Source organism: Triticum urartu, chromosome 1A, assembly GCF_056163025.1.
Source record: "Triticum urartu cultivar PI428250 chromosome 1A, HENAU_Tu73, whole genome shotgun sequence".
NCBI lineage: Eukaryota > Viridiplantae > Streptophyta > Magnoliopsida > Poales > Poaceae > Triticum > Triticum urartu.
In genome coordinates this window covers 541989993-542060878 of record NC_141873.1, presented here as the reverse complement: position 1 = coordinate 542060878, position 70886 = coordinate 541989993, and the positions used below count along the sequence as shown (strand labels likewise).

The 70886-nt window shown below is 47.5% G+C and overlaps 5 protein-coding genes across 6 annotated transcripts; 3 read left to right on the top strand and 2 right to left on the bottom strand.

Annotated features, from left to right (window-relative positions):
* Positions 1-18703: 18703 nt before the first annotated feature.
* On the top strand, positions 18704-27747 carry STN7 (Serine/Threonine kinase domain protein). The gene is made up of 10 exons (XM_087530003.1): positions 18704-19121; positions 19231-19320; positions 19678-19797; positions 19889-19990; positions 20556-20724; positions 20803-20896; positions 21000-21093; positions 21201-21257; positions 26784-27197; positions 27420-27747. Exons 1-10 carry the CDS (start codon positions 18741-18743, stop codon positions 27576-27578), a joined length of 1680 nt encoding a protein of 559 aa, XP_087386129.1. The 5' UTR covers positions 18704-18740; the 3' UTR covers positions 27579-27747.
* LOC147992404 (uncharacterized) lies at positions 21266-26774 on the bottom strand. The gene has a single exon (XM_087529999.1). It carries the CDS (start codon positions 26240-26242, stop codon positions 24113-24115), a length of 2130 nt encoding a protein of 709 aa, XP_087386125.1. The 5' UTR covers positions 26243-26774; the 3' UTR covers positions 21266-24112.
* A 4726-nt stretch (positions 27748-32473) lies between the features above and the next one.
* Positions 32474-39522, top strand: LOC147992402 (putative clathrin assembly protein At2g01600). Its single transcript, XM_087529993.1, has 15 exons — positions 32474-32678; positions 32857-32926; positions 33115-33212; positions 33788-33926; positions 34015-34142; positions 34267-34359; positions 34470-34520; positions 35205-35270; positions 35360-35425; positions 35531-35611; positions 35697-35774; positions 36605-36781; positions 36852-36927; positions 37016-37140; positions 38886-39522. Exons 1-15 carry the CDS (start codon positions 32589-32591, stop codon positions 39243-39245), a joined length of 1698 nt encoding a protein of 565 aa, XP_087386119.1. The 5' UTR covers positions 32474-32588; the 3' UTR covers positions 39246-39522.
* Positions 39523-43524: 4002 nt separating this feature from the next.
* Positions 43525-45355, bottom strand: LOC147992401 (uncharacterized). The gene has a single exon (XM_087529989.1). It carries the CDS (start codon positions 44455-44457, stop codon positions 43945-43947), a length of 513 nt encoding a protein of 170 aa, XP_087386115.1. The 5' UTR covers positions 44458-45355; the 3' UTR covers positions 43525-43944.
* A 191-nt stretch (positions 45356-45546) lies between these two features.
* LOC147992400 (phosphoethanolamine N-methyltransferase 1) lies at positions 45547-50919 on the top strand. 2 transcript variants are annotated; one of them, XM_087529982.1, is made up of 11 exons: positions 45547-45967; positions 46080-46204; positions 48186-48323; positions 48422-48562; positions 48711-48854; positions 49131-49241; positions 49331-49472; positions 49601-49881; positions 50001-50162; positions 50286-50339; positions 50487-50919. In XM_087529982.1, exons 1-11 carry the CDS (start codon positions 45940-45942, stop codon positions 50655-50657), a joined length of 1497 nt encoding a protein of 498 aa, XP_087386108.1. In that variant the 5' UTR covers positions 45547-45939; the 3' UTR covers positions 50658-50919. The 2 variants fall into 2 exon arrangements, with proteins under 2 accessions (XP_087386108.1, XP_087386105.1); XM_087529979.1 differs by lacking the exons at positions 45547-45967; positions 46080-46204 and adding an exon at positions 47569-48064.
* Positions 50920-70886: the final 19967 nt, after the last annotated feature.

Below are 70886 nucleotides of genomic sequence, written 5' to 3'. Positions count from 1 at the left end.
AACAGCAGTGCCACAAATAGGTTGCACTATCATTATTAACTTTGCATCTTTTGGTTTCAATATTATGATTATGTGTATTACTACGATCGAGGTCCAACGAACTATTTTCATTGGGTGTGTAACCATATAAGGTTTTATTCATGTAAACAGAACAACAATTTATTCTCTTACTTAAATGAATAACCGTATTACAATAAATATGATCAAATCATATTCATGCTCAACGCAAACACCAAATAACACTTATTCAGGTTCAACACTAATCCCGAAAGTATAGGGAGTGTGCGATGATGATCATATCAATCTTGGAACCACTTCCAACACACATCGTCACTTCACCCTTAACTAGTCTCTATTCATTCTGCAACTCCCGTTTCGAGTTACTAATCTTAGCAACTGAACTAGTATCAAATACTGAGGGGTTGCTATAAACACTAGTAAAGTACACATCAATAACATGTATATCAAATATACTTATGTTCACTTTGCCATCCTTCTTATCCGCCAATCACTTGGGGTAATTCCGCTTCCAGTGACCAGTCCCTTTGCAGTAGAAGCACTTAGTCTCAGGCTTAGGATCAGACTTGGGCTTCTTCACTTGAGCAGCAACTTGCTTGCAGTTCTTCTTGAAGTTCCCCTTCTTCCCTCTGCCCTTTTCTTGAAACTAGTGGTCTTGTCTACCATCAACACTTGATGTTTTCCTTGATTTCTACCTTCGTCAATTTCCGCATTACGAAGAGCTTGGGAATCGTTTCCGTTATCCCTTGCATATCATAGTTCATCACGAAGTTCTACTAACTTGGTGATGGTGACTAGAGAATTCTGTCAATCACTATGTTATCTGGAAGATTAACTCCCACTTGATTCAAGCGATTGTAGTACCCAGACAATCTGAGCTCATGCTCACTAGTTGAGCGATTCTCCTCCATCTTTTAGCTATAGAACTTGTTGGAGACTTCATATCTCTCAATTCGGGTATTTGCTTGAAATATTAACTTCAACTCCTGGAACATCTCATATGGTCCATGACGTTCAAAACGTCTTTGAAGTCCCGATTCTAAGCCATTAAGCATGGTGCACTAAACTATCAAGTGGTCATCATATTGAGCTAGCCAAACGTTCATAACGTCTGCATCTGCTCCTGCAATAGGTCTGTCACCTAGCGGTGCATCAAGGACATAATTTTTCTGTGCAGCAATGAGGATAAACCTCAGATCACGGATCCAATCCGCATCATTGCTACTAACATCTTTCAACACAATTTTCTCTAGGAACATATCAAAATAAACACAGGGAAGCAACAACGCGAGCTATTGATCTACAACATAATTTGCAAAATACTACCAGGACTAAGTTCATGATAAATTTAAGTTCAATTTAATCATATTACTTAAGAACTCCCACTTAGATAGACATCCCTCTAATCCTCTAAGTGATCACGTGATCCAAATCAACTAAACCATGTCCGATCATCACGTGAGATGGAGTAGTTTCATTGGTGAACATCACTATGTTGATCATATCTACTATATGATTCACGCTCGACCTTTCGGTCTCCGTGTTCCGAGGCCATATCTGTATATGCTTGGCTCGTCAAGTATAACCTGAGTATTCCGCGTGTGCAACTGTTTTGCACCCGTTGTATTTGAACGTAGAGCCTATCACACCCGATCATCACGTGGTGTCTCAGCACGAAGAACTTTCGCAACGGTGCATACTCAGGGAGAGCACTTCTTGATAATTTAGTGAGAGATCATCTTATAATGCTACCGTCAATCAAAGCAAGATAAGATGCATAAAAAGATAAACATCACATGCAATCAATATAAGTGATATGATATGGCCATCATCATCTTGTGCTTGTGATCTCCATCTCCGAAGCACCGTCATGATCACCATCGTCACCGGCGCGACACCTTGATCTCCATCGTAGCATCGTTGTCGTCTCGCCAATCTTATGCTTCCACGACTATCGCTACCGCTTAGTGATAAAGTAAAGCATTACATCGCGATTGCATTGCATACAATAAAGCGACAACCATATGGCTCCTGCTAGTCGCCGATAACTCGGTTACAAAACATGATCATCTCATACAATAAAATTCAGCATCATGCCTTGACCATATCACATCACAACATGCCCTGCAAAAACAAGTTAGACGTCCTCTACTTTGTTGTTGCAAGTTTTACGTGGCTGCTACGGGCTTAAGCAAGAACTAATCTCACCTACGCATCAAAACCACAAAGATAGTTTGTCAAATAGACTCCGTTTTAACCTTCGCAAGGACCGGGCGTAGCCACACTTGGTTCAACTAAAGTTGGAGAGACAGTCGCCCGCAAGCCACCTATGTGCAAAGCACGTCGGGGAAACCGGTATCGCGTAAGCGTACGCGTAATGTTGGTCCGGGTCGTCTCGTCCAACAATACCGCCGAACCAAAGTATGACATGCTGGTAGGCAGTATGACTTATATCGCCCACAACTCACTTGTGTTCTACTCGTGCATATAACATCAAACCATAAAACCTAGGCTCTGATACCACTGTTGGGGAACGTAGTAATTTCAAAAAATTTCCTACGCACACGCAAGATCATGGTGATGCACAGCAACGAGAGGGGAGAGTGTTGTCTACGTACCAACGCAGACCGACTGCGGAAGCGATCACACAACGTAGAGGAAGTAATCGTACGTTTTCCCGATCCGACCGATCCAAGCACCGTTACTCCGGCACCTCCGAGTTCTTAGCACACGTACAGCTCGATGACGATCCCCGGGCTCCGATCCAGCAAAGCGTCGGGGAAGAGTTCCGTCAGCACGACGCCGTGGTGACGATCTTGATGTTCTACCGATGCAGGGCTTCGCCTAAGCACTACAACGATATGATCGAGGTGGAATATGGTGGCAGGGGGCACCGCACACGGCTAAGGAACGATCTCAATGACCAACTTGTGTGTCTAGAGGTGCCCCCTACCTCCGTATATAAAGGAGCCAAGGGGGAGGGGTGCGGCCAGCCTATGGAGGCGCAGGAGGAGTCCTACTCCTACCGGGAGTAGGACTCCCCCCCCCCAATCCTACTCCAAATAGGACTCCCAAGGGGGAAAGAGAGAGAGAGGTGGCCGGCCACCTCTCCTAGTCCTAATAGGACTAGAGGAGGGGGGAGGCGTGCAGCCCACCATGGCAGCCCCTTTCACCTTTCCACTAAAGCCCAATAAGGCCCATATGGCTCCCGGGGGGTTCCGGTAACCTCCCGGTAATCCGATAAAATCCCGATTTCACCCGGAACACTTTCGATATCCAAACATAGGCTTCCAATATATCAATCTTTATGTCTCGACCATTCCGAGACTCCTCGTCATGTCCGTGATCACATCCGGGACTCCGAACTAACTTCGGTACATCAAGAAAGCATAAACTCATAATAACTGTCATCGTAACATTAAGCGTGCGGACCCTACGGTTCGAGAACAATGTAGACATGACCGAGACACGTCTCCGGTTAATAACCAATAGCGGGACCTGGATGCCCATATTGGCTCCTACATATTCTACGAAGATCTTTATCGGTCAGACCGCATAACAACATACGTTGTTCCCTTTGTCATCGGTATGTTACTTGCCCGAGATTCGATGTCGGTATCCAATACCTAGTTCAATCTCGTTACCGGCAAGTCTCTTTACTCGTTCTGTAATACATCATCCCGCAACTAACTCATTAGTTGCAATGCTTGCAAGGCTTATGTGATGTGCATTACCGAGAGGGCCCAGAGATACCTCTCCGACAATCGGAGTGACAAAACCTAATCTCAAAATACGCCAACCCAACATCTACCATTGGAGACACCTGTAGTACTCCTTTATAATCACCCAGTTACGTTGTGACGTTTGGTAGCACCCAAAGTGTTACTCCGGCAAACGGGAGTTGCATAATCTCATAGTCATAGGAACATGTATAAGTCATGAAGAAAGCAATAGCAACATACTAAACGATCGGGTGCTAAGCTAATGGAATGGGTCATGTCAATCAGATCATTCACCTAATGATGTGATCCCGTTAATCAAATAACAACTCTTTGTCCATGGTTAGGAAACATAACCATCTTTGATTAACGAGCTAGTCAAGTAGAGGCATACTAGTGACACTCTGTTTGTCTATGTATTCACACATGTATTATGTTTCCGGTTAATACAATTCTAGCATGAATAATAAACATTTATCATGATATAAGGAAATAAATAATAACTTTATTATTGCCTCTAGGGCATATTTCCTTCAGGATGAACTCCTAGCACCAGCTCGCATGCGAGCAATTCAAGAGGAATTGGCGGCATTCTTTCTTGACCACGTGATCGCTGAAGACGGAGAATACTATGTGGACCATGAGTCCGTATAATTATATTTGTAAGAGATAATTATTGTATATATGTAGCCGGTAGTGTCGGATAGATATACGAGAACTTGTTGTTCGACCAATCTCTCGGAGAAGGAGAGGTGGTCGATATCACTTCTCTCTGTATGCATATATGTTCATGACGATCTTCTGTTTCCTTCGTTTGCTTACTAGCTAGTTAGCGTGTCTAGTCCTCTCTATACGTATGTATAATACGTAGCGTCGACCAAGCACGGACATAAGAGAGGACACTTCTTTCTATTAATTATAGCTAGCTAACACAATATATAAAACACCTAAATTACCCCTCCAAAACCCCCAAACCCCCCCCCCATCCTTTCAAAAAAAAAACAAAAACCCCAGCCACAGAAATGCTGACGCGTGGATGCCTATTGGTCCCGGTTGGTGCCACCAACCGGGACCAAAGGGTCTCCTGCCTGGGCTCCGCACACAGGCCACGTGGAGGCCCATCAGTCCCGGTTCTGGATTGAACCGGGACTAAAGAGGGAAGGCATTAGTACCGACCCTTTAGTACCGGTTCAGGAACCGGGACAAAAGGCCCTTACGAACCGGGACAACAGGCCCTTTTTCTACCAGTGGTGGTTCGTAAATTAAATTGAGGGCTAGAAATTTTAAAACTATCCTGATTTCAATTCCTTATGATTCAAGAGTATGTACTATATATGTGATAAGGGCCTCCAACGACGTACCTTAAACCGGACACACTACGTCCATGTATGGGTCCGTATATGGCAGCCGGACATCCAACCCAGTACATCAAACAAAAGCGGACATGTAATCTTCATTATTGTAGGCAATTTTGTTTACCTACCAAAAGATACCCTATTTTGTTTACCTACCAAAAGATACCCTAGTCTAAATCTGCGTTGGTCATGGGCACGTATGGGTCGGATGGTTTTGTGTCCCACATCCTACCCTTCGACGGAGTTCGTGTCTGGTTGTGGACATTGTTGGTCGAGGTGCGGTCGCCGATTGACATGGATGGTTCGGCCTCGTGGTCGTTGCGACCTAGTGTGAACGACGAAGGGCTTCCGACGTTGGCAGTGTTTCGTTCGGCGATCGCTTGCGCCGCCTCCACATCCGCCTTCATCATGATCTTCTCGGACAGGCGGACATGCGCCTCCATGTGGACACTAAGCCATCGCACTAGCGGCCGCCACCAAGAGAGTTTCTCCGTTGTCGTCCTCCGGCTCCCTTCCGCTGACGACCTCGGTCGTCAGTGGTGAGGGGGTCGCCAGATTCACGTGTATGAATCGTTTTTCGGCCCTCATCTAGGTTTTTTAGGTTCTTCATCATCTTGGCTTCGGCGGCGGCGATGACGTCACTGAATAAAGATTCTTCGGATCCTTTCCCGATGAGGCGATCAGTCCTATGGTTGAGGATGGATTTGGAAATCAGTCTGTTCAAGGAAGGATGGTGTGGTGGTAGCGAAATCCCCATGGTGGACTTGTGTTCTTGGGCTCTGTCGTTGCAACGATGTTTGCTCCAGCGCCTCACGGAGATTGGGATGTAGTCCAGAGCGGATGCAGATTGTGGTCTGCAATGGTGGCGTTTGGAAGATGGTGGACCGCGTGCTGGGTTCGTGGTTCATGGATGACAGGCATGGTTTTCTCCTTGGACGTCTTAGTCATGCAGGGTGTCAGATCTGGAGTTCAATGGCGTATCTGGGGTATTGTCTCGGTTTGATTCGTTCAACGGTAATGGTTTCGCCTTTGGTAAGCCACTTTGGAGGTACTCAAACCTGCATATCAGCGATGGAGACATGTGGAACTCGGGCGAGGAGGTGATCCATTATTTTTGCTTTTAGTGGTTGTTGTGGTGGTGCCAAAGGTAGGTGGCCACCGTTGGTGAAGCTGAGAGGTCTTTTCTGTCTTGATTGTATTTTCCTTGCTGGCTGGTGTTTCTTTGTGCAAAGGCTAGAGTTCTGCTATCTTTTCAATTTTGTCATATTGTTGTGTACGTGATTTCGACTATGATCCTTATGATAAAAATGAAACAGGTATTACCATGAAAAAAAAGGATTCCTCTTAATAAAGCCAACATACATTCATGTTATTTCTGATATTTCAAAAACATCTTGAGAAACTTACATTGAAGTTGATGTATGTTCGAGTATTCTATTTCAGAACAGTTAGGTCTAATCACAAGAGCGTGCCAATAGAATATGTCTAACGGTGTAGACATGGGTCGTACCGGAACATTTGTGCTCCCGATTCTCCATAATTTTAGTGAAATACAAAATCAAATGTATTGAGTATTCAAAAAAGAAAAAGTTAAATGCATGAATTAAAGAAAAATCTATGTCTAACAGTGTAGACATGGTTTGCACCCGAACATTAGCGCTCCCCGTTTCTCCATAATTTTAGTGAAATGCAAAGTCAAATGTTCAAGTATTCCAAAAATTAAAAGTTAAATGCATGGAGTATAAAAAAAAGCTATGCACCCTCGAAAGAACAATGACATGGTGAAATCTCAATTACTGATGATTGTTCAATGTTTTTGATATAGCTTACCACTCTTATCAAGTGGTGAAGACCTTGTCCCGGAACCAGATTATAAATCGGTTTGGATCCCCTTCCGTAAGCGGTGTGGTACAATTCAAAATTTCAAATACGATATAACCGGCTCCTTACCTTGACATGGGCCAAACTGAAGGCCCGGTACAAGGAAAAGAACGGACGCACCAAACCGTCAACCTGGGCCCGCACTAGATTTCTTGAGTACATCGGCGGTCGGAGGAGTGGCCGGGAGCACGGGAGGAGGGAGGACGACGGGGCGCCGCTGTAGCCGTGGACACTGGACACCATGGTCGCAAGGTGTTCGCCATAATGCTTCCGACTTCCGATGATCAGGAAAACTGGACGAGATGGTGGCTTCTGATGGCCATGTAAATTGCTCTCATGACTGTATGTTAGCAGAGAAAATTGGTCAAGGCAACTTTGTTTTCAAACACAAGAACTTTGGTCAAGCTGCATTCCTCTGCATCGAACTGCTAGCCATGCTATTCTCCTATCTGTATCAGTTGAGGACATCTTGAAACCAAACTTACTCTACTCCATTGACGATCTTCGTTCTTGGACCGCAGATAGTTCAAAAAGCCCGGTAGGGTGGTCCGCGACCCTCCTGGCCCCCGCGCCGCTCTCTCCCTGGGGCGGCACGGGCGGCGACCACCGCCCCTCCCGCGGCCTCTCCAACGCCAGCCTCCTCTCCCCCTCGCCGTCGCCGGTGGCCTCCGGCAGGCAAAGCCTGCGCGGAGCCGGCGGCGGCGGGGCGCTCTCTAGCTGCTGCTCGCTCGGGAGGAGGGGCGCTCGCGTGCGGGTCGCGGCTGTCCGGCGCTTGGCCTCGTGGCGGCGTCGCTGCTCGCGGCGGAGGCGGTCTCCGGCGTGTGGCGCGGCGTCTGGTCGCGGCGGTGGGCGCGCCGTCGCGGTGCGCGCGGTCACGGTCGTCGGTCTTGTGCGGTCCCGATCCGATCTGGGATCCTGCGGGCGGCGGTTGGTGCGGACGGTGTGGGGCGCCGGGGCGGCGGCCTCGGTCCGAGCTCCTGATGTGGCCAGGGCGTGGACGGCGCGCGCTCGCGCGGCGGCGGCTCGGATCCGGCTGTGCGCGTGGGGCGCGGAGACCAGCGGGGCGCGGTGGTTTGCAGGTGTGCGTCGGGCGCGGTGACCGGTTGTGCGTGGCGGGTGTGCTTCTCTGGAGTGCGAGGTGTGTTGCGGAGGGGGATCCTGCTCGTCTGCTCTGCTGCTTCGCCTGTGCAGCTCCGATTGGATCTGGTGCGTGGTGCATCGATCTGGGTGCTGCGCTTCGCGATGCGGCGTGGGTTGCTGCGGTGGTGGTGGCCACGGTGGTGCTGCGGTGGTGGATGGCGGCTTCAGCCAGGGGGTGGTGCGTGTCATGTTGCGGTGGATCGTGGGATCCCGTGGCCTGAATGAGGTCGGCCTCAGCAGGTGGTGGCTGGTGGGCGGTGGTCGATGGTGGTAGGTGGTCGGCGCATCTTCAGGAGAAATCTTTGCTCCAGTCTTCTTCGGAGCCGGCGACGGCGGCGCCCGCGGGTGCCGTGATATTTCTTGGAAGCGTCGTCGTGGAGGTGTGCTCCTCCTCCCCACGGCTTTGACTCCGGAGGGAAACCTCAGATCCGCTGGGTCGGACGATGAAGGCGTCTTCGTGTCTTTCTCCTCCTTGGGGGCATCGTCTCGGAGCCGGCTACGACTGGGAGACTGGTGGTTTGCGGCATCTTCGCCGCGTGGTTTGCTGAGGCGGGGCGTTGGTTTCTGTTTGGCAACGATGATGTCGTTGAGAGGAGCTCGGGTCGCGGCGTGGACTTCGGTAGTCGGTTCTTCCCGGCGTGTCCGAGGTGCTCTTCTGTGGGCACGGTCGGCGCAAGTCTTGCATATTTCCCTGGTGAGGCTCGTCGTCAAAATCGGAGCTGTCAGTTGCTTGCGCGTGTGGCCATCCGGTGGCATGTGCCGTCGTGGCTTCTATACAGTTGTTTGCAGGTTGGCTTCGAGGTTGAAGCTCTATGGTGAAGTCGGAGTCGCTCGTTCGAGGCAACCGGTGATGACGATGACGCTTGTGACTCCTCGGCGAATGCTTTTCTTCTTTGCAGCTTTGTGTCTCATGTCGGTGGCCAGGTTGGCGGGTGGTGCCCATGTCATGTGGGTTGAGTTGTATCGGTTTTAACCCGGTTTTCCATCAATTAACCTGGCAATTCTCTTCTTCTTAATCAATGAAAATGGCAAATCTTTTGTCTCGTTTAAAAAAAAAACTTACTCTTTACTGTCACCTTTTCCCATTTGCAGTTTTCAGTTCCCAGAAGCATGGGAGGCTTCCAGTACTGGTGGCACCTGAGATGTGTGCTCGGCAATGATGCTGGTCTAAACTCTGTTATGTTTCCCTAAATAAATAAGCATTGGTGTCCGTTATCGCTACTTTCTTAGGTTTTTTGGTGTGACTCGTCTGTACCTGCTATGTTTTCAGCTTGTTGAACTCGTAATATCATGGGTGGTCAGAACTCAGGACATTGCTATGTTTCAGTTATCGGTAATGAAAATCGGGTTGGTATGCCGTTGTACTTCTACGACTTTGGGGTGATGATAAGGTTCTAGAAAAATGTTTTGTTTCCTGTGAAGTCATCATGTACTCCCTCCGTAAATTAATATAAGAACGTTTAAATCACTACTTTAGTGATCTAAACGCTTTTATATTAGTTTACAGAGAAAGTACTAGTTAATCTAATCTTCTTCCTTCTTATCTGCATTAGTAAGTCCAAGTATCTTTGAAGGGCCGCAGCAGCTTCAAGTATTCATGGAGTTTATGAAAGAGACTAAGCAAGTTCTTCGTGATGCTTCAACTGTATAGATACAAAATGTTTGTAGACCCTCTGAAATTTCACAGAACATCTAAGTAGCTAACTTTGTATTCATATAGGTGCTTCAAGCAATGGTTCAAACGGGCGTCCTTATTCCTACTGGATGTATCACAGGCTCACAGCCTGTCATATCTCCAGCCCAACTTTTTATTCCTTTATACATCCAGTAGGCTCACAGCCGTCATATCTACTTTGTACTTAGTTACATGTAATGTTTGCTAAATTTTTTTCAAAAAGACATGTAATGTTTGCTAAATGAGATCAACTACGCAAAAGCCTCTCAAATCACAATGTTCTGGTTATCTATTTTATATCTTTGAAGAGTGTCTAGCTGCACAATTGAAAGATCATTAGATGGTAACCATGGAACATGGATTTAAACAACGATTATCTAAGGAGGAAAAGTTTGAAATAAGAAGCATAGAAGATCTGCAATCTATCAGGGAACATGATCGAATGAAACATATCCGGAATTCAATTTGGCTCCCAGGAGCACATGCTCCCGGGCCCAAAAGTAATTTTTCAAATGTCAAAAAAATCAAGACAAAAATTCTACGTAGTCACATCCAAATGCTACCTGCAAATTTTGAGGCAAAAAGGTTAAGCATTTTAGCCTGTGCAAAAAAAAACAAATTGAAGACCAAATGTCATCCCAATTTTGTTTCTTCACTGACGAAACACTGCTGCTCCGTTTCGCATGAACTTTTTCAAGCATGCTTGCGACACTAACACGAACATCTATAGAAAAATCAGTTTTTTTGTTTCTTTTTAAATTTACTGTTAATCCGGGAGCATATGCTCCCAGGAGCCAAAACACCCCTCCAGAAACATGTCATTCTATTGTGCACCTAAACTCCCCAGTCAGATGGAATTATCCGCACCCATATTATGATCTCTTATTTTCAGAGGCTGTGTTTGGTCAATGCTATATAACCTTGCAAACTTAAGGGTATACTAACTTTCCATGTTTTGTCTATAAATCTTGTGTGCATCCAGGTTGTGAAGACCTTTCAGCATTGCCCTTAGCCCCTTAGAACATTTTATGCCTTCATTGCAACTCACGGGCAATTAACTAGTTAGAAAAAAAGTGATAAGATAGTACGTACATCACACAAGCGAGTTTAAAGGGTGCTTGGGAGCACTTGTTTTGTTTTCGGATGCAAAAACATTCTTTTTTTAGTATATTCAGTAATTTAATATTCATGTATAAAGGTTGTGTCAAAACATCCTCATGTATACAAATTCATTAGTACACACACTTTATTTTTTATGAGTATTAATTAAAAAAACACGACAAAGGTTATTCCAAGGCATACTCATCAATCATCATAAAAGTCATCCAGAATTATTACTTTTAGTATTTGCACAAAATATATAAGAGATGTGTGAATTCAACATTTTCGTGTGTAAATGTCGATGATAAAATGCATGGGGGCAAAACGTCAAGCATGCGTGATCAAATCAAAGTTTTTCCATCCAACTATTTGCCCTCATCGCACGAGCATGAACGTACATATTAGATCCGGCGGTGTAGAATGGACGGTGCCCCAAAGCACGAACATCAGCGCTCTAGATTTCTTGTAATTTTTTAAGATCCCATATACAACCCACATTATATTCATGTTCTTTCTGACATTTCAAAAACATATCCAGAAACTGGCATTGAAGTTGATTTATCTATCGAATATTCTATTCCTAAACAATTTGTTCTTGTCACAGGAGCGTGCATACAATAGATCTGACATTGCAAACATGGTTCACGCCCCAAAGCACAAACGTTGGCGCTCTAGATTCCCCATAATTTGTAAGATCCCTATAATAACCTAATATATATATCCGTATCCTTTCTGATATCTCAAAAACATCTCCAAAAACCTACATTGAAGTTGATGTATCTTCAAGTATTCTATTGCAGAACAGCTCGGTCTCATCACATGAGCATGCACATACAATAGGTCTACAGGTGTAGACAGGGGTCGCACCCCAAAGCATGAACATTATTGCTCTTGATTTTCCGTGATTTTATTGAAATAAGAAGTCAAATGTATCAAGTATGGTAAAATGAAAAGTCACATTGATCTCTAACGGAATAAAAGGTCAAATAAATAGAATAAAAAACTATGCACCCAAAGCATGTAAAATATCGCTCTTGATTCTCCTTAATTTTATTGAAACAAGAAGTCAAATGTATTGAGTATTGTAAAATGAAAAGTCAATTTGGTTTTATAACTAAATAAAAGGTCAAGTGTATTAAGTATTCTAAAAATAAAAGTTCAAATAAATGGAATAAAGAAAAGCTATACGCCCCAAAGCATGAACATTATCACTCTTGATCGTCCATAATTTTATTGAAATAAGAAGTCAAATGTGTTGATGTTGGGGAACGTTGCAGAAAACAAAAAATTTCCTACGATTTCACCAAGATCCATCTAAGAGTTCATCTAGCAACGAGTGATCGGATTGCATCTACATACCTTTGTAGATCACGCGCGGAAGCGTTCAAAGAACGGGGATGAGGAAGTCGTACTCGACGTGATCCAAATCACCGGAGATCCTAGCGCCGAACGGACGGCACCTCCGCGTTCAACACACGTACGGTCAGTGTGACGTCTCCTACTTCTTGATCCAGCAAGGGGGAATGAGAGGTTGATGAAGATCCAGCAGCACGACGGCGTGGTGGTGGATGCAGGGGTCACCGCAGTAGGGCTTCACCGTTCTACTACGAGAGGGAGAGGTGTTGCAGGGGAGAGGGAGGCGCCAAGACCCAAGGGTGCGGCTGCCCCCTCCCTCCCCCCTTTATATAGGCCCCCTAGGGGGTGCGCCGGCCCTAGGAGATGGGATCTCCTAGGGGGGGCGGCGGCCAAGGGGTGGAGTGCCCCCCAAGCCAGGTGGGGCGCCCCCCACCCTAGGGTTCCCAACCCTAGGCGCATGGGGTGGGCCAAGGGGGGCGCACCAGCCCACTATGGGCTGGTTCCCCTCCCCACTTTGTCCCATGGGGCCCTCCGGGATGGGTGGCCCCACCCGGTGGACCCCCGGGACCCTTCCGGTGGTCCCGGTACAATACCGGTGACCCCCGAAACTCTTCCGATGGTCGAAACTGCACACCCTATATATAATTCTTCACCTCCGGACCATTCCGGAACTCCTCGTGACGTCCGGGATCTCATCCGGAACTCCGAACAACTTTTGGGTTACTGCATATTCATATCTCTACAACCCTAGCGTCACCGAACCTTAAGTGTGTAGACCCTATGGGTTCGGGAGACATGTAGACATGACCGAGACAGCTCTCCGGTCAATAACCAACAGCGGGATCTGGATACCCATGTTGGCTCCCACATGCTCCTCGATGATCTCATCGGATGAACCACGATGTCGAGGATTCAAGCAACCCCGTATACAATTCCCTTTGTCAATCGGTACGTTACTTGCCTGAGATTCGATCGTCGGTATCCCAATACCTCGTTCAATCTCGTTACCGGCAAGTCACTTTACTCGTACCGTAATGCATGATCCCGTGACCAGACACTTGGTCACTTTGAGCTCATTATGATGATGCATTACCGAGTGGGCCCAGAGATACCTCTCCGTCATACGGAGTGACAAATCCCAGTCTTGATCCGTGTCAACCCAACAGACACTTTCGAAGATACCCGTAGTATACCTTTATAGTCACCCAGTTACGTTGTGACGTTTGGTACATCCAGAGCACTCCTACGGTATCCGGGAGTTACACGATCTCATGGTCTAAGGAAAAGATACTTGACATTGGAAAAACTCTAGCAAACGAACTATACGATCTTGTGCTATGTTTAGGATTGGGTCTTGTCCATCCCGTTATCAATGACATCCCCATGTCCATAGCCAGGAAACCATGACTATATGTTGATCAACGAGCTAGTCAACTAGAGGCTCACTAGGGACACGTTGTGGTCTATGTATTCACACATGTATTACGATTTCCGGATAACACAATTATAGCATGAATAATAGACAATTATCATGAACAAGGAAATACAATAATTATTTTATTATTGCCTCTAGGGCATATTTCCAACAGTTGAGTATTGTGAAAATGAAAAGTCAAATAGGTTTATAACAAAACAATAGGTCAATGTATTGAGTAATTCTAAACATAAAAGGCCAAATAAGTGGAATAGAAAAAGTTGTGCACATCATGTCGATGTGTTGGTAAACATGACATATGCTCGTGCTCAAGGAAATCACCCTTGAAAGAATCATGCCATGGTGAAATCATAATTATTGATTGTTCATTGTTTTTTATATAACTTACCATTCACGCCAAATGGTGATTACCTCGTCCTGAAACCACCTTATAAATCGGTCTAGGCCCGTTTTGTAAGTGGTGTGGTAATATACTATTACTTTTCTTTTGAAAATTATCCAAGCTTTATTCATCAAAGACCATAGGTTGTGGGGTACATGTCGGGTTGTGAGGATGGCCAAACCAACCATGGAGCCCCAGCCCTAACGAAAGAGATTGCTTGGCTAGCTTATGAGCTTCTAAGTTCACTTTGCGACTTTCAAAAGTAAAGCTACACTGGAGTAAACTAGAACGAGCTATGATTTCACTAATGATTGCTCCATTGCCTCCTCTAAAAAACTTATTTATATCTGCAACAACCTGCTTAGCGTCAGAGGCGATGATTACTGTATTGCTGACTTTGGTTCCTTCTTGTGTTACCTCGGTATGGGCCGTCGAACCAAAGGCCGGATACAGAGAAAAGAACGGACGCGCCAGACCGTCAGCCCCGGTCCGCACTAGATTTCTGGAGTAATCCAAAAAAAAATAGATTTCTTGAGTGGCTGGGAGAACCGGAGGCAGGAGGGTGGTGGGGCGGCGCTGTAGTAGGCAGGGTGCATCTAACGCCTCGCCGTTTATGCTAGTCGGCATGTGTACAACCCTTTTTTAGATATATTGATGAATGAAAAATAAAAAGTCAAGTGCATCGAGTATTGTAAAAATAAAAAGTCAATTTGTCAAATTGATATTCAATGAAATAAAAGGTCAAATGTATTTTCATTTTTAATAAAATTATTAAATAAAAGGTTAAATGGATATTTAATGAAATAGAAAAAAGTTATGCACACCATGTCAGGAGGGCGATGATTACTGTATTGCTGACTTTGGTTCCTTCTTGTGTTACCTCGGTATGGGCCGTCGAACCAAAGGCCAGATACAGAGAAAAGAACGGACGCGCCAGACCGTCAGCCCCGGTCCGCACTAGATTTCTGGAGTAATCCAAAAAAAATAGATTTCTTGAGTGGCTGGGAGAACCGGAGGCAGGAGGGTGGTGGGGCGGCGCTGTAGTAGGCAGGGTGCATCTAATGCCTCGCCGTTTACGCTAGTCGGCATGTGTACAACCCTTTTTTAGATATATTGATGAATGAAAAATAAAAAGTCAAGTGCATCGAGTATTGTAAAAATAAAAAGTCAATTTGTCAAATTGATATTCAATGAAATAAAAGGTCAAATGTATTTTCATTTTTAATAAAATTATTAAATAAAAGGTTAAATGGATATTTAATGAAATAGAAAAAAGTTATGCACACCATGTCAGGAGGGCGATGATTACTGTATTGCTGACTTTGGTTCCTTCTTGTGTTACCTCGGTATGGGCCGTCGAACCAAAGGCCGGATACAGAGAAAAGAACGGACGCGCCAGACCGTCAGCCCCGGTCCGCACTAGATTTCTGGAGTAATCAAAAAAAATAGATTTCTTGAGTGGCTGGGAGAACCGGAGGCAGGAGGGTGGTGGGGCGGCGCTGTAGTAGGCAGGGTGCATCTAACGCCTCGCCGTTTACGCTAGTCGGCATGTGTACAACCCTTTTTTAGATATATTGATGAATGAAAAATAAAAAGTCAAGTGCATCGAGTATTGTAAAAATAAAAAGTCAATTTGTCAAATTGATATTCAATGAAATAAAAGGTCAAATGTATTTTCATTTTTAATAAAATTATTAAATAAAAGGTTAAATGGATATTTAATGAAATAGAAAAAAGTTATGCACACCATGTCAGTGTGCGTGCACGCATGCTCAGCTCGAGGAAATCACCCTTGAGAGAGTCATGCATGTGACATTCACAATTATCTATTGTTCATTGTTTTGGAGATAGCTCACCACTCATGTCAAGTGGTGAACACATCGTCCTGAAACCAGCTTATAAATCAGTGTGGATCCCCTTCCGTAAGCAGTATGGTACTAATACTGTATAGCCAACATACAGTCCCTTCTCCAGTTACGTCGAAACGGGCCAAACTGAAGGCCCGGTACAGAAAAGAACGGACGCGTCAGCCCGGGCCCGTTCCAGATTTCTGGAGTGTACATCGGCGCGGCCGGAGGAGACGCCGGGAGCACCGGAGGAGGGAGGACGACGGGGCGCCGCTGTAGTAAGCGGAGAGCGTCTGCCGCCTCACCCTTCCCGCTCGTCGGCAGTCAGCGTGTGTGCGGGTCGGGGCATCTGCGGGCTCTCGTGTGGACGCCATGGCCGCAAGGTGTTCGACGTAATGCTCCCGGCTTCCGATGGTGGCTCACTGGACACGAGCGAGAGAATTTTCTTTTCGACGAGATGATCCAGGAAACTGGACGCCCAAACGTCGTGTAACCTGAGCGGCCTCTTCACTGTCCTTGTAGACTTGGTGAGACCTATGAGGCCATGACACACCTGTTTGTTTATCTGCCAGAGTGCATCAAGAACTTTACTCTTGACAATACAGTGTGTTGTGCCGCTGATCTGCAGGAATTACAGAGGTACACAGTGATACACGGTGTAGCCTTCTCTCCTCATCCAACAAGGAATCACTGTGAGTGGTGGGCGATGAAGGGATGTTTTCTTTGCCAGGATGCTTTCCAATCTTCTGTCCACTTGTTTCTGGAATCAGGTGAGACCGTGAGAGCACTATGTCCCCTGTTGTCAATTTATCATTGTTGTCGCAATTATATGGCGCTTTTAATTGTGTAGGTGATCATATCTGTTGGATTAAATTTGAGCCAGTAATGGCTAATGTTGTGCTATCCGTTTGATTCATGCTAAAAGCTTTATGCATTTGGTAAATATGCATTTACCAAGTTTTATAAATTACAAGAAATAGATTAGACCTGTTTATCTCAGTCATCCCACGAGCAGTGCTTCTCTTTCAAGCCATAGCACTTTTAATCTTCATTTGCAGTCTGCAATCTTTTCCGTCAGACATCTTTGTAACAAGAAGATTGCCATCGGGTTAACAAAGGGATCAATCTAATAATGAAAAAAGAATTACAAGATGTTAAGAAAATGCACAACAATCTGTTGTGTTACTCACTATGTCAGTAACACATTTGTTAAGTTATCTAAATCCTCAGCATTCACAATAATGTACAGCGACTCAAAACTTAGACGCAACCATCGCTCTATGATTGCTACAACTCTGCTCAAGAGACAAGAGGTATGCCCTAAACGTGAGCTTAGACCAAACACAGTATCATCATAATTCACCTAGACGGTGAGATCCCGTTGTCCTGAGGTATGCCCTTCTGCCACGATGGTAACTAGGCAGGGGGTTTAAAGTGCTCATGATCTCTCTGATATAAAGTTTAATTTCATGGTAAGAAAATGGTCAGGCTACTAACTCGGTTAGCAAGGAACGAGAGAAAAAGAATCAAATACATGTATGGCTTTCTCATGTTATGAGCAGAGTTATATGAGTTTCTGATGTTGTGGGTGCAGACTACGCAATTAATTCATAATGAGGATGGACCTCCTGTGGGAGCAGACCCGTGCCGCTCTGAAGGTCCGGGCCTGTGTGGATCTAATTCTGCAGTATTTCTTCAAGCCTGTTAGGCTGTTACCCGGCACAGTCGTGAGACGACATCTTCCTCTGATCGATGGTCAATGTTGATGCTGCAGTCTTTTCTAATTCACACAAGGGGGGCACTGGCGTTGGTGTTGTAATTCGAGACCACAATGGCACTTGTCTGCAGGTGGCATGCAGCCAGCTCATCATACATGGGACTGCAATGCCTGAACTTAGACGTGCTGTTTCCCTTGCCCGTGATGAAGGCTTTGCCTCTGTGATTTTCGTTTCTGACTGCCTCTCTCTGGTGCAACGGGTCAACTCGCGGAAATTCGACAGATCGGCTGTGTGCGCGGTGGTGGCACTGTGGCAGACGTAAGTACCTGCTGGAGCCTTTCTCTTCAGTGTCTGTTTGCCATGTTAAACGGTTTGGCGCACATACTAGCTAGGTTCTGTGAACAAGCTGCAAACTGTGGTGTTTTCTATTCTGCCCCGGACCTGATGAGAGAATCTTTGTATACTGATGCTTTTTACCGTAAATAAAGTGCCGAAGTTTCAAAAAAAAAAGTAGCAAGCAGCAGTGGCGTGTAAAATTTACATCCCAGATATTTTTGTCACGGCTCGAACTCGACCAGCAGTAGTCCGCCGTACCAAGTTTATCAACACCCGACGGCTAATCCTAGCCACTAGCTAAGCTGATGCTTCTCCCCTTCTCCGTCTCTCCACAGCCACAATTATATCACCTCCATTTCTCTCTGCATTTCACCGTATAATGAAATCTCAGCCTCAGTTAACCCCAGATTTCTGGACAGAGCAATTGCTCATTGTACTTATGATTATAATTTATAATTTACGTGTAATATAAACACAAAAGTGCATGATGAAGTCAGTCGCAGACATGTGGGCACAATGGCATGTGCCGAGAAATTTAGCTCATATTTTCTGAAGAAACGAATTCGCGCGCGGTGGGAGCCCGCCATCCAGGCACTGGGATGAGCTGCATCGTCGGCATTGACAGGTGGGCCCTGAGCCACGTGGCCCACACATCCGCTCCCACACGTTCGAATTTCTATCGCGACGATAATTCGAAAAACAAAACGGCGCACGAATAAGTAGCGTGACCGCATTTTCGAACCACGGAAAAAGAAAAATACAAGGAAAAAAACAGCAATGGCCAGCACCAGCCTCGGCCTCTCGACCTCCTTCCTCCCCGGCCACGACACCCGCCTCCGCCGGCGCCGCCGGGCGGCCCCCGCCGCGGCGGCGTCGTTCCGGCCGGTGGTGGCGTCGGCGGAGCTCGGGGCCGAGGTGGGGCGGCAGCTGGTGGAGGCGGTGGGGGTGGGCCTGCCCTGCACCGTGATGGCCTGCGGCGACGTCATCTACCGCAGCACGCTGCCCCACAACGACGGCCTCACCATCACGGCCCCCGGGGTCGCGCTCGCGCTCGCCGCCGCCTCCTACCTCTGGGCCACCCCCGGCGTCGCCCCGGGCTTCTTCGACATGTTCGTCCTCGCCTTCGCCGAGCGCCTCTTCCGCCCCACCTTCCGCAAGGTGCTGCCCGCCTGAGCTGAATACATACAGAATCCCCACGAGATTCGGTCGACCCCTGTGCTTCTTCGGGCTCTTGCTGATGGTGTTGGTCGTGTGGTTGGTTGGGCAGGACGACTTCGTGCCGGGGAAGAAGCTTGGGGAGGGCGCATTCGGGGTCGTGTACAAGGCGTCGCTGGCCGACCCCAAAGCCGCGGAGAAGGTGAACACCACTGTTTTGGATAACTGCATGTGCATCATGTTTCGCTTCAATTTTGGTAGAATTTGGGCCAAATGAAGCTGCTCATGAATGAAGTGGAAATGTGTCTGTGTGCACATGTCGACAAGCTCATTCAGTATTAATCTGCTGATTTGGTAATCCGTTGCGTAGTTGTCATGAATGAGGGTTTTGGTTGGATGGCTAAAATGTCTAGAACTCTGTCAAAATTTTGAAATCAAGCTTCGATAGAGCAGTGAAGGGTAGTACAACTTATTCAGGTCATGTGTCAGTTAAGTGGACTCCAAACCAACCAGGCATACTAATAACTAATGCACACCACTTGTTTTGGCTATCTTCAAGCAAGGTGATGTGGTCGTGAAGAAGGCAACAGAGTATGGCGCAGTTGAGATTTGGATGAATGAGCGTGTCAGGAGGGCATGCGCGAGCAGCTGCGCGGATTTTCTTTACGGCTTCCGTGAGGTATATATGCTCTCGATTCAGTGCTAAAGCTTGTTTTTCATCTGCTAGTGTTTGGTTGGTTCCTAAACTCACAATGTGTATTATTTCCTAGAGCAAAACCAAAGGTAAGGGTGAGGAATACTGGCTTATTTGGCGCTACGAAGGTGAGGACACGCTTTCTGCTCTCATGCAAAGCAAGGAGTTCCCGTACAATGTAAGTGCATCAGACTTGAAGCATATGTTTTTTTAATCAGTCAAGTTGCTTGCTTGCATTGGGTTCAGTTAACCAATTCTTAGCTGTAGCATCCTATTCAGTTGTTGGAATAAACTGCAGAGTGAGACAACAGTTATATTTATCAGCTGGGCTAACTTGTTGGGCTGCACTAGAACCTTGCAATTAACTAACCAGTTTTGGTCACCCTTCACCTGGGTGGTAAAATGGGCAGTTATATTTGTCTGGAACTGTGCTATCTTACTGACCTATGGTGGAGCTTTTGAGCTTATAGGGGTGATTAGCTCTAGGCCTCTAGTTCATGATGAAATACTTCGCTAGATATAATGTCGGAACTGACAACTGCTGTTAGTGAGAACAGTCGGATAGGTTCCTTTCATGAACGTGATCTTCTCATTGTGTGCAACCGTTTCTTCTTGTCATATATTTGTAAGGGGAAAGATACTCATGTAATGAATTGTTAACTCGACAGTTCCATAACAAACAAACAAACACTGTGTGCCTTGGTGCATTTTTTGTCAGTTAATATATGTTTGTGGCTGATCAGGTTGAGACTAAGATTCTCGGAAATGTTCAAGATTTACCAAAGGGAATAGCGAGAGAGAATAAGATTGTCCAAACGGTGATGGGACAACTCTTGTTTGCGCTAGATGGACTTCATTCGACAGGGATTGTTCACAGGGACATAAAACCCCAAAATGTGATATTTTCAGAAGGTAATGACCAACATATTTGCTTGTAATTCCATGCTAAAATCTTCTCTACTGACCTTTTCACTTTTTCTCCACTGGAAGAATCTCGTACCTTCAAAATTATTGATCTTGGAGCAGCAGCTGATTTACGAGTGGGCATCAACTATATTCCTAAGGAGTTCCTTTTGGATCCAAGGTAACTAAGCTACCTTCATTATTAGAGACTGTATTGCTGAAAATGGGATTCCCATAGAACTGTTTACTAGGGATTTGCTTGAATCTTTTCCCATGATTTGCAGGTATGCTGCTCCGGAGCAATATATCATGAGCACGCAAACACCATCTGCTCCCTCTGCTCCAGTTGCAACTGCTTTATCTCCAGTCCTGTGGCAGGTATCCTTTAAAAGTTCGAATTCGTGACAAAACTGTTTTTTTCTCTCCCTCGGTTTCAGTTCTCATCAAGATAATTGCTTGAGCTGATGCAGCAATTTTCTTGACAGCTGAACCTTCCTGACAGATTTGACATATACAGCTTGGGCCTCATATACCTGCAGATGGTATGTCATCACAGTAACTGTATTTATGTGTTTGCTAGGTAGTATATGCTGATTCTTTTGTTTTAGTAAACCCAGAGGAAGGTAGGGGTAGCATTATACATCTAAAAGTAGTATCCGAGCTATGAAGGGGAATTTTTTCCAATTTATGTAGGAATAGACTCGTCTTTTAATTCCTGCATTTTAATGTAGGATCTTTCCCCCCTTATTACTGCAAGAACTGAATTGTGTCCTGTGAAACCCTGTTTGTTCCCCGGGTCCTAAGTTAGAGCACACTGCTATGGAACTCCAAACTCTTATTGCACTAGAAGTTCTCTAACTGTCCTTACATGAAGCTTCTTATCCGTTGGATTGAATGGCATAATACTAATCTCCCTTGTTGGAAACGAATATTTTGGCAATGCAACTCAATGTATTGATCGGTGCATAGCGCACGTATATATGGAGTACAAGGTGGGCCACAACCTCAACTATACAATGACTAGGAGGTGGGCCGGACTATACAATATACATGCACAAACCATATATTCAACACCCCCCCGCAGTCGAAGCGTCGCCGGAGACGCAAAGACTGGACCTGAACTCCTCGAAAACAGAAGTAGGCAGTCCTTTTGTCATAACATCGGCAAACTGTTGCGCCGTCGGGACATGGAGGACCCGGATGCGCCCAAGGGCCACCTGCTCACGAACAAAGTGTATGTTGAGCTCAATGTGCTTCGTTCGTCGATGATGGACCGGGTTGGCGGAGAGGTACACGGCGGAGACGTTGTCACAGTAGACGAGTGTGGCCTTGTGAACATCACAAAGCAACTCCTGGAGCAGCTGACGAATCCAAGAGCATTCGGCAACGGCGTTAGCCACTGCCCGATACTCTGCCTCGGCACTCGAGCGAGAGACTGTGGGTTGTCGCTTGGAAGACCAAGAGATCAGAGATGGCCCAAGGTAGACACAGTACCCCGAAGTGGAGCGCCGTGTGTCCGGGCAGCCAGCCCAGTCCGCATCAGAGTAGGCGACGAGGTCGGTAGAGGCGGAGGCCGTCAGTGTAACTCCCATGGACGTAGTGCCTTCGTATGTAACGAAGGATACGCTTCACCAAGGTCCAGTGAGAGTCACGCGGAGCATGCATGTGAAGACAGACCTGCTGAATGGCATACTGCAAGTTGGGGCGTGTCAGAGTGAGGTACTGCAAGGCACCCACAATGGAGCGATAGAAGGCCGCGTCGGATGCGAGAGAGCCCTCCAGAGCTGAAACCTTGGCCTTGGTGTCAACAGGCGTGGGAGCAGGCTTGCAGTTAAGCATGCCGGCACAATCGAGAAGCTCATGGGCGTAACGCTTCTGGTGCAGAAAGAACCCATCTCGCCGTCGAACCACCTCAATGCCGAGGAAGTAGTGGAGGGGCCCCAAGTCCTTCAGGGCAAACTCATCACGAAGACGAGCAGTAAGCCGCTGGAGAAGCGCGACAGTGGAAGCCGTCAGGATGATGTCGTCGACGTAGAGCAACAAGTAGGCCATGTCAACCCCGTGATGGTACACGAAGAGGGACGCGTCAGAGCGGGTCGATGTAAATCCGAGCGTCTGCAGGAAGGCAGCGATGCGCTGGTACTAGGCCCGAGGCGCCTGCTTCAACCCGTAAAGAGAACGGGAGAGCAAGCACACATGATCCGGATGTGTGGCGTCGATGAAGCTGGTGGGCTGCTCACAGAACACCTGCTCGGCGAGGTGGCCGTGCAGGAAGGCGTTGGAGACGTCCAACTGATGCACGGGGCAAGCTCGGGAGACGGCCAGCTGAAGCACGGTGCGGATCGTGCCCGGTTTAACAACCGGAGCAAAAGTGTCGGTGAAGTCCACGCCCGCACGTTGCCGAAAGCCTCGAACCACCCAGCGAGCTTTGTAGCGCTCGAGAGTCCCGTCGAGACGAGTCTTATGCCGAAAGACCCACTTGCCCGTGATGATGTTGGCGCGAGGTGGCCGAGGGACAAGCTGCCAGGTGCGGTTCCATTGGAGCGCATCGAACTCTTCCTGCATCGCAGCGAGCCAATGAGGGTCCCGAAGGGCGGCTCGAGCTGACGATGGGAGAGGGGACGGCTCGGAGACGAAAGCGGCGAGAAGATACTCATCGCTGGTGTACCGCGTACTCGGGCGGAAGGTACCGGCCCGAGAGCGAGTCATCGGGCGGGGCAGCGAGTCCGGGGCGACAGGCGAGGACGAAGAAGAGCCCGCCGCCACTGAGGCCGCGGGTGAGACCGCGGGTGAGGCCGCCGGCGAGGGCGCGGGGGGCGCCGAGGAGGCCCGCGCCGATGGTGGCGCAAGGGGCGTCGCAGGCGCCGAGAGGGGTGCAGCCCCTAAGGAAGCCGGCCGGGGAGGAACTCGACCCGGGGCACGGGGGCACCCTCAAAGCCACGGGCGGCCCGAGAGAGGCGCCCGAGCGGCCGTCACCAGGAGCGGGCAAGGCCGCAACATCCGAAGGTACCTGCTGAAACGGAAAAACCATCTCATCAAAGTAAACGTGTCGGGAAGTGATGACCCGATGTGAGATAGGATCATAGCAGCGGTAGCCTTTGGTGTTGGGGGGATAGCCAAGAAATATACAGGCTACGGACCGGACCGTGGTGCGAGCTTATGAGAAGTAGTGGAAGCGATGCTAGGGTAGCACAAGCAACCGAAAATGCGAAGCTCGGTATAGGAAGGTGGCGTGCCGAACAAAAGATGATGAGGAGCAAAATTCCCGCGAGTGCGACAGGGACGGATGTTGAGGAGTAGTGATGCGGTGGCGAGCGCGTCAGGCCAGAAACGTGGTGGCACGTTGGCGTGAAAGAGGAGGGTGCGAACGCAGTCATTAAGAGTGTGAAGCATGCGCTCAGCGCGGCCATTTTGTTGCGAAGTGTATAGGCAAGTGAGACGAAAAATCGTGCCATGTGGCGAGAAGGTTGTGGATTGCAAGATTATCGAACTCCTTCCCGTTGTCTGTTTGCAACGCATGAATGGGGCGACCAAACTGCGTGGAGACATAGGAGTAGAATGCGGTGAGAGTGGCAACAGAATCCGACTTTCGCCGCAACGGGAAGGTCCACACATAGTGCGAAAAATCATCAAGGATAACAAGATAATAGAGATAGCCAGTGTTACTTGCAACAGGAGAGGTCCAAACATCACTATGAATTAACTCAAATGGGTATGAAGCAACATGCGAGGAAGTGCTAAAGGGTAAACGAGTATGTTTGCCGAGACGACAAGCATGACAAGTGTGATCGTCGATCTTATTACACGTGAATGAAAAACTGCGAAGAATATGACGAATGGTGGCAGGGTTGGGATGACCAAGACGAGCATGCCAAAGGTCCACTCCAGCAGAAAGCGCCATGGGTGCAGCGATGGAGGATGTGGAGGAGTGGACCGGGTAGAGATCGCCGGGGCTGTCACATCGGTGGAGCACCATCCGGGTACGGGCATCCTTAACAGAAAAGCCAAACATGTCAAATTCAATGGTGACAGGATTTTCACGTGTAAGAGAACGAACAGAAACAAGATTTTTAATGATGTCAGGTGAAACGAGTACGTTAGAAAGATGTAATGGAATGGAGTTAGAAGGAAAAGCAGCATGGCCGACATGAGTGATGGGCATGGAAGAACCGTCGCCCACGGTAATGCGAGCAACAGTGTGAACAGGGTGAGCGGTAAGAAGGTTACCGGGGTTGGCGGCCATGTGAGCCGTGGCTCCGGTGTCCATGTACCAGTCACCACCGCCGGTGTACTGCTGTGGCGTGGGGGCAGTGTGGAGGGCCGCTAGCAGCGCGGGGTCCCATGGTGCCGGCGGGAGGGCCGGGGCCGACGGCAGAGGCTGTGGAGGCGGCGCCACGAGCCCACCGGCCGGAGGCAGCCCATAGGCCGCCGAGGGGCCGTAGAGCGGCGCCGGCGGATACGCCTGAGGGGCCGCGTATAGAGCCTGATGAGGGGTCGGGCGGGCGCCAAAAACACCGGGGACGGGGGCGCGCGGTATGGGCATGGAGTATGCGTGAACAACCCCCGTCCAGGGGTTCTGGCCGGCCTGCCAGGGCGCCGGCGGGAGCGGGTGCTGCGACTGGCGCGGCGCCCCGCCATGGGCAGCTGGCGGCTGCTGCCTATGCTTGCGGCCACCTCGGCTGCGACGCCCGCCCCGGCGCTGCTGCTGCTCGGCGGGGGGCGGTGAAGGGGCCTGCGGCGGCGCGGGATATGGGAACCCGGGCGGCGGCTGCACGTGGAGGGGCCCCTGGGCGGGCCGCGGTGGGGGAGTCGGAGCAGTGGGCGGCGCACCGCCGCGGGTTCCGGCGGTGAGAGCCATATGGGTGGCCCGGGCGCGCGACATCCGCATCCTCTTCTCCTCCAGCTTCAGGTACGCGACGATCTTGGGGAAGGTCGGGTTGGTGATGAGAGGGATGTTGGAGGCGGCGTTCCGGAAGTCGTCGTTCAGGCCGGCGATGAGAGTGCCGAGGAGGAGCTCATCGGAGACCTTCTCGCCGAGGTCACGGAGCTCATCGACAAGCTTCTTGAGGCGCATGCAATAGTCGTCGACCGACGAGTCAAGCTGCTGGCACCCAAAAAACTCGTCGTGCAAGAAAACCTTGCGTTGGAGCGCGTTGTCGGTGAAGAGGCCGTTGAGCTTGGTCCAAACGGCGTGAGCGTCATCATCGGCGGAGACCACCGTGTGGAAGAGGTCCTTCGAGATGGTGGTGTAGAAGCAGCGGATAAGAGTGGCGTCGATGGACGTCCACTCCTCATCGTCCTCCATGAAGCGGGAGTCCACGGAGCCATCGATGTGATCCCGGAGATTGTACTCACGGAACACAAGGGAGAAGTACGTCTTCCAGGCATAGTAGGTGGAGGTGAGTTGATCGAGGACGACGGGAACCCGAGCGAGGATATTGAGATCACGGATGACGACGGGATCGGGGCCGTCGAAGGGGTTGGTGTGGCGGCTGCGGGTGGTACCGGTGGAACCGGGGGAGGCCATGGCCGAGAGGGGAGGGCGGCGGCGCGTGGTGAAGTGGCGCGGCGGGAGGGATGGCGGCGCGGCGGGGTGGCGGCGCTGTGGGTGGCGGCGGCGGCGATGGGATCGCGGCGGCGGCGACGACGACAGGAGTTAGGGTTAGGATCGTAGGTATGATACCATGTTGGAAATGAATATTTTGACAATGCAACTCAATGTATTGATCGGTGCATAGCGCACGTATATATGGAGTACAAGGTGGGCTACAACCTCAACTATACAATGACTAAGAGATGGGACAAACTATACAATATACATGCACAAACCATATATTCAACATCCCTCCTACGCTATTGCTATCAATAGACTCTTGCACTATGTTCTGTCTAGTCGAAACATGTTCCTATTTCTTCATGCGAGCTTGTAGTGACAACTTTCTCTGGTGTTGCATTAGCACAAAAGGAAAGCTCATTGATAATACACTAACTTTTGCTTTCAAAACATAACTAGTCAGAATTAGAATTCTTGTAGTTTATAATTACCCTAACAAATCACTCTTTTGCAGGCATTTCCAGCGTTGAGAACTGACAGCAGCCTGATACAATTCAACCGCCAACTGAAGAGATGCAACTACGACCTGGAAGCCTGGAGGAACTTGGTGGAACCACGAGCTACCCCAGACCTCCGCAGGGGCTTCGACATCCTGGACTTAGATGGTGGTATCGGATGGGAGCTCCTGACGTCGATGGTCCGGTACAAAGCGCGGCAAAGGACCAGCGCCAAGGCTGCACTTGCGCATCCCTACTTCAACAGCGAAGGGCTCCTCGGCCTGTCAGTCATGCAGAACCTGAGGCTGCAGCTGTTCCGCGCGACCCAGAAGGACTACAGCGAGGCCGCGCGATGGATCATCGGCCTCATGGCGAAATCGGGAACCGAGGAGGGCGGTGGCTTCACGGAAGCACAGCTCCAAGAGCTCAGGGTATGTATGTGCGCCGGCATGACGGGATCATATTGGGCCTGGAGACTAAAAAAGAAAGTTGATAAAACGGAGATAAAAAGCTGGAGTTGTTTGATGAGTTTGCTGTCAATCATTTCATTTGGTTTTCAGAATGCTGGCCTGGTGTGCAGTAGTGTGTGCATATATACGATGTTTTGGTAGGATAACACTGACCGCTTGTGCCACTATTCTTTCCTTGTGCAGGAGATCAAGCCGAAGAAGGACAGCGCGCAGCGGAACGTGCTGGCGTCGATGCTGCGGGTGCAGAGGAAGATCGTGAGGACGATCAGCGAGAGCATGGACGAGCTTACGAGCCAGCGCAAGAGCATCTGGTGGAGCCGGTGGATCCCCAGGGAGGAGTAGGCAGCTATGTACATTGGCCAGTTCTTCTCTAAAAACGTGACTGTTGTAGCTACGGCAATGGTATATCCTACTTACTACTCTCTACCGCTGGTGAGTACAGATTTGTCCATGGGAAACACTGCGATGAATATGCATATATGTTTCACGTGGAAACAAAGTTCTCGAGACCCATCATAGGTACTCCCTTCGTTCAAATTTGAACTAAAACCACGACGAGTAAATCAGAACGGAGGGAGTACTAGATTCATGTCAGGGTGTGCATAATCCATGTCAGGGTGTGCAAAATCGAACCAAAACCAAAAACCGACCAAAAAAAATGAATCAAAATTTCGGTTTCAGTTTTGAAATTTGATAACCATTTGCATTTTGGTTTTTTTGGTTAGAAACTGAAAACTATTTGGTTAAACTGAATTAACCAAAGTTAAGTTTTTTGGTTCAAAAGCATAATGGGCTGCTGTAGTACAATACTTTCTAGCCCATTTAGTGCTCCAGTTTGCCCCTGTTTGGCCGAAATGCTTATCTAACGTCCCTTGTTTATCCTTTTCTAATTATTTTTTTCCTCATTATGATATATATTATATCATGTATTTACACGTGAAAAAGTTATGTGTTGGCTCAAAAATTTGCGTCAACTTTGGTTAATATGTTTATTATCAGAACCGAACCGAAAGTAAATGGATATTACCGAAACCGAACCGTATCTATGTAAAACCGAAGTATAAGGCCAATATATACTCCCTTCGTTCCGAATTACTTGTTACAGGTATGGATGTATCTAGATGTATTTTAATTATAGATACATCCATTTCTGCGACGAGTAATTTGAAACGGAGGGAATACCATAAACCGTATAAACCGAACCGAGAAAACCGGATGCAAACTCTAATCTTCATGGCTACTGGAATGTGCTCGCTTGAGTGAGTACTCTGTGATGGCTTTGCTGATCTGGAGGTGTCTTCCTCCATGCTGTGCGAGATTCCTTGACAGGTCATGCATGCATGGCCTTGGTGCTATCTATCATTGGCAATGGCGTCGCCAGCCTTATGACCGCGGTCATGTTGGAGCATCTCCGACCACATGTCGGTCGACTGCGCATTCGCGATGATTGCCTGACTGATGAGTGAGGAAGCTACTGTATGGGTGAAGCATGTGGCTCGGCTGGAGTGCCATCCCTATTTTGGCCCCTCTCTTTTCTTGCATTTGCCTGGGTGTCCTCGACGGCCCATTGCTACAGTGACAAACTGCCTCCCAACCGTCACTCTCCAACGACTGGCCGCTCTGAACTGCAGCTGGTAGCCAGTCGATCAGCTGTATTTATGCCCAGCAGCGTGTACTGATCTAGCCGTCCGGGGAAGGAGTCTACTACCGCGTAGAAGATCCTGGCGAGTGCGTGCCAAGTGAAAGCCCACGACGAAAGCGTGCAGCGTGGAAAGCGAAAGCCCCGGCCGCATCGGATGCACGCATGGCCACCAGACAAGAGCACACGGGCCTCTCCGTGCTGTCGGGACGCGCCGTTCCTTTTCCTTCCACGGGCGAGGCTAGCTGGACATGGTCCACGCCTCCACGACACGTCAATGCACGCAAGTTGGGTTAGTTCATACGGGTTATGGTAGGCAAACAAATCATTTGTTGAACAAAAACGGTGGCCAAACGGGAGGTGGGCAACAACCGTGAGCTCATTCATGATTCATGGCTGGTATGGTACCGGCAATGATTAAGCAAATAGTACGACGGGGCTTGGCTTGGCTCGCGTCGGAGTGATTGCTTGACTGATGATCATTGCGCCACAAAGCATGGCGGCTAATGATTTGGCCTACATCCATCTTTCCTCCACTCGTAAAATAACTGCCGAGAACCGTCCTCTATAGCTTGCAAAACGTCTTACATTCTGGGACGGAGGAAGTACATACGTAAACATAACCTACCAGTATAATTTTGTGTTCAGGACTACTCCTTTGTGAAAGTCTTTCTCTCTGAAAGATGGTTCGGTATTTTCTTTTTTTATCACTTGGTATAGCACGGGTCCAGCGGCCTTGTGTGGACGCCGGTGTCGGTTTCGCCTTGGCAGCGGATCAAAGGGAACCATGTTCTCCTTGGAACGCCGGGGAAGCAACCGAAAGGCGCAGAAGCCAGCGCCATACTTTCTGTGTGTTTACTTTTCTTCAGGTGACCCTCCTAACTAATCAACGTCATTATACTACGTCCTGGTTTAGTTTATGCCTGACGGCCGGCTGCATGGGAAAAGAAGATTCAGACAGCGAATCGGTCGGGACATCCCTGCTCAATCGCAGATAAGGCCTCGCGGTTCCTGTGAATCAGTTGCCCAGGCATCCCGGTGCCAGCCTTGGTTAATGAACCAATGCATTTCCTGATCGTAAAAGAAAAAAACAATGCATTTTCTAGAATAAAGGAATTAGAAGTAGTATAGAAATGTTATATGATCGACAATTGCCATCCTTATGAATTGCATTGCCTCGTTCCTATCTTAGAAAACAAGGTTAAGTGGAAGTGTAGTTTCATGCAAAAACATAAAAAATGAGTACCATCTCTACGAAATTCATATACTCGTTTTCTACAAACCGAATGCATATATTGAAAATCCTCCTCTAGAATCCCCATTCCCATGTTTTCCCTATGATTCAAACCGAATGATGCCCTAGTGGGTGCACTTTTACAAGGAAAGCTCCTGAGATTTCCACAGTTAGAACATCTACGACCAGATTTGTCAAATCCGACCTTCTATACGTCCGCGGACAGCTACCGGTCACCCCTCATTTTACCTTCGTCGTGTCCAACTATCTCATATTAGGTACCTCAAATCAATATAAAAGCATGCAAATCTGCGTATTACGTAGATAACTTAAGCTAGCCTACACTACTCGTAGTTGCCGAAGATGTCAATGAACTCCATGTCGGACGGCCCTGCCTCCTGGTGGATGGCCGCCTGCCGCTCCTTCAGCTCGCCGCCATCCAGCTAGGCGAACATCTCATTGATCTCCGCATCCCGCTGGCTGAGGAAGCGGCGGTTGGCCTCCACCTCCGTCTCTAACTAGATGGAGTCAAGAATGACCTACTGCTCTGCCTCCTCCTCCTCCTCCTGGACCACCTCGAACTCCATCAGCGCCTTGGGCATGCCGAAGCCCGCATTAGGAGGCACCGGATCCGCCTCCTCCTCCAGCCCCGTGTCCGCCATGGTCGCGTCCTACTCATGCACCCCACCTCCTCATCCTAATCCACCTCCTCCTTCGGCTTTGGTGAGTCCAGAGGTAGGACGATTGCGATCTAGGATTCGCACCTAGCCCGGATCTGCTCAATGAGCTGGAGCCGCGCGCTCCGATGTGAGCATGACGTAAGTCATGACCGTCCCTCGGGCATGGCTAGCGGCCGGCGACGAGTGAAATGTGGCAACGATGGAGGAGAGGGGAGGGAAATGTGGATGGAGTAGGGTTTGGGTGCCGGCGTCCGGCTTAAATAGCTGGACTAGGGACCTCGGATGGTGCGCTGGAGCGATGCCATCGATAATCGGAGGAGATGCCCGCCGGGCCGAAGGGTTTAGGAGTTTTTCCTTGTGGGTCCCAACAGTCAGTTCGCGTGGCGTGCGCACCCGGTGCTCTCCATATCCGTCCCAATTTTGGCTTCGATATGAGGGGTGTCGGTTACCCCTGGTGTGTGGGGTCGGTTTGAGGAGCCCGGGTGGGTAGATTTTCTTTGAACGGTCAGTGACCGGGCCGTCCACCCGGGCGTATAGGGGGGTTTGGGGTGCTCGGTTGTAGATTCTCTTACCTGGCCGGTAGATTGTTTTCTATGATAATTCAGTACTCTTTGCCGTGCTACCAATGGCGGAGATTAGAAAGGCCAGAAAATTTGCCGGGAGTTTAGGTTTAGGAGGAGCTTATCCTTGCAATATTTCTCATGGAGTAGGTAATTGCCCGTGCGTTGCAATAAGGGCATGCATATTTTAATGAGTTAATATGATGTGTCAAACATAAGCATTTTATAGTGGGCTCGTTTCTTCCCCACCGCACATCTCTTCATAGGTTCCGACTACCATTGTGGTCCAATCGACATCATCCGAGGTGATGGTTTGCAATGCCTTCATTCAGTATGTCAGTGTCATAATGAAACCATTTCATATGTCCCCTTGCATTCCACAACTTTGGGTTAGTATGAATGCGTCAAAGAGATTCGGTCGCGTTACTCAAGCTCGTCAAGCACAACCTATAAGTAAAAAGAAACAAAAAAAAAGGATCTATATCTTACTAGATTGTAAGTTAGAACATTTTGTGTGTCAGTAAATAAAGAGGCCATATAAATCCTGAAAACATTGTTGGTGTCACTTTTTTCATCAAAATCAAATCACTTCTTACTCCCTCCGTTCCAAATTACTTGTCGCATGTATGGATGTATCTAGATGTATTTTAGTTTTAGATACATCCATTTCAGCGACGAGTAATTTAGAATAGAGGGAGTACGTTTGAATATGATGAGTGTAAGGTACATTTCGGACACTATTGATGTGCATCAGTAAAATATGTACTACCCCCGTTTCTGAATATTTTATAAACTGCTAAAACTCCTTATATTTAGCAACGGAGGGTGTACTAGTAAAGTGTAATTGCAATTTTAGCTCCTAACACAAATTTACGAGTTGCAGGGGGGTTCCACGGTAAAAACGGGGGCAACATTCGCTCGAACCCGCGGAATTTCTCGAACCTTCCGCGCCCACGCGTAGAGCACGAGACGACGAGACGCCGTCAATCACCCGAAGCTGGCACGCCAGCCAGCACGCCACCCACGCCAACTTCCCAAAAAGCACCCCGGACTCACCCATAATCACACCCCCGCCCTCGTCTCTCCCCCAGGCCACACGCACTGTCACACCCGCCGCCCCCGTCTTCGCGAAACCGTCGCGAACAAACACCCAACCCCCCCACCCCACCCCACCCCACCCCAAAGACGACACAGCGAGCGAGCGGCGGCCGGAGCCGGAGCCGGGGAAGGGGCACGAAAATGGCGTCGATGCAGAGCTGGCGCAAGGCGTACGGCGCCATCAAGGACACCACCACCGTCAGCCTCGCCAACATCAACTCCGACTTCAAGGTCCGCCGGATCCGGAACCCCCCCTGTCCCCGCGCCCCCTTTCTGCGCCGAATTTTTTGACCTAAGTCTGCGCACGAATCCGCCGGAGCCATGGCTCTCCCTTCGGGCGTGCGGGATGGCGGCGCGGCGGGAGGCCCGGATCTGCGCGGTTCTGACCGGGGAATTTTTGTTTTTGTAGGATCTGGATGTGGCGATCGTGAAGGCGACTAACCACGTGGAGTGCCCGCCCAAGGAGCGCCACCTGCGCAGTGCGTTCGATCTCCTCCCCACGCCCCTATATTTTGCTTGGCCTAATTTAGAGTAATCTGGGGCTCATAATTAGATCGTGCCCACGGGTGGGAGGCTCGTAGGGGAGGGGATAAGGCCTGCTTTTCTTTCTGTTGGCTTCGGCTGGTGTTTGATTGATCGTGTGTGTCTCTGTGTGGTGGTGGTGCAGAGATTGCTGCGGCGACGTCCATTGCGAGGCCGCGGGCAGACATCGCCTACTGCATCCACGCGCTCTCTCGCCGCCTCTCCAAGACCCGCAATTGGATTGTAAGCCTCATTCCTGTCCATTTACGGTTTTCATGATGTTGCCTTGGATGATAGCTTCATTACTGGCTCTAGTGGCCTCTTAGGAGGTGTTTAGTACCAAGTTGCAGTTGCTGTACTATGTTGCCAATGTATAAGTTCCCTTGCAAGATGTGACCCGGATTGGTTGTTGTAGTTCCTCACTGGACGTTAGATCGTGTTATGTGTTATGTTGATGGATTTTCCGTTGGAGATATTTTCAGAGTGTATGGACTGAAAATGTTAGTACTGTTTATTATTCAAAACAGATGAAAAAGCATATTGAATGCTGGAGCCAAATGTGTGGTGTTAGAATGCCAGAGCTGTTGATTATGCATATTATCGGTCCATTTTTGCTGGTTGTATTCAACTACATCATAGTGCTGTATTCTCATAAAGCCATATGTGATGATTGTGAGTGTAGTCCTGCATAGTTAGGTTAGTAATATCAACGATCAAGTGAAGTGTACACTTTAAAAATGATAAAATCCAGAAATATTTCAGAATCTTATAAGCAGTCAATTTATTTATGCCATGCCCTTTTTTTTTGTGACGTACAGGTAGCACTGAAGACACTTGTAGTGGTTCATAGGCTTCTACGGGAGGGCGATCCTACATTTCGGGAAGAGCTTCTTAATTTTACACAAAGGGGGAGGATTCTGCAGCTCTCGAACTTCAAGGATGACTCCAGTCCAATTGGTTAGTATCTCTTCATTTGGTAGGAAATACTGCTGGCCTGCTTATTCTCCTTTGATTTCCTTATGTACTAATATTGAGTGTTGTCCAGCCTGGGACTGTTCTGCGTGGGTTCGCACATATGGTCAGTTTTTGGAGGAAAGATTGGAATGCTTCAGGATCCTGAAATATGATGTTGAGGCTGAGCGTTTATCCAAACAAGGCCAAGGTCCTGAAAAGGTCTGAAGCATCATATCTCTTTTTGGCACTACAGATCAGTAGTTTTGAGTATCAAACATATTAAATCTGAGTACAAATTCTCGCTCGCTAATCTCTGCTTCAACTAATGCTATTTTTCCATCAGGGACACAGTAGAACCAGAGACCTAGATTCCCAGGATCTGTTAGAGCAGTTGCCAGCTTTGCAGCAGTTACTGTATCGGCTTGTTGGATGTCGGGTGAGTATCTCTTCACTCTAGCTAACAAGCTGTAGATGCAAGAATCTCTCAGTTTCTGCCATTTTCACCTCTGTATGTAACATGACGCCAGTTTACTCTTGGTATTGCAGCCAGAAGGAGCTGCAAATAACAACTACTTGGTGCAATATGCTCTAGCTTTGGTAAGCTATAATTGTTTTTATCGTAGATTTGTTTGTGCCCTAGTGTCGACTGTATTTTTTCTTCTAGGCTTACTACTTGAGAGGCATTATTTGATTTCACATGAGGATATCCTTCATAAACTCATTTGCCAATTCCTGCTCTTCAACCTATCTTACTGATATTGGTGAAAGTGGGGAAAACCACTTTTCTGTTATTTGTGTATAAAATTAGCTGGACCTTGGAGCTGCAACCAACGGAACTGTCTAGGGAACTCCTTTGTTTTAACTCTTCAGTTTGCACCTTGTCCTCTTTGTTTTAAGAAAACTGTAGGAGAGTCATCTGCACCTTGCCTTTCTAATTGTTTCTTAGACACTATCGCCTATCGCGTGATGTTGATCCTTCCTTCTGTGTATGTGATTCATATCCTGTCTAATGACAAACATTTCTTCCAATGCTCCATATTGGTTAATGCTCAAGCATATTCTTAAGTATCTGTACTATTCATAGCTGTGTTGACCGTAAGACATCTTGTAGAATTATTTAGTTATACACCTGTTTTTTAGATTATATTCTAATTTAGAAATTATTTATCTTTGCTTTAGTATTCCTGTTTTGTGTAGCCATGTTATCAAATAAAAATACAGTATTATATGTTGATTTGACTGATGGAGTGAATGACTGATGACTGACTCTGTTTTATACAGGTGCTAAAAGAGAGTTTCAAAATTTATTGTGCGATAAATGATGGAATTATTAACCTTGTCGATAAGGTAAAATATCTCTTCTAGTGAAAATTTATTACTTTGTGTGATCATCAATTTTCACACAAGATATATTAATTTTTTGTGTATGTGTGTAGTTTTTTGAGATGGCAAGACATGAAGCACTTAAGGCCCTTGAAATTTACAGGAGGGCTGGCCAACAGGTAGCTCCCGTGCCCAGGAGATGATATGGAGTGTATCTGGATTCTGAGAAGATCAAAATTACTGTGCATCTTCCGATTCTTACCCAGTCTGGTTCGTTGATGCAGGCAGGGAATCTATCAGACTTCTATGAAAATTGTAGGGGTCTAGAACTTGCAAGGAATTTTCAGTTTCCCACTCTGCGGGAGGTGAGCGTTTGTGCTGGTTGTTAATCTTTCACTATTGGTAGCAATTTTTTTGGGCATGCCATCTCATATAAGAAATTTCCCTCAGCCACCACAAACATTTCTTGTGACCATGGAGGAGTACGTGAGGGACGCTCCGCGTATGGTTCCGGTTCGAGAGCCACTGGTGAGTGCTTTGGTGGTACTATTAAACTTATTGTTTCTGCTTTTTTGTATATTTGCATGTTTTTTTCCTACCAATCGTGTTATTTGCATCTCGTAGTTTAGGGACCTATTGTGTATTGTGCATTTGTTAATTGTTTCATTTTTTTTGGTGATGAGCCTGTTTCATTGATGTTCAATGCATACAGCATGATAGAATCTGCAGTTGATATCATATCATAGGTGTGATACAAATGCATGCGGGGAAAAGTCAATACTAAAATGCACTACTGGTCCTTAGTTTTATTATAATTTTAGTGGATGTGCAGGAAATGGCTACTGTAATTTCAGCATGCAAATTCCCTTAGATTCTGTTCGCGATTGCTGTGATTATTGTTATAATTGCCATGAACAATATGTATAATGTCTTAACCTGTGTAGCTAGTTCAGAAAAATGAATACAGAATAGTGGCAGGTTTGCATGGTTTGAGTAAGCCATTTTTGAACAACCCTAATAACCATTAGCAACTTGGTTAAACCAACCACCATAGTATCTAAAATCGGCTCAATTAAACGAGACTATATAACCCACTACACTGCTAAACAGAGCCTTAGCATGAGCCTCATTATTTCTTTATAGTTTATAGTGGTTTGCATCCTTCAGTCATACCTTTTATGTGGTAAAAATACCATGTCTTGCTATTTTGAACAACATTATAAGAACATGCACACCAACATACATAAATTTGACTTATCCTTGTATGCTACGCCTGGAGTACGACTCTGTTAGCTTTTGCTGTTTAGTTGTTACTGGCAGGAAGTCAATTCATAATTTTTTGCGCTGTCCTTTATCAGGAATTTCCTGAGAGGCTTCTCCTTACATATAAACCTGAAGAATCAGAGGAAGTTCCTGAACCTGATCCTGTCGAAGAGGAAAGGCCACCAGTTGAAGAACCTGTTCCAGTACAGCCCATCCCTGAAGTTGTTTCACCTCCTACCAAGGCTGTTGTGGCTGATACTGGTGATCTCTTGGTAAGTAAAGAACACATAATTAATATTGAATGCTATGATTTTGGCAATCTAAATATCCTTTGTTCGGTAGGGCTTAAATGACCCGAGCCCTGGTGTATCAGCAATAGAGGAGAGCAATGCTCTTGCCTTGGCCATAGTTACATCAGGTAAGAACTCAGGATTGATTCTTAGTGACTTCCAATGATGTTGCTTAATTAATTAACTGATTTTTTTTCTTGCATCTGTGTGTATTAGACGCAAGCACTTCAACAACTGGCAGCACTGCTTGGCAAGATAAAGGATTTGATCCAACAGGATGGGAACTCGCCCTTGTTACTGCTCCAAGTAACACAAATTCATCTGCTACAGATAGTCAATTGGTTGGTTTCTCCACCTTTGCCATTCTTTTTCTTCTCTGAGGATATTTATCCTGTTGATAGTTTTGGGCTATTGGTCATCGTTGCTCGTTACAAGGGTTAAAAACCCTGTTGGTTGCCAGCAGCCAGTTATGTCTGTTTTTAGGTTTTCCTGGGGGGTATCCATAATTCCATATGTTGTTTTGGGGCGTTTTTGTATTGATTGGGGTAGTATTAGTCGTCATCTGTTTGTAGTTTCAAGTTACCTAGAAATTGAATCACATGTAGAGAACCATCGCGGCCTATCCAACTTGATTGGGACGAAAGGCTTTGTTGTTGTAGAGAACCATCATGATTGTTCAACCATGCTTGTGGCAGAAGAAATGTACCTCATGTACTGATATTCGGATATGGCACCATATTATTCTGTTAGTTTGACACACAACCCCTCTGAAAGTAGTGTATAACAAGTTAGAAAACTGTTGCAACCGGGCAGTAGGCGTATATTTGTAAGGACGGTGAGTTATGTTCTGCTTGATCTTCTTATGCAGTAGGCATGTTAGGTTGTGCAGTGGGCCAATAAACGCACTACATTTACCATGCAGAAGACACGAGCTAGGTCATGTCTAAATATTCACACATGGCCAAAGATAGCTCATGATAATTGCTTTTGGACCAGCTATTTTCGTTGATGCCTGTAATTGTTGCCGTTCCATCTTGAGTCACCATACAAATTACAGCTATTTGGACTGAATTAGACAGTGCCTGCATTATACCAATGACATAGGCTAGTGTGGTTCTCAGTCAAAATGTGAAGTTTGTTCCTGTGCACTTCCTCTGATCTTAAAGTGCGCGTTGTCAGACCCCTGATAGATCTGACAGAGATTCAGAAATAGTAGCTGAACTAGGGATCGCTAGGAATGCTAAGAATGCAAGGCTATGGGGAGTTTCTACTATATCTCTGCAATAATCTTAGCAACTGCACATGTCTATTTATATCCCGTTACAAACTTCCTCTAGCCAGTGGGGTAGGTAACAGTAAACAGCAGGAAGGTAAAATGCAACAGTAGAAGATATTGGGCGATTGAATTAAACTCTAGTCACCGATTGTAAGTGTAAGTATCTAAGCCACGTGATCTTGTTCTCGCCCCCCATCCAGGTGTCAGAGCTCCAATAGATTCAGATTGCATATCCACCTGGCTATGGCACATGGCCCCTGAGTGATATTAAAAGCACAACTTCTATGTGTAAACTACTATACCCTGCCAACAGTATGGACGTGCGCCTTCCCATTTATCTTTGGCTCATGTATAATTCTTCTGGCGTATGTCTCATTTACCATCATATATAGTCATTTGCACTGTGTTACAGTTTTACATCTTGTACTCTCAATAGGGGGTCTGAAGTAGATTCAGGGTTGAGGTACAGAAAAGAGGAGATCCAGTTTTTACTGTTCCATGCAGTTGAAAGTGTTTGCTTTTATGTTGGTACCTATTCACTTTAATCTGTCTTGATAGTCCTCCACATAATATCATCTAAACCGGATGTTATAACATGCACTTTTTGTATCTATTGTGTAAAAAATCTAAGAGTACACTGTTGATTATATTAGTTTTATGGGTTTGTAGTTTTTCTGGTGAGCCCTTCTTTTTAGGTGACAGTGAGGCGTTATCAGTTTCTGTGGACCTATAATAGTAAACTGAATTTCTAGTTTATTTGGTGAAGCTCCTTCACCTGCAAAAAAACTTAAATTTCGCCACTATCTGCAGGGTGGTGGACTTGACAAGCTCATCCTGGACAGCCTTTATGATGAGGGGGCCTACAGGCAGTCACAACAACAGCAGTTATACGGTTCATCAGCTCCCAACCCATTCATGACAAGCGATCCTTTCGCGATGTCGAATCACGTCGCCGCCCCGTCGTCAGTTCAAATGGCTGCCATGTCTCAGCAGCAGCAGCAGATACCAACGATGATACATCAGAATCCCTTCGGACCACCAGTTCAGCCGCAGCATCCGGGCGCTGGCCCTGCAGCAGTAAACCCATTCCTGGATAGTGGCTTCGGCGCGTTCCCGGCGGCAAATAACTCGCAACAGCAAGCCAACCCATTTGGTGGAAGCCTTCTATAGGCTTGCAATAGGCGAGGAGCTAATAGTATACCCCGAGCAAATGCGATTTTCGTGTGACTGTAATATGCATTGCGCCTGGCTCTATTCATGTATGTCAAAATCTGTGTAACGATATGTGTATTCGCTTCGGCACACGGGACTCTGCCAAGTGACCCTTGCTTGTAAAGAAAACGTAGCGGCCTGTGTAACATCAGATATATGTCAATAAATAGTAGGACGTTGGCTATATATATAACAAAAGGCGAGTATTTCGCTCGTTCTTGCCATGGCTGTTTAATTGCCATCTCCTCCATTCTTTGGCTATGCCATCCTCCTGGCCTCAGTGTGGAGTATGGAGATAGTGTTTCCTTAGCTATGATATCATGGAGTGTTTCCTTTGCCGTGACTGTGATGGCTGAACTATCCTGGCTGAGTTATGTAAACTTTCTCCGGCTGTCCAAAATAAACCCGGAAACGCAGGCCGGCGGCTAAAGTGTGCTGTCGAAGTATCGGTAGGTAAGATGTCTCCCCTTCCAAAAAAGAAAGTAGGCGAGACTCACAAGGGAGTGGTGCCGATCATGTTGCAAGGACCAGTGACTGTACCGTTCCCCATCATATCATTGTCCTCCCCGTTTCCGCATGGATCGACCGGAGCTGATCGCCTTCTTTCGGCAGATAATTAAAGCAGGGTGACTGCTGACAGTGACGCCGGGTCTCAAATTACAATATCTCACCACTCACCACCCTAGCTATCGATCTACTCTGCTGAACGTGCTTGTCGTCTCATCTCATCTCATGGGTTAAAGAAGAGAAAAGCAACTGACAGACAGAAGAATCTTCAACACTAGCGGTCGATCCGGCGCTTGGCCTCGTGAGAAGTCCCCAGCCTACCTACATAACATGGCTACACGTACGAATTGTCCTCCTAGTTTGTGTAGCCCTGTAGGTGGTGGTGGGAGGGTGGATCTCTGGCACAGGTGAGCAGGTGAATCTCCTTGGCTCCAGTCAGGCATCGCTTGAGCTTGCCCAGATCGTGATTCTCCAGCAGGCATCCAGATTCAAGAAGCTGTGCCGTCGTCGCCTCGGCTTGATTCTTCCCGGGCGCTCGACAGTGCGATCCCGCCGATAAGATCGCTGCCTCGGCTAAAATTGGCAGCACCCTCAACGTCGACGCCCTCTCCCCGTGAAAGCACCACTACGGTATACTACTACTTCTCCTGCCAGCTGATGGCTCAACCGATGGAGGAAGGAATCACATCTTCTTTCCAAAATACAGTAAAATACATCCCAACTTGAACCAAGCAGAGGCTTGAGGCAGAAATCACTGTTTTGATCTAAGGACGAAATCAATTCATAAACTAAACTGTTCTGAAAAAAAATCACCCAACTGATCTTTTCGTGTGGCGTCCGACAGTTAGGCGCCACACTACACTGTGCAGCGCCTAACACACAGACGCTACACATCTGGACAGCATGGCACCCTGGAGCCAGGCCTGGCCCCACCCTTGATGGTGCAGCGCCTAGGCGAAAGGCGCTACACTATCATGTGCAACGCCTAGACGAAAGGCGCTACACATGTACTTACTAACCGCCTCGGAGGCAACAGAGAGCAAGACTAAAAATTGCTAAGTCAATGTGCAGCGCCTAAGAGTTAGGCGCTATACTATGCAGTGTAGCGCCTGACTTCTGGGCGCTGCACGATTGATCCACCACGCGTGGCCTGACGGGCGAGCTTAAACGCATAGGGCGCGGCGTGACCTGACATGCCATGACATGCACAGTCAGAATTTAAGTTACTATCTGCTGTGGTCGATCTGCAGGTTGGCTGGCTCACGGGCAGGGGCTGGCTGCTGGTCACGTATTTGTAACCCATGCTCCTGCGGTTTAAAGCAAGCAAGCACGGACCCTTGGACGGTCACTGCGGATCTTCTCCATCCCTGTTGTGTGTCGGCTACTATGCAATCAGATCAAATGATCTTCGTAGAAAGAAAAAAAAAGAGTCCGGGGTATGATCAGAACGAGCATATGTGCATGGATCGATTAAATAAACGGAATATGTAGCCAAAGATCAACAAGAGTGAGTGCGCGCGGGAGAGAGTAGTATATTTCCGTTTAGTTTCACCAGATTTTGTCTCTCCTTCAGTAATGACCAGGCATTGAGCAGTGGAGTACAACTAGCCAGAGGCGGAGGCAGGGGGTGCGAGCAGGGGTCAGACACCCCCATGGCTTCGCCCCCCCTGTGAGTTTCCGTTATCAGGGAGTACTAGTACACATCAGTACGAATACGTAAAGTGCAGACCACTTGTAGACCTATGTTGAAAGCTAATGGCCTAGCAGGACACCTTTCCAGCCCAAAGCCCAACGTGAGAAAGCATCGCTAGTTGTACACATCAGAAAGAAAAGAATTACGTGCATCCGTAATATCAGGCAGTCAGTTTCCTATCTACCCTGTAATTTCGTTCGTGGGCATCGTGGCTTCTAGGTCTGCTGGCACTGCAAGGCCCTACGCCGCCGTCTCTCGACTCTCGCTGCTTCCACCGCCGTCTCTCGGCTCTCGCTGCTTCCGCCGCTGCGTCACAGGGTAGAGGGCACTCCACTGTCCACTCCGGCGACTGAGTCCACGATGGGGACCATGCCGGTTTGTCTGCTGCACCGGCATCACGCACCACAAGATCTGTTTCAATGAACCAAAGATACATCACAATCTTTTTGAATTAATACAATTCCGTTGAAGGCCGTGGTTTATAATTTACTAATTAGATACAGTAGAATTACAATTTAAGAATCTAATTTTATTGCTCGTTTATTTCAATCACTGAATGATGAAGAGAGAATACAACTAAACATATTTGGTTTTCAAGCCCGTTGCTTCTAGCTCAGACTGTCATGGCAAATGCAAATCTTTCTACATAATAATTCGAACCCAAGTCCAGTTGATGTGCAACTCACAGATATGTAGTTTTCTTTTATATATTTCTCCCTCCGTCCCAAAATAAATGTCTCAACTTTACTGGGACAAAGAGAGTACTGGACGTATGTTGCAATACAATGAAGTTACATTTTTGAGACTATATTATTATATTGTGTCTCTCGAACAATTATTATCTTCCTCGCCCCCCTCATGTCTGAATCCTGGCTCCGCCCCTGCAACTAGCATCTAGCCAGTGTAGTTAATCAAGAACAGTGTCGGCCGGCCCGTGGTGATAACAGTAAAACGGAAGCACAGAGCTGTCGCTACTAGCCACTGCAGGGCAGTACGTACGTAAACAGTAAATGCGCAACAGAACTTACCAGCAGTAGGGATAGATTCATCGCATGGCATATCTACCTACAGTGAGCAAGGCAGGGCAAGTGCAGGTAGTAACTCAAATTTTGACCGTGCATGTCATGTCACGCCACGCCCTATGCGTTTACAGCTCAGTCGGTCAGGCCACACGCGGTGGATCAATCTTGCAGCGCCTAGACGTTAGGCGCTACACTGTATCGTGTAACGCCTAGCTCTTAGGCGCTGCATACTGACTTAACAATTTTCAACTTTGCTCTCTGTTGCCCCGAGGCGGTTAGTAAATGCATGTGTAGCGCCTTTCGTCTAGGCGCTGCACATGATAGTGTAGCGCCTTTCGCCTAGGCGCTGCACAATCAGGGGTGGAGCCAGGCCTGGCTCCGGGGTGCCACACTGTTCAGATGTGTAGCGCCTGTGTGTTAGGCGCTGCACAGTATAGTGTGACGCCTAACTGTCGGGCGCTATATAAAAAGGTCAGTTGGGTGAATTTTTTTTCAGGACAGTTCAATTTATGAATTGATTTCGTTCTTAGGTCAAAACAGTGATTTCTGCCGAGGCTTGATCCGCTCCGAACAATCAATAAACTTTGCCTGCTTGGCTGCTCCCAAGCTATGGTACTATAGTACACTACAATCATGCAATGAATCAGCAGCCAGTGGTGCAAAGGATTGATCTACTACTTTGATGAAAGAAGCACCCAGTAATCTTTGCAATATTCTACTACTCCAAAGCTAAGCTAATCTAGTACTGCAATCATGTTAACCAAGCAGCGATGGTATCAATCACGCGGGGCCCGGGTATCAATCGGGCGGGGCCCAGGTATCCACCACGCCAATAATTTAGCTCCACGTACGTCAGGGACGCACCACCCGGACACAACAATATCTCCTCCCCCCTGGCCCGTGCTGTGCTAGTCACCGAAACCCGTCGTCGACGACACCACAAGGTCGACGCCACGTGCCCTGGCGAGCCTTGCGGATGCAGCAAACAATGCCATCAATGGCGGCCCCATGGCCATGATGGAATCTCATGATCTCATCGCTCGCTCCAAGCGAAGCGACCTTCACCGGGTGAGCCCTGGGAACTTACGGACGCAGCAGCCGGGCTTGCCAACTGCATAGACGGTATGGGTCGCCGATGGCTAGGGCGAGGCGATTATTTCTCTTCCGACAAGTATTTTGGGATGGAGGGAATATCATCTCTCGTGGATGACTGACCGAGAAGGATAACCCACCCCTTTTGTGTTTGCGTTCCGTTAGAGCATCTACAGCCGTATATGATAAATATGACCCCTCAAACACTTACGGACGCGTCCACGAGCAGTGACGGAGCACTCCTGAAATCAACATAACTGCATCCGGACATCACATACTAGATTCTTAAATCCATATGAAATCATGCAAACTAAAAAACCTACGTCCCACGTAGATGATCTAGCTACTCCTCGTCAGATATGTCAACAATCTCCATGCCCTGCTCCGGCAACATGGGCGGCAGCTGCAGGTCTGGCTCCTCTGATGCCTCCGGCTGCTCCGGTCCGGGCTCCACCTCCTCTATCTCCGCGTCGAGTTCGGCGAAGAGCGTGTCAGACGCCGCCTGCCCTTGTTGAAGGAACCGCCAATTGGCCTCCACATAGGCTTCATCCTGGATGGACTCCAGGCCGGCCTGCTGCTCAGCCATCTCAGCGTCTTGGGCAACGGCGAACTCGACCTCCGCCTCCACCATGGTGAACCCCGGAGCAGGCTGCTCCGCCTCCTCCTCCTCCGGATCCGCCACCTTCATTGGCTCCGGTAGCTTCTCTCTCTCCTCCTCCTCCTCCTCCGGCTCCGGCGAGTCTGGAGGTAGCCCGGTAGCGATGCGGGCGGCGCGCCTCGCCTGGATCTCCTCCGTGATCTGCCTCTGGTGCTCCGGCATTAGCATAGCATACGTCGTGATCTTGTGCCGGACCATGGCAATGTTGGAGAGCGTGGGAGAGCGGGGGAGAGGAGGCGGACGGGCTTGGGTGGCTGTGCAGAGAGGAAGGAGGTGGATTGGTTAGGGTTGGGGGACGCCGGCCGGTTTAAACAACCGGATTTGGCCTTGAGCGGCAAGCCGGAACGGCGCCACGCAGCGTTCACACCGCGGCAACGGAAGAGGTGTCCGTCGGACTGCCGGGTTTTTCATCGTCAGTCCGACGTCGACCATAGCGGACGCGTCCGGAGGCCCCATACCCACCTCATATTTAGGTTGGATATGAGGGGTGCCGATCAGTCCGGACGTTTGAGACCCGTTTGAGACTCCCGACTGGGTGATATTTTTGTGACCGATCAATGACCAGATGAACCGTCCGGACGTTTGAGATCGGTTCGGGGCGCCCGACCGTAGATGCTCCTAATTTGGCACGGAATTTGGTCGGCAGCCAGTTTCACCCAGCAGAGGAAACGAAGCAACGTGACACACGGCACTGCTAGGCTAGGTAAAACTTCCGTCGTAAGCGCCAGTGCGGGCGATAGCAATGCATGTGGTGTGGCCTCCCTCCGTCGCTCGTCTTGGCCCGGCATAGCACTATCGCCATAGCCGCGCTCACTGTCACGGCGCCACCCACCACACTGCTCCGTCGGCCATTGCCCATTGGCGAGCCCAAGAGATTCCCCCGCTCGTCCCTTCACTCGCCTCGCCACCTCTCATCCCCTCCCCTCCCCTCCCCTGCTCGCCGCGGCCGTGGTCGATAGAGCGAGAGCGACGGGCACCACCAACCAGAGAGAGAGAGAGAGAGAAACAAAGGCGGAGCGACAAGTCGCGCACCCGCACGGCGCCACCCGGCCTATTTCATCCCGGCCCCGCGACAGCAGACAACACCCGATCCAAGAGAAGCGGGCCCGGGCCGGAGCCCACCCAGATCCAGCGGGGGATTCGTTTCGCTTCGTCCTCGCCAGTCGCCACTCGCCACCGCAAGAGGCGCGGCGCACCCCCCGCCGCGACGCCCGGCGCGGCTATAAAACCCGCGACCCGTTCGCCGCAGATCAGCAACCGCACAGCACAGGCGCGCGCGCGCACACACACACACACACACACACACACACACTCTCTTGGCGCCCCACTCCCTGGTCGTTCGGTCGCTCGTTCAGAGTTGGAAGTTGGAAGTTGGAACCTCCTCCTCCTCCTCCGCAGCAGGCGGCGTCGGGCAGGAGGTTTCCGGCTCTCGAGGGCTGCGCGTTGGTGCATGCAACAGAGGGGCCTCTCCAACAACCGCCGCTCCCGCGGCTTCTCCCGATCCCGCCTCGCCGTCGAGGGCGCCTAAACTGAACCCCACCGCCACCCCCGGCCTCACACCTTCTTAACAACAAACACACACCACAGCTCACGCTCACACCTTTGAAACGACGACGCTCCCCCTGCCTGCCCTGCTCCCTTCCTTCCGCCTCTGAAAAAACTTCGAAACGAGAGAAGAAGATGGACACCATCACCGTCGTGGAGAATGGTAAGCCCATGCCGGATCTCGTCTTTGTTGTTCGTCGTCGGACGGTGATGCCGGCGTTGACGAACCTCGATGGTGTGGCCGATGGGTTGATTGATTATGTGCGTGCGTGCAGTGTTCGGGGAGGTGGAGCGCAAGGTGCAGAAGAGCTACTGGGAGGAGCACTCCAAGGACCTCACCGTGGAGTCCATGATGCTCGACTCCCGCGCCAAGGACCTCGACAAGGAGGAGAGGCCCGAGGTATATACCACCAATCATCCTTCTTCTTGTCGCATCGCATCCATTCCGGTGCTGCCAGATTAATCTCGCCCTACATCCTCTTTTTTTGAGGATCCTCGCCGTACATCCATTCTTGTGATGATACGTACGCGTGGCACGGACACAAGAAATTCATAATAAATGATGATATATGTTTGTTCCTTTTTTTTGGGTGGTCATTTTCGTACGATCGTAGTACTGCTTTTTTAGACACCAGTACTGTTGTGTTGTGGCGTGGCGTTCTGCCACCGAGAAAAAAGGAGCCCAGATGGCGACCGCCTGACGGCGACGGCCATTCGTTTCGGCCCAAACGACGGGTGGCCGAGAACGTTACTAACGTCCAAGTGCTGGACCAGAGGCCCACATGCTGAAAATTATTTTTTTTCTTTTCTTTTCTTTTTGGCGTGTCAGTTGGATTTCTTTTTCTTTTTTTGCGGAAGCAGTCAGCTTCGAATCTCGACTTTCCATATAAGAGCCAGGAGCTCCCTAAAAAGGCTGATAGGTAGTTTGATTTGATTATACAAGGCTTATGATAGGTAGTTATCTGTCGGGTCTCTGAAAGCAGCAGGGCTAAATCACCTTTTTCCTCTGAAAAAAGGTTGACAGGTAAACCAATGGCAGCGGAGCACTGGGCTGCTATGTGGGGAATCGCCCGTGCCCATTTCCACCATGATTACAAAAATCCAACTCATCTAATATTAACCATATATAGCTTGTTAATGTGAAGATCTAGTACATAAATAAACATGGCTAGTCAAGTCGTCGAATTCGGACGGTGATCTGATTTTGTATTTTGTGACTGCTAGTGGACACGTGGAGCTATGGGTGCTACTACTATAAAATGACACTCTATAACCTACTAATATTTTGATGTAAATAAATGATCACACGCCCTCAGCACCATCCACTCGCAGAGAATATCTGAATGCGCCACTCACTACTGAGCCTGAACTGAACTGAAAATCTTGCCACTCTCACTTATTTGCTCTGGTTTAGTGGATGTGTATGTGGGGAACTAAGTGAAAGTGAGTGGTGAAAATGTTGGATCAACAGAAGAGATTCATGGCCACAAACGGAATTGGCACCTTACCATCTTCTTCTTCTTCCAAAATGGCATCCACCCCACTTTCCATTAACAAGAACAGAGCATGAGAACGTCATATACAATGATCATCACTCCAGAAATATGCAGCCAATAATTATCACAAAGCAGTCGTAGAGGGGCACCATGGTCAGTTCAAGGCCAAAAGTATGGCGTGGCATGCATCGGGATCGGGAACGAAGGATATTTTCTATGTATATGTATATATATAAGTGGCTCATAGTAGCTGCATACCCATAGCGTGCGTGGCATGTAACAAATTCAGTTATTTTAAAACTGAAAAGCACGCAGCGCAAACCGATTCCTCATATAAACTATCACCGCTGGACCCGCCTTCACCAACTCCGGCGTGTCCTTTTCCGCCCGCGACGATGATTCCCTTGCTCTTTCAGCTCCCCAGTGGCCACTGCCCCGAGCGGAGGACCGCATGGTGGTACCATATATATCGTCGTCACCATCGTGAATCACGGCCATATCGCTAGCTAGCCCATCCCATCATCGCCCTGCTCCCGCTGCCACTCTCACTCGCCGCACCACTCGCGCCGGCCACCGTGGGATCGAGAGAGAGAGAGGGAACCATGAGCGAGCAGGGGGCTGGGCAGGGTACCAAGGAGCAGTCAGTGCCGGCCGCCGTAGGGTCGAGAGAGATGAGCTTGAGCGGGCAGGGGGCAGGGCAGGGTAGCAAGGAGGAGAGACTGGCAGAGCTGGAGGAGCTCGAGCTCCAAACGGACCACCAAGGGGTGGGTCGCTGGATGGACACAGCTCCACCCACCATGATTTGTCTAAACTTTTGGCACGCACACTGGTTCTTGTTTCCATTGTAGCTTGCTTATGCTGTGGATCTGCTCTGCTCTGCTGCAGGTGCTGGCCATCCTGCCGTCGTACGCGGGCAAGACGGTGCTGGAGCTCGGCGCCGGCATCGGCCGCTTCACCGGCGAGCTGGCCAAGGAGGCCGGCCACGTCATCGCGCTCGACTTCATCGACAGCGTCATCAAGAAGGTGAGCTTTCTTGCCTCAACAAACAGAGTCCATATGCTTGGCTTGGCACTCCCCTCTGATGATCTGATCTGATCTGCTGCCGCTCGGTGTTGTTGCAGAACGAGGAGATCAATGGGGACATCTACAAGAACATCACCTTCATGTGCGCCGACGTGACCTCGCCGGAGCTCAAGATCGAGGACAACTCCATCGACATCGTCTTCTCCAACTGGCTCCTCATGTACCTCAACGACGAGGAGGTAATTAAGATCAGACCCAACTTGTGAATGGCACTCATGATTACAGAAACAGACGGAACCTTTTCTGTGACAGTGAACAGATGCAACTTTTTTGTTACTTTTTGGTACAACGGTTGCAAATTATGACTGTCACTGCCTTGTGCTGTAGGTTGAGAAGCTGATTGGCAGGATCGTGAAGTGGCTGAAGCCTGGTGGCCATATTTTCATCAGGGAATCCTGCTTCCACCAGTCGGGGGATTCCAAGAGGAAAGTGAACCCGACGCATTACCGGGAGCCGAGGTTTTACACCAAGGTTAGCACTCTAGTAATTCTTAACTGTTTTTTTCCCCTGTAATCTGCTTCCATTTGCTACAATTTTCTGTCATCTTTTAGGCATATTTCCTTAATTCAAACCTGATTTAATGGCTGGGGCATTGCATCTCTAGCTTGATAGGAAAAATCACCTTAATCATTTTGGAAGATAACAAATAAATTAAATTACTGAATTGTTCCTTATGGCAGGCAGCATCATGTTAATAATGCTCTTTCGTTATGGACATGGTATCTAATTATTTTTTATTGTAAATAGGTGTTTAAGGAATGCCACTCCTATGACCAAGAGGGGAATTCCTTTGAGCTTTCTCTGGTAACTTCCAAGTGCATTGGAGCTTATGTGAAAAGCAAGAAGAACCAGAACCAGGTACTTTCCTTTCCTTTTATGTACCAAAATCATTTGTTCATATCGGTGTTGTTTAAGCCAAATTACTGATTTAACCTTGCGCTTCTAAGATATGCTGGCTATGGGAGAAGGTCAAGTGCACAGAAGACAAAGGCTTTCAGAGATTCCTGGACAATGTGCAGTACAAATCCACTGGAATCTTGCGTTATGAGCGTGTGTTTGGGGAAGGTTATGTTAGCACCGGTGGATTTGGTGAGTTGCATAACTTCGTTGGCAAATGACTAAATTTCACTCATTATTTCTTGGAGAAAACACTAAAAATTCAGTGGTTTTCTACACCATACACTGTCAATAATCATGTTTCTGTCATAAAACAACAGAGACCACAAAGGAATTTGTGGACAAGCTGGATCTGAAAGCTGGCCAGAAGGTGCTCGATGTTGGGTGTGGCATCGGAGGAGGCGACTTCTACATGGCTGAAACCTATGATGTCCATGTCCTCGGCATCGATCTTTCCATCAACATGGTTTCGTTCGCGATCGAGCGTGCCATCGGGCGCTCGTGCTCGGTTGAGTTTGAGGTTGCTGACTGCACCACCAAGGAATATGCAGAGAACACGTTTGATGTCATCTACAGCCGTGACACCATCCTCCACATCCAAGTATGTTTTACTGCAAAGATTGTAACTCATTTGTAAACTCATTTTAGTGTATATGCTGCAGATGATTGGAAATCATTGCATATAAATGGTTCTGACAAGTGGTGCACTTGGTTGTACAGGACAAACCTGCTCTGTTCAGAAACTTCTTCAAGTGGCTCAAGCCTGGGGGCAAAGTGCTGATCAGTGACTACTGCAGGAGCCCTGGCACACCATCAGAGGAATTCGCTGCGTACATCAAGCAGAGAGGCTATGACCTCCATGATGTGAAGACCTATGGGAAGGTTAGCTTCTTCTCAAGAAAAGAAAATCATATCAACCAGATCAATCTAGTCATTTTGGCAGATTTGTTTCAGAGAAGCAAACTATCCTAAGCTCCTAACCTCTGTTTTGCACATGAACCCCAGATGCTTGAGGATGCCGGTTTCCACGATGTTGTCGCCGAAGACCGCACCGACCAGGTTATCATCTTCCCCTTTGAATCCACTCCTCTGCCATTGTCATGCACTTCCTGAATCCTACTCCTTTCTTCCACGTTGATTTGAAAAATGTAAGAATGTCTTCAGCAACTAACATGAGCATCACGGTCGTATGCTTGGTCATTTCAGTTCCTGAGGGTCCTGGAGAGGGAGCTGGGCGAGACAGAGAAGAACAAGGAGGCCTTCCTGGCGGACTTCACCCAGGAGGACTACGACGACATCGTCAACGGCTGGAGCGCGAAGCTGAAGCGGAGCTCCGCCGGCGAGCAGAAGTGGGGGCTGTTCATCGCGACCAAGTGATCTGGCCGCTGAGCAGCGACGCCATGGACGCGATGATTCGGGAGCAGAGCAGCTTCTGTTAAGAAATAAATAAAGAGGATCGGTGCTCGACAATGTTGTGGCCGTGTGTTGGGTGTGATTGTTTGTTTGTTGCAGTGGCTGCATTCACTGGCTGGGCACCAGGATCTGTAAGATAATGTGTACGTACGTACGTACGTACTGTATTCCTGAACTTGTACTGTGACGAGCGAGACTCGCTTTGTAACGTGCTATTCTGTTGCTACGTGGCCTTCGTCACTGTGGTGGAGTTGTGTGACCTCACACCATCTTTTGTCCTTCCTTCATAATGCTTTAATCCCTAAAAAAATTATCTTTGAGGAATTAACACCTGCCTAGCCTTCCTTCCAAACCTTTAGTGCCAACAAATAGAACATACCGACACGACCAAATTTGCTTTGAGAAGAGTGTTGGAGTATAGATTATGATAGGCTAGGATTTGTTAAGATTGAATGTACTCTTTCTATACGATTTCTATCTTATCTCTAGGAGAGGCTTCGTGTCCTCCAACCATATATACTTACATACTTGCCCTCGAGGCTCAATAATGCATCCACCACATTCCCTTCTCAGTACAAATGGGGGGAAGCCTCTCCTCCCACATTCATGGCGCGGCGATCGTCGTGCCGCCCAATTTGCCGTCCTAGGGCTATCAAAGCCGACTCCGCCCCCAAACCCTAGCCTACCTCGCCGCCACCCCCCCCCCCCCCCCATTCGAGGTCGAGCTCGAGCTGCCGCGAGGAGCTGCCCCACCATCCCACGACTACGCCTGACCTCGCTGGCGACATCTACTGCCGGATCAAGCACCACCCCAAACTTCCTCCACCTTCCTCGATGAAAGGGCATTTCCCACCTTAAGTGTTTTGGTGTTGATGACAACACAATTTGCATATGCGTTCTTCCCATAAGCAAGCATCTTGAGAGCAGCCATGCATTTCTGCAGAGGAGCGGAAGAATGCCGTCCGCAAAAATCCTTCCTCGGCTTGATGTTGTCATTAGCCCTCTCCATGACTGTCACTACACGCAAGAACAATTTTCTGCTCATTCGGAAGCGAAGTAAAAAAAACCTTCATGGTATGTTTGGTCTGCCGTGAAGTACGTAATCCGTGTATAGAAGCTATGCACCGGAAATCCTATCCCGGGAATATACCTGGCCATACCTCGGGCCAGGCCGGGCCAAGCCCGACGCAAAAAACCCAGGCCCAGGCCCGGCCCGGCCACCGGGCCTGTTTTCTGGGCCCGAGCCCGGCCCGAACACATAAAAGCCCGTCGGGCTACGGGCCGACCCGACCCGACTTTCAGAAAAGTGCGAAAATGACGGGCCCGGGCCCGGCCTTCGGGCTCAAAATCTAGGCCCGAGCCCGGCCCGGGAGCAGCGTCGGGCTGGGCCGGGCCGGGCTTCCCATGGCCAGGTATACCCGGGAATAACTCTCCGGCCCTTCATGGAGCCCTTGAAGTTCAGCACATGCTCCTCTGCCTCTCCATCTCCTCTTGGATGCTCATCATCATCATCATCATTTCGGCATCTTTGTCGTCCGAATCTGATGAGGCGATGAACTAGTTGAATATTAATTCGTCATGGTCGGGGTTCCCATAGCCATCATTCCATGATGAATCCATCGGTGACCTACAAGTAGAGACCAAAAGAAAAAAAGTGTCTTGGACATTTCGTTGAACAACTAGAGCACGAGGTGTATATAGGGAAGAGTTAGACGTACTGGGGTGACGTCCGGTGGTGGCGACCTTCATCGGTTGCAGAACGGTCCAATGTGGGTAGGGGCTTCCGGTGGCGAAGCCCTGGGTTGGGGACGATGGTGATGCAAAGATGGTGGCGGAACTCCAGTGGCGGCTGTGTAGACGAGCAAGAAAAAAAGAAGATGAGAGGGCTGGTCGGGCAAGGGGGGTGGGGGCGGAGATATGCAAATTGACGCGGGCCCCTGCGGTCAGTCCTACGTGGCCGGGGCGTCCGGGTGCATCCGAGCGTCCCCATACCTGACTCATGATATGGGTCGGATAAGGGGATTCCCGGTCAGTCTAGGCGTTTGGGGGGGATTTGCGAGGTCTAGTTGGATGCGGTTTTTGCATCCGATCAGTGACCCGGCAGGCCGCCCGGGCGTTTGGAGCGGGTATAGGAGGTCCGGTTGTAGATGCTCTTAGTGCCCGGAAAAAACAATTAATGCTTCGAAAATAGCAAACCAACTCAAAAAATGGCTAAATCTGAACATTTCGCTTACAGTGATGTTTATTAATCATGAGAAAAGTTTGAGGTTGAAATATAACCATACAGGAGTCAATATAAATAAACCCTATGAATAAAAATTGGAAAGACATTATAGGGGCGGGCCCTAGTAGATGCCGGCCACTCGTATCAGGTGAGCACGGAAAGAAAACTTGTGAAAACTCGTCTTGGATCAATAGCCATCCATGGAAAGAAACTCAGGCAAGTTTAGTTTCAAATTGGCCATGTACGCACGCTCGGCCTGCATGGTTTCTTTCCATTTTCATCTCTCTTCCCTCGCCTCCCACCAAATAAATAGTCACCACGCTCCATTTCTTTGCTGCAGAAATCGTCCGGCCGTCACCTGCCCTCCCGAAGGACCTCCAACACCAGCCAGGTACATCAGCATGGATCCACGGCGTTTACGTACATTCTCTTCGCATCTTCGCTTCCTAGATCTACCGAACCTTACGTACACATTTTTCGTTTGTGTTTGTGTTTGGCTGCTGTGTGCTGGGCATAAAATTCAGAGACCAAAGTAAGTACTGTGGTGCTGTGCCTGGCCTGCGACCAGGGACTCGCCAACGCGGCCTTCCGTTCCTGCTGTCACGGCTGCAAGGTACACGCTTACACCAACCTTGTGACTTCTTTCCTTCCCATTTCCACCCGTTGCGAAATACGTACTGTACGTACGTACAGACAGTGAATATACTCATACACATGCATGCATATTGGTGACTAGCTAGATTACAATGTGATGCTTTATATACACGTCCTTACGTCCTTCTATGTTTGATATCTTTGTACATGTGCGATAGCAGTGGTCACCCTGGATTAACATGCATATTATGTGCCCACCGCCGCATGACTTAAGTAGTGGATATCTTTTGCCACGGAACCGCTTCCTAATCGATCGGACAGCCTAGTGAGGAAAGCATATTTGGAACCAAAAATATGAAATCTGATCTTTAATTTGGAGTATGGATATTTTTTATTTACCATCTTTGAGACTTACACAAAATGCAATGCCATCATTTTTTTATTTGCTATACATATAGATTCTTTTATTTATTTGCTTATTGTGCCTTTTCTCTTCTATCTTGTTTCGACCCTTTTCCTACCAGCATTTTACAAGGGTTTTTAGTCATCATGGCTTCTTCCGGATCCAATGAGAAGAGAGGTGATGATCGCAATGGGGATGAAGAAGTGTGGAAGATGGAGACCAAGGGTGAAGATGGAACTCACAGAAACTCGGCAGTCTTCGCTGAAGGATCAGAAGCTCAAGTATCTCAACCTCCGTCAACCACGGTCACCGGAGTCTCTGCCATCCCAACCTCTTGGAGAGTCAAATCATCAAGCTATCGGCTGACACCCAAATCATCAGCAAGGTTGTACAGAAACCCTTACTACAACTTAATTCACAATTTTGGAGTAGAGAACACTTCTCCTTTGGATATTCCTGGACCTTGGGATCGCCATATACCCAAGAGAGGCAATGACGAGGAGAGCAACAGTTGGGGAACTACCAACAATCAGACTATGTAGGGCGTCCTTGACACCTCTGTGCTGTTGAATCTAATCCTGGAGAGCTACATGTTTTATGTATCTCTTGAGAGCTATTTTACATGCAAAGTGTGCTATTTTCTCCTTCAGAGAAATATTTTCGATGTATCTATTGGTGTGAGGCTATATGATAAAGAGATTACATGATATTTTTTTCTTTTTCTTTTCTTTTCCTTATTATAAATTCCAATACAATAATTCAGATCTTATAGAATTATCTTTTGGGGGGTCACGACTTTACCATCTTGGATGTTTTTTTTTCGAGAGTACGCCAATGGCGTACCATATTTTTATAGGAGAAAGCAAGTCAATTTATAAGAGGTTCCCACCGCTGCGAACAACGGCGAGGAGACACCACCAACACTCACACCTACAAAGCCTACAAGCTACTCTCTCTCTAATCTATGCAGCCCTCCTGCTCCAGCCTGCTTCCACTCGTTAATTTCGTCAATAATGTCAGCTGTCAGTTGCGTTGGGTTCCTCTGCTGAGCGATTCTCCCAAACACCCGAGCGTTCCTCTGTTTCCATAAGGACCAGGTAGTGATGAGAGTGAGCGAGTCAAAACCTCTCCTTTCCCTCCTGTGGAAGCTCTGCGTAGCTACCGCCCACCATTTCACCAAAGTGTTCTGCGGGGTGGGGTTTGGGATATCCATTCTGTACTGCTCCATGATCAAGTGCCATGTTTCACGAGCGTATGCACACTGCATCAAAATATGCTCCACGTTATCTTCGTCTCCGTTGTAAGTGAAGCACACGGAAGCGTGGTCCTGCAAGCCGTGCCGTGCTCTACGGTCCGATGTCCAGACACAATATTGTACCGCTAGCCAGATGAATATTTTGCATTTCAGTGGCGCCCAACACTTCCAAATGTATGATGCAGGCTCGAAGGAAGTCTGTCCCATGCACAGTCGCTTGTAGGTAGATTTTGCGGTATACCCTCCTGTGATGTCTGCCGGCCAGGTAAATTTGTCCTGTCGATGCTCATCCCTGTCCACCAGGGATATCGCCTGCTGTAGCATGTAGAGCTGCATTTGCATCGTGAAGGAGAGTCCATCTAGGATATCAAGCTCCCATCTCATTTTCCCGAGTGCGTGATGGACCGTGCGTGTGTTCTTCTTCCGAGTGGGTACCACAGTTGTGATGGTTGGCGCGATTTCAGCCGCAGTACGTCCATTGATCCACCTGTCCTTCCAGAACAAGATCCTCTTGCCATCCCCAACTGATATGGAAACTAGACTATCAAAGACCTCCCGTGCCTCATCATCGATAATGAGCTTCAGTCCCTGCCATGGGCGCCCTTCATCCGTTCTTCGGAGCCATTCCCATCGCACTCGAAGAGCAAGTGCCTGTAACTTTAGGTTCTTAACTCCCAGACCTCCAAGGTTGTACGGCCGACAGATCAAGTTCCATGCCACCAGTCACTGCCCCCCATGAGATTTTTCCTTTCCTGCCCAAAAGAAGGACCCGAGCCAGGTGTTAATGTCTTCGTAAACCCATTGTGGTGCGTCCAGGATCATGAGGTGATGCATCGGCCGAGCAGCGATAACTGACTTGACTAGGATTAGTCTCCCCGGCCGCTGGATCAGGCCGCGCTGCCAGGCCGGGACGTAGTGACGCACACGATCCAGCATGGGCTGCCAATCCGGCTTTATCAGCAGCGATATGGACAGTTGGATTCCCAAGTACTTGCAGGGAAAGTCTTCAATGTGACACTGCAAAATTCCAGTCACATGGTTGCGGTCTATCTCAGATCCACGGATGAGTATAGCGAGGGATTTTCTGTAGTTGACTTTCAATCCGGATGCTTCTCCAAAGATGTCCAGCGCAACTCGCACAAAGTTCAGATCGGCCACGGTGGGTCTGATGAACAATGCCACGTTGTCCGCATAGATAGATAACCTCTGTGTAGCCGAAACTCCATTGAAAGAGCTCACAGTACCTACCTCCGTGGCCTTGGAGAACATTGCTGTTAAGGCTTCCATTGCAATGACAAAGAGCAGGGGAGAGATGGGATCCCCCTGCCTCAAGCCACACGCGTGAGCAAAACTCCTTCCCGGGACACCATTCACTAACACCTTGGTGGTAGCTGACTACAATAAAATTGCAATCCATCTCAGCCAGGTATCCCCAAACCCTTTCCTTCGCAAGATCTCGAATATTCTCGGCATGTGACTGACTGCTTGCGCTATTGCATTGATGTTTCTCTTCTTTCTACTAACCTTCGTGAGGGACTATAGCTACCAAGTTGACAGAGTAAGCCATTTCAACTAAATTTTCACCTTCGTAGTCATCTCAAATGATCAACTAAAAATATTCATGTTTGAGTTTTTATAGCATGGGAATTAAAGTTCTTCATGATAGGCACCATCATAAGGACAACGGAAAATACGGTTCCAACTCATCAAACTCTTGAGAACTCAATAGAAAAACGCATGACAATCCCCACTTCTTCGCGAAGGGCTTATCATTTACTTTTAATGCGGGTTATCTCTCTTTAACAAAGCTATTATGTAGTGCACGCATTGCATGTCAGAGAAACTTTCAAGAGTCTTATAAATTCATGAGGTGTGTGATCATGTTAATTTATTATAGCTTACAATATCTATAAGATTTAAAAGGTTAGAAGCTAAGCAACTATTGAAATTTAAAGCTTCCTTGTGTGTGAGTTATGTTTTGTTGTTCTAAAAATCTGCCTACAAGTGCTAGCTAATTGATTAAAGATAAATAAGCAGTTGAGATAATTGTTGTTGAAGTGATGAGAACACTACCGCTTATTTATTTTTCCAATGAGACAGGGTTCATGCCAAAGGACACAACACCAACATAGATCGCAAGAGACTCGTCCCTTGTGATGGAAATAGTGGTAGGGTAGGCTAATAAGAGGCATAGCGGCAAGGAGGTCACGAAATGAGGCAAAGTGCGGGTGAGTGGGTGACCTGGGAGGAAAAATGAGTACATTTAATGGTGACAGAAAAAACATAAACCATCATTTCATGTCATCTAGTTGTTATGCTTGATACATGCTACCTCTTGAGCATTGCGTCGGTTTTTCCTTGAAGAGGAAAGGGTGATGCAGCAAAGTAGCGTAAGTATTTCCCTCAGTTTTTGAGAACCAAGGTATCAATCCAGTAGGAGACTAGACACAAGTCTCTCGTACCTACACAAACAAATAAGAACCTCGCAACCAACGCGATAAAGGGGTTGTCAATCCCTTAACGGTCACTTACGAGAGTGAGATTTGATAGAGATAATAATAATAAGATAAATATTTTTGGTATTTTTATGATATAGATTGAAAGTAAAGATTGCAAAATAAAATAAATTGGAAACTTATATGATAAAAGATAGACCCGGGGGTCATAGGTTTCACTAGTGGCTTCTCTCAAGATAGCATAAGTATTACGGTGGGTGAACAAATTACTGTCGAGCAATTGATAGAAAAGTGCATAATTATGAGAATATCTAGGCATGATCATGTATATAGGAATCACGTCCGCGACAAGTAGACCGAAACGATTCTGCATCTACTACTATTACTCCACACATCGACCGCTATCCAGCATGCATCTAGAGTATTAAGTTCATAAGAACAGAGTAACACATTAGGCAAGATGACATGATGTAGAGGGATAAAATCAAGCAATATGATATAGACCCCATCTTTTTATCCCCGATGGCAACAATACAATATGTGCCTTGCTGCCCCTGCTGTCACTGGGAAAGGACACCGCAAGATTGAACCCAAAGCTAAGCACTTCTCCCATTGGAAAAAAGATCAATCTAGTAGGCCAAACCAAACTGATAATTCGAAGAGACTTGCAAAGATAACCAATCATACATAAAAGATTTCAGAGAAGAATCAAATATTGTTCATAGATAAACTTGATCATAAACCCACAATTCATCGGATCTCGACAAACACACCACAAAAAGAGTTACATCAAATAGATCTCCAAGAAGATCGAGGTGTTGGAAATATGCCCTAGAGGCAATAATAAATTAGTTATTATTATATTTCCTTGTTCATGATAATCGTTTATTATCCATGCTATAATTGTATTGATAGGAAACTCAGATACATGTGTGGATACATAGACAACACCATGTCCCTAGTAAGCCTCTAGTTGACTAGCACGTTGATCAATAGATGGTTATGGTTTCTTGACCATGAACATTGGATGTCATTGATAACGGGATCACATCATTAGGAGAATGATGTGATGGACAAGACCCAATCCTAAGCCTAGCACAAGATCATGTAGTTCGTATGCTAAAGCTTTTCTAATGTCAAGTATCATTTCCTTAGACCATGAGATTGTGCAACTCCCGGATACCGTAGGAGTGCTTTGGGTGTACCAAACGTCACAACGTAACTGGGTGACTATAAAGGTCCACTACGGGTACCTCCGAAAGTGTTTGTTGGGTTGGCACGAATCGAGACTGGGATTTGTCACTCCGTGTGACGGAGAGGTATCTCTGGGCCCACTCGGTAGGACATCATCATAATGTGCACAATGTGATCAAGGTGTTGATCATGGGATGATGTGTTACGGATCGAGTAAAAGAGACTTGCCGGTAACGAGATTGAACAAGGTATCGGGATACCGACGATCGAATCTCGGGCAAGTATCGTACCGCTAGACAAAGGGAATTGTATACGGGATTGATTAAGTCCTTGACATCGTGGTTCATCCGATGAGATCATCGTGGAACATGTGGGAGCCAACATGGGTATCCAGATCCCGCTGTTGGTTATTGACCGGAGAGTCATCTCGGTCATGTCTGCATGTCTCCCGAACCCGTAGGGTCTACACACTTAAGGTTCGGTGACGCTAGGGTTATAGAGATATTAGTATGCGGTAACCCGAAAGTTGTTCGGAGTCCCGGATGAGATCCCGGACGTCACGAGGAGTTCCGGAATGGTCCGGAGGTAAAGAATTATATATAGGAAGTGCTGTTTCGGCCATCGGGACAAGTTTCGGGGTCACCGGTATTGTACCGGGACCATCGGAAGGGTCCCGGGGGTCCACCGGGTGGGGCCACCTGCCCCGGGGGGCCACATGGGCTGTAGGGGGTGCGCCTTGGCCTATATGGGCCAAGGGCACCAGCCCCAAGAGGCCCATGCGCCAAGAGAAGAGGAAAAGGAAGAGTCCTAAAGGGGGAAGGCACCTCCGAGGTGCCTTGGGGAGGAGGGACTCCTCCCTGGCCGCACCCTTCCTTGGAGGAAGGGCCAAAGGCTGCGCCCCCCTCTCTCCCTTGGCCCTATATATATAGTGGGGGAAAGGGAGGGCATCCAAACCTGAGCCCTGGCGCCTCCCTCTCCCTCCCATGACACATCTCCCTCCTCCCGCAGCGCTTGGCGAAGCCCTGTTGGAATCCCGCTACTTCCACCACCACGCCGTCGTGCTGCTGGATCTCCATCAACCTCTCCTCCCCCCTTGCTGGATCAAGAAGGAGGAGACGTTGCTGCTCCGTACGTGTGTTGAACGCGGAGGTGCCGTCCGTTCGACGCTAGGATCATCGGTGATTTGGATCACGACGAGTACGACTCCATCAACCCCGTTCTCTTGAACGCTTCCGCGCGCGATCTATAAGGGTATGTAGATCCACTCCTCCCTCGTTGCTAGATGACTCCATAGATAGATCTTGGTGACACGTAGGAAAATTTTGAATTTATGCTACGTTCCCCAACAGTGGTATCAGAGCTAGGTCTATGCGTAGTTTCTATGCACGAGTAGAACACAAAGTAGTTGTGGGCGTTGATTTTGTTCAATATGCTTACCGTTACTAGTCCAATCTTGATTCGGCGGCATCGTGGGATGAAGCGGCCCGGACCAACCTTACACGTACGCTTACGTGAGACCGGTTCCACCGACTGACATGCACTAGTTGCATTAGGTGGCTGGCGGGTGTCTGTCTCTCCCACTTTAGTCGGATCGGATTCGATGAAAAGGGTCCTTATGAAGGGTAAATAGCAATTGGCATATCACATTGTGGTTTTTGCGTAGGTAAGAAACGTTCTTGCTAGAAACCCATAGCAGCCACGTAAAACATGCAAACAACAATTAGAGGACGTCTAACTTGTTTTTGCAGGGTATGCTATGTGATGTGATATGGCCAAAAGGATGTGATGAATGATATATGTGATGTATGAGATTGATCATGTTCTTGTAATAGGAATCACGACTTGCATGTCGATGAGTATGACAACCGGCAGGAGCCATAGGAGTTGTCCTAATTTATTTATGACCTGCGTGTCAACATAAACGTCATGTAATTACTTTACTTTATTGCTAACCGTTAGCTGTAGTAGTAGAAGTAATAGATAACGTGACAACTTCATGGAGACACGATGATGGAGATCATGGTGTCATGCCGGTGACAAGATGATCATGGAGCCCCAAGATGGAGATCAAAGGAGCTATATGATATTGGCCATATCATGTCACTATTATTTGATTGCATGTGATGTTTATCATGTTTATACATCTTGTTTACTTAGAACGACGGTAGTAAATAAGATGATCCCTCATAATAATTTCAAGAAAGTGTTCCCCCTAACTGTGCACCGTTGTGACAGTTCGTTGTTTCGAAGCACCACGTGATGATCGGGTGTGATAGATTCTAACGTTCACATACAACGGGTGTAAGACAGATTTACACACGCAAAACACTTAGGTTGACTTGACGAGCCTAGCATGTGTACAGACATGGCCTCGGAACACAAGAGACCGAAAGGTCGAGCATGAGTCGTATAGAAGATACGATCAACATGAAGATGTTCACCGATGTTGACTAGTCCGTCTCACGTGATGATCGGACACGGCCTAGTTGACTCGGATCATGTAATCACTTAGATGACTAGAGGGATGTCTATCTGAGTGGGAGTTCATAAGATGAACTTAATTATCCTGAACATAGTCAAAAGGTCTTCGCAAATTATGTCGTAGCTCGCGCTTCAGTTCTACTGTTTAGTTATGTTCCTAGAGAAAATTTAGTTGAAAGTTGATAGTAGCAATTATGCGGACTAGGTCCGTAAACTGAGGATTGTCCTCATTGCTTCATAGAAGGCTTATGTCCTTAATGCACCGCTCAGTGTGCTGAACCTCGAACGTCGTCTGTGGATGTTGCGAACATCTGACATACACATTTTGATAACTACGTGATAGTTCAGTTAAACGGTTTAGAGTTGAGGCACCGAAGACGTTTTGAAACGTCGCGAAACATATGAGATGTTTCGAGGGCTGAAATTGGGATTTCAGGCTCGTGCCCACGTCAAGAGGTATAAGACCTCCGACGATTTTCTTAGCTTGCAAGCTAAGGGAGAAAAGCTCAATTGTTGAGCTTGTGCTCAGATTGTCTGAGTACAACAATCATTTGAATCGAGTGGGAGTTGATCTTCCAGATGAGATAGTGATGTTTCTCTGAAGTCATTACCACCAAGCTGCTAGAGCTTCGTGATGAACTATAATGTATCGGGGACATATATGATGATCCTTGAGATATTCGCGATGTTTGACACCACAAAAGTAGAAATCAAGAAGGAGCATCAATTGTTGATGGTTGGTGAAACCACTAGTTTCAAGAAAGGCAAGGGCAAGAAGGGATACTTCATGAAACGGCAAATCAGCTGCTGCTCTAGTGAAGAAACCCAAAGTTGAACCCAAACCCGAGACTAAGTGCTTCTGTAATAAGGGGAACAACCACTGGAGCAGAATTACCCTAGATACTTGGTAGATGAGAAGGCTGGCAAAGTCGATAGAAGTATATTGGATATACATTGTGTTGATGTGTACTTTACTAGTACTCCTAGTAGCACCAGGGTATTAGATACCGGTTCGGTTGCTAAGTGTTAGTAACTCGAAACAAAAGGCTACGGAATAAACGGAGACTAGCTAAAGGTGAGCTGACGATATGTGTTGGAAGTGTTTCCAGGGTTGATATGATCAAGCATCGCACGCTCCCTCTACCATCGAGATTGGTATTAAAACCTAAGTAATTGTTATTTGGTGTTTGCGTTGAGCATAGACATGATTGGATTATGTCTATCGCAATACGGTTATTCATTTAAAGAGAATAATGGTTACTCTGTTTATTTGAATAATACCTTCAAATGGTCTTACACCTGAAATGAATGGTTTATTGAATCTCGATCGTAGTGATACACATGTTCATGCCAAAAGATATAGGATAGTAATGATAGTACCACCTACTTGTGGCACTGCCACGTAAGTCATATCGGTGTAAAACGCATGAAGAAGCTCCATGTTGATGGATCTTTGGGCTCACTCGCTTTTGAAAGGTTTGAGACATGCGAACTATGTCTATTGGTGTATATGCATGAAGAAACTCCATGCAAATGGACCGTTTGGACTCACTTGATTTTGAATCACTTGAGACATGCAAATCATACCACATGGGCAAGATGACTGAAAGCCTCGTTTTCAGTAAAATGGAACTAGAAAGCACCTTGTCGGAAGTAATACATTTTGATGTGTGCAATCCAATGAGTGCTGAGGCATGTAGTGGATATCGTTATGTTCTTACTTCACAGATGATTTGAGTAGATGTTGAGTACATTTACTTGATGAATCACGAGTCTGAATTATTGAAAGGTTCAAGTAATTTCAGAGTGAAGTTGAAAGATCGTCGTGACAAGAGGATAAAGTATCTATGATATGATCATAGAGATGTATATCTGAATTACGAGTTTGGCACAGAATTAAGACATTGTGGAAATTGTTTCACAACTAATACAGCCTGGAACACTGTAGTGTGATGGTGTGTCCGAACATCATAACTGCACCCTATTGGATATGATGCATACCATGATGTCTCTTATCGAATTACCACGACAGTTTATGGGTTAGGCATTAGAGACAACCACATTCACTTTAAATAGGGCACCACGTAATTCCAATGAGATGACACCGTATGAACTATGGTTTAGAGAAACCTAAGCTGTCATTTCTTAAAAGTTTGGGGCTGCGACGCTTATGTGAAAAAGTTTCAGGCTGATAAGCTCAAACCCAAAGCGGATAAATGCATCTTCATAGGACACCCAAAACAGTTGGGTATACCTCCTGTCTCAGAACCAAAAGCAATAAGGGATTGTTTCTAGAATCGGGTCCTTTCTCGAGGAAAAGTTTCTCTCTAAAGAATTGAGTGGGAGGATGGTGGAGACTTGATGAGGTTATTGAACCGTCTCTTCAACTAGTGTGTGACAGGGCACAGGGAGTTGTTCCTGTGGCACCTACACCAATTGAAGTGGAAGCTTATGATAGTGATCATGAAACTTCAGATCAAGTCACTACCAAACCTCGTGGGATGACAAGGATGCGTACTATTTCAGAGTGGTACGTGATCCTGTCTTAGAAGTCATGTTGCTAGACAACAATGAACCTACGAGCTATGGAGAAGCGATGGTGGGCCCGGATTCCGATAAATGGCTCGAGGCCATAAAATCCGAGAGAGGATCCATATATGGAAACAAAGTGTAGACTTTGACAGAACAGCTCGATGGTCGTGAGGCTATTGAGTACAGATGGATTTTAAAAGGAAGACGGACAATGATGGTAAATGTCACCATTAAGAAAGCTCGACTTGTCGTTAAGATGTTTTCCGACAAGTTCAAGGAGTTGACTACGATAAGACTTTCTCACTCGTAGCGATGCTAAGAGTCTGTTGGAATTATATTAGCGATTACTGCATTATTTATGAAATCTTGCAGATAGGATGTCAAAACATTGTTTCCTTGACGTTTTTTGAGGAAAGGTTGTATGTGATACAAACCGGAAGGTTTTGTCAATCCTGAAAGATGCTAGTAAGTATGCAAAGCTCCAGCAATCCTTCTAGGGACTGGAGTAAGCATCTCGGAGTTGGAATGTATGCTTTGATGATGATCAAAGATTTTGGGTTTATACAAAGTTTATGAGAAACTTGTATTTCCAAAGAAGTGAGTGGGAGCACTATAGAATTTCTGATGAATATATGTTGTTGACATGTTGTTAATCAGAAATGACGTAGAATTTCTGGAAAGCATATAGGGTTATTTGGAAAGTATTTTTCAATGGAAAGCCTGGATTAAGCTACTTGAACATTGAACATCAAGATCTATAAGGATAGATCAAAACGCTTAATGGTACTTTCAAATGAGCACATACCTTGACATGATCTTGAAGGTGTTCAAGATGGATCAGTCAAAGAAGGAGTTCTTGTCTGAGTTGTAAGGTATGAAGTTAAGACTTATAGCTCGACCACGGCAGAACAGAGAGAAAGGACGAAGGTCGTCCCCTATGCTTAAGACATAGGCCCTACAGTATGCTATGCTGTGTACCGCACCTGAAATGTGCCTTGCCATGAGTCAGTCAAGGGATACAAGAGTGATCCAAGAATGGATCACAAGACAACGGTCAAAGTTATCCTTAGTAACTAGTGGACTAAGGAATTTTCTCGATTATGGAGGTGATAAAGAGTTCGACGTAAAGAGTTACGTCGATGCAAGCTTAACACCTATCCGGATAGCTCTGAGTAGAGATACCGGATACGTATAATGGAGCAACAATTTAGAATAGCTCCAAGTAGAACAGTTATTTGAAATGGCTCCAAATATAGCGTAGTAGCTGCATCTACAAGATGACATAGAGATTTGCGAAGTACATACGGATCTGAAAGATTCAAACCCGTTGACTATAACATCTCTCACAAGCATAACATGATCAAACCCAGAACTCATCGAGTGTTAATCACATGGTAATGTGAACTAGATTATTGACTCTAGTAAACTCTTTGGGTGTTAGTCACATGGGGATGTGACCTTGAGTGTTAGTCACATAGCGATGTGAACTGGATTATTGACTCTAGTGCAAGTGGGAGACTGTTGGAAATATGCCCTAGAGGCAATAATAATTTAGTTATTATTATATTTCCTTGTTCATGATAATCGTTTATTATCCATGCTATAATTGTATTGATAGGAAACTCAGATACATGTGTGGATACATAGACAACACCATGTCCCTAGTAAGCCTCTAGTTGACTAGCTCGTTGATCAATAGATGGTTACGGTTTCCTGACCATGGACATTGGATGTCATTGATAACGGGATCAAATCATTAGGAGAATGCTGTGATGGACAAGACCCAATCCTAAGCCTAGCACAAGATCATGTAGTTCGTATGCTAAAGCTTTTCTAATGTCAAGTATCATTTCCTTAGACCATGAGATTGTGCAACTCCCGGATACCGTAGGAGTGCTTTGGGTGTACCAAACGTCACAACATAACTGGGTGACTATAAAGGTGCACTACGGGTATCTCCAAAAGTGTCTGTTGGGTTGGCACGAATCGAGACTGGGATTTGTCACTCCGTGTGACGGAGAGGTATCTCTGGGCCCACTCGGTAGGACATCATCATAATGTGCACAATGTGATCAAGGTGTTGATCACGGGATGATGTGTTACGGAACGAGTAAAAGAGACTTGCCGGTAACGAGATTGAACAAGGTATCGGGATACCGACGATCGAATCTCGGGCAAGTATCGTACCGCTAGACAAAGGGAATTGTATACGGGATTGATTAAGTCCTTGACATCGTGGTTCATCTGATGAGATCATCATGGAACATGTGGGAGCCAACATGGGTATCCAGATCCCGCTGTTGGTTATTGACCGGAGAGTCATCTCGGTCATGTCTGCATGTCTCCCGAACCCGTAGGGTCTACACACTTAAGGTTCGGTGACGCTAGGGTTATAGAGATATTAGTATGCGGTAACCCGAAAGTTGTTCGGAGTCCCGGATGAGATCCCGGACGTCACGAGGAGTTCCGGAATGGTACGGAGGTAAAGAATTATATATAGGAAGTGCTGTTTCGTCCATCGGGACAAGTTTCGGGGTCACCGGTATTGTACCGGAATCACCGGAAGGGTCCCGAGGGTCCACCGGGTGGGGCCACCTGCCCCGGGGGGCCACATGGGCTGTAGGGGGTGCGCCTTGGCCTATATGGGCCAAGGGCACCAGCCCCAAGAGGCCCATGCGCCAAGAGAAGAGGAAAAGGAAGAGTCCTAAAGGGGGAAGGCACCTCCGAGGTGCCTTGGGGAGGAGGGACTCCTCCCTGGCCGCACCCTTCCTTGGAGGAAGGGCCAAAGGCTGCACCCCCCCTCTCTCCCTTGGCCCTATATATATAGTGGGGGAAAGGGAGGGCATCCAAACCTGAGCCCTGGCGCCTCCCTCTCCCTCCCATGACACATCTCCCTCCTCCCGCAGCGCTTGGCGAAGCCCTGTTGGAATCCCGCTACTTCCACCACCACGCCATCGTGCTACTGGATCTCCATCAACCTCTCCTCCCCCCTTGCTGGATCAAGAAGGAGGAGACTTCGCTGCTCCGTACGTGTGTTGAACGCGGAGGTGCCGTCCGTTCGGCGCTAGGATCATCGGTGATTTGGATCACGACGAGTACGACTCCATCAACCCCGTTCTCTTGAACGCTTCCGCGCGCGATCTATAAGGGTATGTAGATCCACTCCTCCCTCGTTGCTAGATGACTCCATAGATAGATCTTGGTGACACGTAGGAAAATTTTGAATTTATGCTACGTTCCCCAACACGAGGAGAACATTGTATTGAGATCCAAAGAGAGAGAAGAAGCCATCTAGCTAATAACTATGGACCGGAAGGTCTGTGGTAAACTACTCACACATCATCGGAGAGGCTATGGTGTTGATGTAGAAGCCCTCCGTGATCGATTCCCCCTCCGGCGGAGCTCCAGAAAAGGCCCCAAGATGGGATCTCTTTGGTACAAAAGGTTGCGGCGGTGGAAAGGGTTTCGTGATGCTCCTGGATGTTTTCGGGGTATATGGATATATATAGAAGGAAGAAGTAGGTCGGTGGAGCTGCGAGGGGCCCACGAGGGTGGGGGGCGCGTCTAGGGGGCATGCGCGCCCTCCTGCCTCGTGGCCACCTCGTTTCTTTCTTGACGTCTACTCCAAGTCCGATCACATTTGTTCCAAAAATAACTCTCCTGAAGGTTTCATTCCGTTTGATATTCCTTTTCTGCGGAACACTGAAATAGGAAAAAAAACAACAATTTGTACTGGGCCTTGGGTTAGTAGGTTAGTCACAAAAATAATATAAAAATGTATAAATAAGCCCATTAACATCCAAAACAGATAATATAATAGTATGGAACAATAAAAAAAATTATAGATACGTTGGAGACGTATCAAGCATCCCCAAGCTTAATTCCTGCTCGTCCTCGAGTAGGTAAATGATATGGACATGTCCATGCAAGACCAACACTTAGAGTTCGTCGGTTTGGTGAAGATGGAGCCAAATGAAGAAAGTCCAAACATGAAAGTTGTTCCTTATGTCCGTATGAGTCCAACACATAATTAAACATTCGTGTCTGAATCTGTACAATTTCATGAAATTAAGCAAAACATGAAACATCATAACTAAGAATTATGTGGGGATATGTAGGAAACTTTATAAGATGTTGGGGTCCCTGACTCCATAGAAGTGATCTTCATCTCTAGTTTCCAGGCAAGCATAACAAGGTAATCAAGATATTTACTAATGTCCCAAGTTACTTTAATTTAGTGAAAACCAAGCGATTGAGTCAAAAGAACATAACAAAATATGGTGCGTCCTCGAGTGAGTAAAAATTTTAAAGAAAGAATGTGAATCCACTTATAGGCATAACCAACTTATTGAATCAATTTAAGAAAACAATCAAGTATTTAAGGTTAATACTTAGAATGTCATTAATGCTCATGCTAAATTCACCATAGGTACAATTTGTTGGAAATATGCTCTAGAGGCAATAATAAAATGATTATTATATTTCCTTGTTCATGATAATTGTCTATTATTCATGCTATAATTGTATTATCCGGAAATCGTAATACATGTGTGAATACATAGACCACAATGTGTCCCTAGTGAGCCTCTAGTTGACTAGCTCGTTGATCAACAGATAGTCATGGTTTCCTGGCTATGGACGTGGGGATGCCATTGATAACGGGATCACATCATTAGGAGAATGATGTGATGGACAAGACCCAAACCTAAGCATAGCACAAAGATCGTGTAGTTCGTTTGCTCTAGCTTTTCTGGATGTCAAGTATCATTTCCTTAGACCATGAGATTGTGCAACTCCCGGATGCCGTAGGAGTGCCTTGGGTGTGCCAAATGTCACAACGTAACTGGGTGACTATAAAGGTACATTACAGGTATCTCTGAAAGTGTATGTCGGGTTGGCACGAATCGAGACTGGGATTTGTCACTCCGTATGACAGAGAGGTATCTCTGGGCCCACTCGGTAATGCATTATCATAATGAGCTCAATGTGATCAAGTGGTTGATCATGGGATCATGCATTACGGTACGAGTAAAGTGACTTGCCGGTAACGAGACTGAACGAGGTATTGGGATACCGACGATCGAGTCTCGGGCAAGTAACGTACCGATTGACAAAGGGAATTGGGTACGGGATTGATTAGGTCCTCGACATCGTGGTTCATCCGATGAGATCATCGAGGAGCATGTGGGAGCCAACATGGGTATCCAGATCCCGCTGTTGGTTATTGACCAAAGAGTCGTCTCGGTCATGTCTGCTTGTCTCCCGAACCCGTAGGGTCTACACACTTAAGGTTCGGTGACGCTAGGGTTGTATAGATATGAGTATGCAGTAATCCGAAAGTTGTTCGGAGTCCCGGATGAGATCCTGGACGTCACGAGGAGTTCCGAAATTGTCCGGAGGTGAAGAATTATATATAGGAAGTGTAGTTTCGGCCATTGGGAAAGTTTCGGGGTCAAGGGTATTGTACCGGGACCACCGGATGGGTCCCGGGGGTCCACCGGGTGGGGCCACCCATCCCGAAGGGGCCCATGGGCTGAAGTGGGGAGGGGAACCAGCCCATAGTGGGCTGGTGCGCCCCCCCTTGGGCCCCCCATGCGCCTAGGGTTGGGAACCCTAGGGGAGGGGGCGCCTCCACTTGCCTTGGGGGGTACTCCACCCCCTTGGCCGCCGCCCCCCCCTAGGAGATCCCATCTCCTAGGGCCGGCGCACCCCCCTAGGGGGCCTATATGAAGGGGGGAGGGAGGGCAGCCGCACCTCAAGCCTTGGCGCCTCCCTCTCCCCTGCTACACCTCTCCCTCTCGCAGAAGCTCGGCGAAGCCCTGCTGCGATCACTGCTGCATCCACCACCACGCCGTCGTGCTGCTGGATCTTCATCAACCTCTCCTTCCCCCTTGCTGGATCAAGAAGGAGGAGACTTCATCCGCTCCGTACGTGTGTTGAACGCGGAGGTGCCGTCCGTTCGGCACTAGGTCATCGGTGATTTGGATCACGACGAGTACGACTCCATCATCCCCGTTCTCTTGAATGCTTCCGCAGGCGATCTACAAGGGTATGTAGATGCACTCTCCTCTCGTTGCTAGTTGACTCCATAGATCGGTTTTGGTGAAACGTAGGAATTTTTTTTTGTTTCTGCAACGTTCCCCAACAGTGGCATCATGAGCTAGGTCTATGCGTAGTTACTATGCACGAGTAGAACACAAAGTAGTTGTGGGCATCGATATTGCCAATTTGCTTGCTGTTACTAGTCTTATCTTGATTCGGCGGCATCGTGGGATGAAGCGGCCCGGACCAACCTTACACGTACGCTTACGTGAGACCGATTCCACCGACTGACATGCACTAGTTGCATAAGGTGGCTGGCGGGTGTCTGTCTCTCCCACTTTAGTCGGATCGGATTCAATGAACAGGGTCCTTATGAAGGGTAAATAGAAATTGGCAATTCACGTTGTGGTTTTGGCGTAGGTAAGAAAACGTTCTTGCTAGAACCCTCTTGCAGCCACGTAAAAACTTGCAACAACAATTAGAGGACGTCTAACTTGTTTTTGCAGCAAGTGTTTTGTGATGTGATATGGCCAAAGTTGTGATGAATGATGAATGATATATATGTGATGTATGAGATCATGTTCTTGTAATAGGAATCACGACTTGCATGTCGATGAGTATGACAACCGGCAGGAGCCATAGGAGTTGTCTTTATTTTTTGTATGACCTGCGTGTCATTGAGAAACGCCATGTAAATTACTTTACTTTATTGCTAAACGTGTTAGCCATAGTAGTAGAAGTAATAGTTGGCGAGCAACTTCATGGAGACACGATGATGGAGATCATGATGATGGAGATCATGGTGTCATGCCGGTGACAAGATGATCATGGAGCCCCAAGATGGAGATCAAAGGAAGCTATATGATACTGGCCATATCATGTCACTATTATTTGATTGCATGTGATGTTTATCATGTTTTTGCATCTTGTTTACTTAGAACGACGGTAGTAAATAAGATGATCCCTCATAATAATTTCAAGAAAGTGTTCCCCCTAACTGTGCACCGTTGCG

Coding starts and splice junctions, on each gene's coding strand:
- LOC147992400 (XM_087529979.1), top strand. CDS start 47,903: ATGAGCGAGCAGGGGGCTGGGCAGGGTACCAAGGAGCAGTCAGTGCCG. Junction 48,065..48,185: donor TCCAAACGGACCACCAAGGG/GTGGGTCGCTGG, acceptor GCTCTGCTGCAG/GTGCTGGCCATCCTGCCGTC. Junction 49,242..49,330: donor GCAAGAAGAACCAGAACCAG/GTACTTTCCTTT, acceptor TGCGCTTCTAAG/ATATGCTGGCTATGGGAGAA.
- LOC147992404 (XM_087529999.1), bottom strand. CDS start 26,242: ATGGCCTCCCCCGGTTCCACCGGTACCACCCGCAGCCGCCACACCAAC.
- STN7 (XM_087530003.1), top strand. CDS start 18,741: ATGGCCAGCACCAGCCTCGGCCTCTCGACCTCCTTCCTCCCCGGCCAC. Junction 20,897..20,999: donor GAGTTCCTTTTGGATCCAAG/GTAACTAAGCTA, acceptor CATGATTTGCAG/GTATGCTGCTCCGGAGCAAT. Junction 21,094..21,200: donor TATCTCCAGTCCTGTGGCAG/GTATCCTTTAAA, acceptor TTTTCTTGACAG/CTGAACCTTCCTGACAGATT.
- LOC147992402 (XM_087529993.1), top strand. CDS start 32,589: ATGGCGTCGATGCAGAGCTGGCGCAAGGCGTACGGCGCCATCAAGGAC. Junction 36,782..36,851: donor CTGATACTGGTGATCTCTTG/GTAAGTAAAGAA, acceptor TTTGTTCGGTAG/GGCTTAAATGACCCGAGCCC. Junction 37,141..38,885: donor CTGCTACAGATAGTCAATTG/GTTGGTTTCTCC, acceptor CACTATCTGCAG/GGTGGTGGACTTGACAAGCT.
- LOC147992401 (XM_087529989.1), bottom strand. CDS start 44,457: ATGGTCCGGCACAAGATCACGACGTATGCTATGCTAATGCCGGAGCAC.